Raw genomic sequence first — 72,089 nt, forward strand, 5'->3', positions numbered from 1 at the left:
CTGTCAGTGTCTATTCTATCTTACTCTTTTTATTATTGTCTATTTTTTAAACTGAACCAAACCATAAACAAGGTGGCCTTTTGGGATGTTAGACCCTAATGTGAAACTGTCTTCACAGCTCATTTTATGCCTGTCTTTTTTCTGTTGTGAAGCGCTTTGAGCTGCAGTTTCTGTATGACAGGTGCACTGCTAATATAACGTTGTATTATTATTATTATTATTATTATTTTATTTTTATTTTTTTTATTATTGCAAAACAAAATTGTTAAAAGTCAGTACTCAACACACAATGCATAATGAAACTAACAATTAAGGTGGCTAAAATGACATGCAAGTACAGAAACAGAAAACAAAAAAAAGTATATAATAATATTTTACCGTATACAGTGTATATCCAACGAAATTACCAATTGTACCAATGTCTTATACAGGATATACTCCTAATACCTATTATCTAAAACCCTACACACATATGCTCCAGCTCGAACCCCCCCCTCCCGGACCCCTCCTTGGATGGTACCTCCATTATCCCTCACTCCTAACCAGACACTACCATTATAAGCTAGCTTTTATTCTCTCCACCACTTCTAACCACATTGACATTTTGGATTCGTTGAGTCCCAGAATTCTTGCTGTAGATATTTCTTGATAAATCACATCGAGATATGTAAGAAACCAAACCTTCCGGCACATTTTTTCCGGTTGAAACCAGCGTGATGCGATCAGTTTTTTAGCTACTGTGATACCCGATAAAACCAATCTCTTTAGCTGTGGATTTACTGCAAACTCAAAAACATCATTCAATAGTAATACAGAGGGGTGTACTGGTATATTCCAAGATACGAGTTTTGATAATTGATGGGTCACATCTTTCCAGAATGCCTTAACTGGTGGGCAGTCCCAATTAGGGTGACCAGATGCAAAAAGTCCAAAAGTGGGACAACAGTAAGATTTTGGTGGGACAAAGTGGGACAACAGTACGATTTTGGTGGGACAAAGTGGGACAAAGTGGGACAGATAGATAATGTACATTTTTTTTATTAGAATAACTGCCATGGTCTTCACGGAATAGATTTAAATCAAAGGTTAAAGGTTAAATCAAAATAAATACAAATTAAATACCACCTAACATCTGTTTTAAATATTCAAACGTCATCACTTGACAGGAATGTCTTGTGTTTGATATTCCCTGTTAACACTAGGGAAAACAGTGTAGTATAATACAAAAATAATAATACAAATAAATTGTGTTTCTATATTAGAATAACTGCCATGGTCTTCACCGAATAGATTTAAATCAAAGGTTAAAGGTTACCACAGTCGGCTGACCTGTATGAATGGGAGTGTTGTACTGTGTGATAGACACTTGTTATCTCAGCTGCAGTGACCTTGTCCGTCTGGCTATCATTGTTTGGTTTAAAAAGAAACGTATCCATAGATCTGGATGTTTCTTTTTGGTGAGCCACTTTCAAGTGAGACTCACGTCCACTGTGGCGCTTCAAGTTGTATTCTCCTCCATGCGCAATTGAAAACGAACTATGACACAAAACACAGAAAGCCTGCTGCGGATTGCCTGCCATCTGCCTCACCCAGTCATGTGTCGTTTGCCAGTCTTGGTTGTAACTGCAGGTCCGTTTCTTTTTACTGCTTTCCATCTTGAACTAGTTCGCTTGTAATGTTGTTGTGTTTTTTTTGACCAATCAGATTTGCGATATGAGGTAGCGTCACGACTCAGTCTCAGTCACGTCACAAGCAGGCAAGCAGCACGCTAAAGTACTATAACCAATCAGAGCAATGTGTGTGGACAAGAGGCGGGTTGCTACGTTTACTGTCTGTAGGGAGGGGCTTTTAGACGCATGTTTTTTTTGGCTTCGAAAAGAGGGACATCCTCTCAATATGAGGGACGCGGGACATTTGGTCAAATGTTGGGACAGTACAACCAAAAGGGGGACACCTGGTCACCCTAGTCCCAATACATGTGCATAAATGTTCCTTCGTCTCCATTTGTACATTGGGAGCATTTTGAGTCTTGTTTGAGACCCATTCTGTTCAGTCTTATAGGAGTCAAGTATGTCCTGTGAATATAGTTAAGATTGATTTGTTGATGGTCCGGGTTCCTTGATGTAAGACGGACATTTGCCCATGCTCCTTGCCAATCAAAGTCACTTTCCAGGTCTGGTATATCCCTCCTCCAGACAGAGTCTAGTTGGAGGGTTTCATACGAGGACGTTAGTAATTGATAATAAAAACCTGATACAAAACCTCTCGATGTCTCTCTTTCATAGAAGAATTTGTGGTATCTGTGGTGTTCAACTGGTATGTCTAATGGAACACCGTGAGACTTCAAACATAGCTGTAACTGTATGTAAAAAAGCCATTTGGACTCGGTGAGATTACATTTTGTGCATATTTCTCCATAACTACAAAAACCCTGGTTGTTAAAAACATCCCCTAATGAGTGTATGCCTTGCTCTTCCCATATAGGGAATCTTATAGGACGTTTTTCAATTAAGAGTGCATTGTTATTGAATAAGGGAGTGTGATTGTGCCATTTTTGTGGGTTAGGATATCTTTTTTGTGTTTCACGCCATATCCGGATCGCATGGGTAATTATGGGGCCAAATTTCCGCTCACAGTGCTTGATTGGTAGTTTAGTGTGTGCTATGTCCTTCAGTCTATGTGGGGCTACTATGTTTTCTTCCAATTTTCTCCAGGATACTAATGCTTGGGGATCAAACCATATTGTCAATGGTCTTAATGTGTACGCCTTAAAATATTGGAAAAAATCTGGAACTACCATGCCACCGTCTGCTTTATTTCTCTGTGCGGTGGATCTTTTTATACGTGGTGGTTTGTTATTCCAAATAAATTTGTATGTGGAGGAGTGTAATCTTTTCCAGTAACCCTCTGGAGGGGGTAACGGTAGCATTGAACTGATGAAGTTGATTCTAGGTAGTACATCCATCTTAACTATTGATCCCCTTGCCTGTACTGAGTTTTTAAGTTTTGCCCACCTGTCCAGGTCGTCTTTGATTTTGTTCTGTATTTTTGTGTAATTGTGCTTCACCGTTTGTCTTATGGTGGGAAATATTTCCACACCCAAGCATCTAAAATGTTTTACCATAGGTATCTCACCTGGGAGGGTTGTATCTTTTTTTGCATGGGTGTTAAGTTATCGGCCAATTTATTTTAAATCCCGATAAATCACCAAAGTTCTCAATCAACTTGAGTAGATGAGGCAATGTGGTGTTGGGGCTTTGCATGAACAATATTACGTTGTCCGCATATAAACTAATTTTATGTTGTGTGCCCTTGATTACGATTGGTTCTATGGATTGGGATTGTCTTATATATTGTGCTAAAGGCTCTAATGATAGATCGAATAGTCCGGGACTAAGAGGGCAACCCTGTCTGGCTGAGCGTGATACCGGAAAGATTTCGGAGATGAATGTGCCTGTTGTAATCATGGCCGAAGGGTCCTTGTATAATAATTTAATCATATCAATGAATCCTTTTCCTTACCCCATCCTTTCTAATACTGCCCATAGATACGACCATTCCAGCCTGTCAAAGGCTTTCATAGCATCCAGGGACAGCATCGCCTTAGGTATGGTGTCGTCCTTGTCTGCATCTAGTACGTGCAGTATTCGTCTTATGTTATCAGTGATCAGGCGACCTCTTATGAAGCCAGTTTGGTCCGGATGAACTAAAGACGTCATATGCTTTGTTAATAATACGTTGTATTATTATTATTATTATTATTATTATTATTATTATTATTATTATTATTATTATTATTATTATTATTATTATTATTATTATTATTATTATTATTATTATTATTATTATTATTATTATTATTATTATTATTATTATTATTATTATTATTATTATTATTATTATTATAACACAGTGTATGCCTTGTTCTAATTTATTTCTTCAATGTTTTTGTATTTTAAAAGGTGAAGTGTAAGTTGTGTTCCAAGGACTTTGGATACAACAACAACACCTCATCTATGCTGAGGCATTATAGAGCCGTGCATGAGCGCAAGGACACCAACCAAGGTGGACCAAGCTCAGGTAAACCATTTTAGAATGCAATGATAAGACAGCATACACCCTGCTACAGTACGTTTGTATTAGACGACAGTTATTTATATTTTAAATGTGAGTCATTAATGACATCTGTAATTTAATACTGCTTTTGTTTTTGTCATCAGGAGAGAAGAAGGATGTGGATGAGGCCTTGGTCAATATGGTCATCATTGAGGATTCCCAGCCCTTTAGTGTTGTGGAGGACAAAGGATTCAGAAAGCTGGTTGGAGCTTTGAATCCTACCTATGTTCTCCCCACAAGACAGGTGCGTATGTATGTGAGCACATATACTGTAGCATTCTACCCCATTTCCCTTTGCCATTCCAAGACTGTTCTCTTCTTTCCTTTAGGCTTTGAAAGCTATGGTGGACGACCGTTACAAGGAGTCCAAGGAGAAAGTTAAAGCCATGGTGTCTGAGGCAACTGCGGTTACCTTAACATCAGATATGTGGACCTCCATCAACACGGATGCATATCTAGCACAGGGCCGGATTAACGACCGGGCCGTCCGGGCCGCGGCCCGTGGGCCTCTAGTGATGAGGGGCCTCAAAAAAAGAAAAAAGAAAAAGATTTAAATTTTTTATTTTTATTTTTTTTGGAGGCCCCTCGTCACTAGAGGCCCCAACCTTTTTTCTTAACTTTAATTTTAAATTTTTTTGAAGGCCCCTCGTCACTAGAGGCCTTTTGGAGGCCCCTCGTCACAAGAGGCCCCAAATTAGTATTATTATTATTTCTTTAACTTTTATTTTACATTTTTTTGGAGGCCCCTCGTCACTCGAGGCCTTTTGGAGGCCCCTCGTCACTCGAGGCCTTTTGGAGGCCCCCCGTCACTAGAGGCCTTTTGGAGGCCCCTCGTCACTAAAGGCCCCAAATTATTATTATTTTTTACTTTTATTAAAAAAAAATTGGAGGCCCCTCGTCACTAGAGGCCCAAATATTTGTTTATTTTTTTTTAACTTTTATTTAAAAATTACCTTAACATCAGATATGTGGACCTCCATCAACACGGATGCATATCTAGCGGTGACGGGGCGTTTCATAGATGCAAGCGCCACTTTGCATTCGGTTGTTTTGGGGGTTCTGCATTTCCCTGAGACACATACTGCTGCCAATATGGCTAGAGTGAAAGCAGAAATTATGTCGGAGTGGGGCATTACTGAGAGAGTGCATTGCATTGTGACTGATGGTGCAGCAAATATGGCTGCCTGTGTGACATTGCTTAATTTGCGTCACAGACATTGTGTGGCGCATTCTTTAAATGTAATAATTAAAAAGTCTCTTGACCAGAACCCTGTGCTGGCTGAGATCCGGGCCAAAGGAAGGAAAATAGTGGGCTATTTCAAGAGCAGCACCACTGCAACGGTGAGCTTCTTTATTTCATTGCAATATTCTAAATGATGCTGTTTTTTTTAAGTTGCTGCTGCAGTGACACTTGAATTAATCAATTATTGTTGGCTAATTTTATAGGAGAGACTGACGCAGGTGCAGAACCAAATGGGCCGGCCGACACTGAAGCTGATCCAAGAGGTGGAGACCCGCTGGAACAGCACCTACCACAGGCTCCAGGGGCTCTATGACCTCAGGGAACCTGGAGGAGCAGCTCTGGAACAGCACCTACCACAGGCTCCAGCGGCTCTATGACCTCAGGGAACCTGGAGGAGCAGCTCTGGAACAGCACCTACCACAGGCTCCAGCGGCTCTATGACCTCAGGGAACCTGGAGGAGCAGCTCTGGAACAGCACCTACCACAGGCTCCAGCGGCTCTATGACCTCAGGGAACCTGGAGGAGCAGCTCTGGAACAGCACCTACCACAGGCTCCAGCGGCTCTATGACCTCAGGGAACCTGGAGGAGCAGCTCTGGAACAGCACCTACCACAGGCTCCAGCGGCTCTATGACCTCAGGGAACCTGGAGGAGCAGCTCTGGAACAGCACCTACCACAGGCTCCAGCGGCTCTATGACCTCAGGGAACCTGGAGGAGCAGCTCTGGAACAGCACCTACCACAGGCTCCAGCGGCTCTATGACCTCAGGGAACCTGGAGGAGCAGCTCTGGAACAGCACCTACCACAGGCTCCAGCGGCTCTATGACCTCAGGGAACCTGGAGGAGCAGCTCTGGAACAGCACCTACCACAGGCTCCAGCGGCTCTATGACCTCAGGGAACCTGGAGGAGCAGCTCTGGAACAGCACCTACCACAGGCTCCAGCGGCTCTATGACCTCAGGGAACCTGGAGGAGCAGCTCTGGAACAGCACCTACCACAGGCTCCAGCGGCTCTATGACCTCAGGGAACCTGGAGGAGCAGCTCTGGAACAGCACCTACCACAGGCTCCAGCGGCTCTATGACCTCAGGGAACCTGGAGGAGCAGCTCTGGAACAGCACCTACCACAGGCTCCAGCGGCTCTATGACCTCAGGGAACCTGGAGGAGCAGCTCTGGAACAGCACCTACCACAGGCTCCAGCGGCTCTATGACCTCAGGGAACCTGGAGGAGCAGCTCTGGAACAGCACCTACCACAGGCTCCAGCGGCTCTATGACCTCAGGGAACCTGGAGGAGCAGCTCTGGAACAGCACCTACCACAGGCTCCAGCCAGCGGCTCTATGACCTCAGGGAACCTGGAGGAGCAGCTCTGGAACAGCACCTACCACAGGCTCCAGCGGCTCTATGACCTCAGGGAACCTGGAGGAGCAGCTCTGGCCGGCCTACGCACCGACATCGCCCCACTCTCACAGGAACAATATGACATCATGGCAGAATCCCTCCGAGTGCTGTCTCCATTTGACGATGCCACAGTTGAGCTGTCTGAGGAGAAGATAGTGTCCGGCTCAAAGGTCATTCCCCTGCTGTCGATGCTACACGGCTTACTGGAGGACGAAATGGAAACTGTCCTAACTCAAGAGAGCACGGCCATGGCTCAGAATGTGAGGAGACGACTGATGGGCATGCTTGAAGGCGTACAAACGCTGAGTATCATGTCCCTGGCGACACTGCTGGATCCCAGATACAAAAAGATTGGATTCTTTAGCCCTAATAAGGCAGCAGAGGCGGAGCAGAGGCTGATAGTGGAATGCAGTAAATGTATTCCAAGCAGCGCTTCTTCTTCCGCCTCCTCATCATCATCATCATCATCATCATCATCATCGGAAGCTCCGCAGCCTGTGACTCAAGGTATGTAATGGACAGACACATTGTACTTGTGTTATTGTATCCAATCACTTACAGCCTGTTTGTCTATCCTAGGTAAAAAACGGTGGCGTCGTTTGGACACCGCAGTCCAGGAGGCCAGGACCCAGGGCCCGAGTGTCGCTGCGGACGCAACAGTGGAGGTCCATAAGTTCCTGTCCGAACCCAACACTGACAGGATGGAGAACCCCCTGGAGTACTGGGAGAGACAACGGAACGTGTATCTTAACTTATATAAACTTGCTGTAAGGTACCTGTGTATGCCAGCATCATCTGTGCCCCCCTGTGAAAGGGTCTTTTCAAAAACTGGGGAAATCCTGTCAAAAAAAAGAAACCGCCTGAGCCCCAGCACTGTGGAAAAGTTGCTTTTTCTGAATAAAAATGAATGAAGTAACACAAGCACTTCTCCTCTGTCCCTGCTGTCAGAAAAACACAGTATATTAAAGAATATAATGTTGTAGTAACACAAGCACTTTCTCTTCTGCCCTGCTATCATGCGGTCAGAAAAACACACTATATTAAACAATAGAATGTTGTAGTAACACAAGCACTTTCTCCTCTGTCCCTGCCATCATTCTGTTAGAAAAACAGACACAATATTATTTGTTTATTGGCATCGTCATCACATCAAAGCTTCACACACCAAAGCCATGGTATCATTATAATCACGCTGCCTGTTCTACATTTATTGTCCACTTGATGGCACAGTAGAGCAAATACACCATGAAGCTTCAACACATGTGTGGCACTATTGGATGGAAAGCCTCAATGCTTCGTGAAGCTTCATCTCGCCATCACTACTGTACTGTACCCATTCTGCAATCTGTTAATAAACTTTTCAATCAATCAATCAATCAATATTGAGCCGTACTGTATTGTACTGTATTGTAAGAAAAAGGGGGTGGGGTTTGAGATGGGTCAAGGATTATTAAGGGAACACTATTCTGTCCATCATGTGGTATTTTAACTACTTGCAGCCATACTGTCTACATTGGAGACGGGCAAACATGGAAGCCTGCTAAGAGAAAATTACATTTGTATTTTCATCAAATGTTTCCACTTTTCCATTTTTTATTTGTTTGTCAGGAGCTTTACATGGTTACTGTAGGCCCAGATATGTTCCGTTTTCTCATATGCCTTGGCATACTGTGTCCTCTGCCACAGCTATCTACTGTGTGTGTGTGTGTGTGTGTGTGTGTGTGTGCGTGTGTGTGTGTGTGTGTGTGTGTGTGTGTGTGTGTGTGTGCGTGCGTGCGTGCGTGCGTGCGTGCGTGCGTGTGTGTGTGTGTCTGCCTTTTAAAAGTATGCCTTTTAAAAATATTGAAATCCATCAATCAGTTTGATGAAGGGGTGATTTGTCAACCACATAACGTTTCAGTCATGTTTTTTCTTTTATATCTCATACTGTAAACCTGAATCATACCATAGTTTTACCTTCAGAAAACAAACCTAATACATCTCCTAATCTGAGTGGGTGGAGCCTGGAGGGGATATTCTCATGTATGTCAAAAAAGATTGTGAATGAACTGCGAAAAGCATGTTTTTGACTAAATCTTTAAAATATGTTATACTATTTTTCAGATGTGTATTGTACATTGTGTTTTTATGGAAATTAAATCCTATTTTTATTAGATCCACCGTGTGGATCTACACCCTGAAGACTCTGGCAGGAGCACTCATTCAAGGGTACTACGACTATGCGTGCACCTCATGGTACCAAAGCACCTCAAAGGCGCTTAAAACAAAATTACAAACATCACAAAACAAACTGGTCAGACTACTACTTGACCTTACCCCCAGAACCCACCTCACCCCTGCCCACTTTGACAACCTAGGATGGCTTAGAGTAGACGACAGAGTACAGCAACTTGCAATGGGCCTGGTCTACAAGATACATTATACGACTAAGGTACCCATGTACATGTCAAAATACTTCCCAAAGGTCAGTGAATACCACAACCACTACACCAGAGGAAGCTCAACAAAGCATGTTAAACCCAGATTCGGCTCAAACAAGGGACTAAATACGTTTCGCAATTATGCCACATCAATGTGGAACGCCGTAAAGGAATGTGAATCCCTACCCACATTCAAAACTGCTCTAAAAAAACACCTACGGGAGGCTGTAATTCGAAACTGGCCCCTACAAATGTCCTAACCCAGTTGTACAGTAAATGACCAAGTATGGCTTTGTCAATATTCCAATGTACAGTGTACAGTGTCCCCCCCCCCTCTACCCAACCCCCCCCCCCCCCACCTCCAATGTACAGCCCCCCACCGACCCACCCAACCCCACCCCACCTACCCAACCTCCTCCAATGTACAGTTTCTACGTCAAATGTATATACACTCTTTTTCTGGACACTTTTTGTATCACAAACAGTACTGTATTTGCAAATCTGGTATGTCATAAATGTATAGATGTAGCAGTACTGTCTATATGTTGTATATGTCATATATGTTATGATGAATTGAAAATGGGGGACCCTGATGTAAACAAGACGAAAGTCTTTCTCTGGTCTGCATCCCCTTAACAATTGTATGTATTGAGCTGTACTGTACTGTACCCATTCTGCAATCTGTTCATAAAGTTTTCAATCAATCAATCAAAACCAGCCCTGATTCCAAACTCTGTGCTGTACTGTACCCATTCTGCAAACTTTTCAATCAATCAATCAATCAATCAATCAATCAATCAATCAGTCAGTGGCCAATCAGAGAGCGTCTCCGCAAAATGCGGCTAGGTTTAAAAATAACGCTGCTTGGGATTGGTCAGTTATAATGACTCTGGGTTTGGTGTGTCTGAACGCACGCATGCACTGTGACGTCATTACGTACTCTTGGGTTTGGTGTGTCTCAGAGCGTGTCTGAACCCATATATATATATAGAACACTACACTAGATAGCTTAAGGCGGAGTCACCAGCGTCGCTGAACCGCCGCCATCTTGCCCCAGTCAGCCTTTCTGTTACGTTCTATGGTAGCTGTTGGAGGGTGAGTGATCTGCACAGACAAAAATACTCATAACTCGCTGAAATATTGACGGATTTACAAACGGTTTGGTTTATTACAAGCATTATTAACGTGGCTATGATTCAAGCGGTTTGTAAAAAAAACATCTTTAGATACATTTATGATGCATATAAGTATGCAGTATCATAACTACATTTTTGATGTTTATAGCAAACCAACCCGTTTGAAAATCGGTACAGAATTGAGCAATCTATGGTTATTTAAATAGTACATGATGCACCATAGACATGTAGCTGAGCTGCCTGGGGGCAAGATGGCCGCCCTACGACGACGTCGCTCTCCATAGGCCGGCAGCGCGGGTAAGCTATCTAGTGTTCTATATATATCTATGTCTGAACCTGTCTGAACCAGTCTGAACGCACCCGCCGTGACGTCCGCATGAATACATACGGTGAGCTGAAACTCCGCCTGATAAACGCTTATAAAAGTTGTAATTCGTGTTTTAAACGTTATCTACTTGTTGCTACATGTTCCGTAAAATATTCCCCTCATCCTGTGTACATTGTGTTCGGATCCAAGACCAATAACCCACTTTGTATTAGTTTAGTCTGGGAGAAAGCAGGCTAATGCTAGCTCCTGTACAGCTAGCTACTAGCTCCTGTTAGCTCTCTCTCCTCTCAGCTCCAGAGCTCCAACTGACTGCAGTCAAGTTCTGTTCTGTTGATCAGCTGGAACCAAGCTGCTTCACACCAAACCCAGTGATGTGCATCTGATGTGTGGAACACAGGTATGGAGATGTTTGTGTCTGTTTCTTTTCAACACGTTGTTCTATGCGTAATGAAAGGCTGTAGGCCTAGTAGCCTTCTAGCTAATCCACACCAGTTCAGCTATATGAATGAATGATGAATGAATGAATGAAAACTGTATTAACAGATTGCAGAATGGGTACAGTACAGTACAGCTCAATACATACAATTGTTAAGGGGATGCAGACCAGAGAAAGACTTTCGTCTTGTTTACATCAGGGTCCCCCATTTTCAATTCATCGTAACATATATGACGTCATACATGACATACAGATAGACAGTACTGCTCCATCTATACATTTATGACATACCAGATTTGCAATTACAGTACTGTTTGTGATACAAAAAGAGTCCAGAAAGAAAAGAGTATATACATTAGGCGTGGAAACTGTACATTGGATTGGGTAGGTGGGGGTGGGGGGGGACTGTACATTGGAGGTGGTTGGGTGGGTGGGTGGGGGGGGTTGGTTAGGAGTGGGGGGGGGGGGGGGGGGGGGGGTTGGGTAGGAGTGTGGGGGGGGGGGGGGGGGGGGTTGGGTAGGAGGGGTGGGTGGGGGACACTGTACAACTGTACAAACAACACTGTACATTGGATTATTGACAAGACCATACTTGGTAATTTACTGTACATTGGAGGGGGTTGTGTTCGGACATTTACAGGGGCCAGTTTCGAGTTGCAGTCTCCCTTAGGTGTTTTTTGAGAGTGTTTTTGAAAGTGGGTAGTGATTCACATTCCTTTACAGCTTTGGGTAGGGCGTTCCACATTGATGTGGCATAATTGCGAAACGTGTTTAGTCCCTTGTTTGAGCCGAATCTGGGTTTAACATGATTTGTGGAGCTCCCTCTGGTGTTGTGATCGTGGTATTCACTGACCTTTGGGAAGTATTTTGTCATGTACATGGGTACCTTGGTCGTGTAGTGTATCTTGTAGACCAGGCCCATTGCAAGTTGCTGTACTCTGTCGTCTACTCTAAGCCATCCTAGGTTGTCAAAGTGGGCAGGGGTGAGGTGGGTTCTAGGAGTAAGGTCAAGCAGTAGTCTGACCAGTTTGTTTTGAGATGTTTGTAATTTTGTTTTTAGCGCCTTTGAGGTGCTTTGGTACCATGAGGTGCAAGCATAGTTGTAGTACCCTTGAATGAGTGCTCCTGCTAGAGTCTTCAGGGTATTCTTGTTTACCAGTGAGGAGATCCGGTACAAGAATCGAGTTCGTTGGTTGACTTTTTTTATTACATTGGATGCCATTTTGTCACAGGAAAGATTTGCCTCTAGGATGGAACCCAGGTAGGTAATATCTTCTTTCCTTGTGACAATATTGTCACCCACTGTAACTGAGAAGCCGTCGGTCTTGCTGAGTTTGTTATTTGAACCGAAGAGAATGGACTCTGTTTGATATAAGGTGAGTCTGGCTGGTGTGATTGTTATTATAATAACACAACACAGTTGCATGTTGTTCTAAGGTCACTAAAGCCCTATTTGAATGATACTGTGTGATTATAATGTATTTTATTTGTTATAGAAGTGAATATGGGTCATTTAATATTTTTGATTGTTTATGGAATTTAATTTAGTTTTTTTTGCCAAACAGAATATATACAGTATAATAGTGTAATTTGTAACACAGTATTTTCGGATGCCTATGAGGTGAAACCAAGCAACTGCACACCAAACCTAATGATTGTGCATCTGATGTGTGTCACACAGAGACCTCCAGTAAATGAGCCTGATACCCAGTACTGCCTCCTGCCTGATTCATGGTCTGGTTTTATTCTTAATCCCAGAGGGGAAACATTGTTTGCCACCAGAGCGAATACAAATACACAAACAAGAAACAATTACATACAGTACAAATTACACAACACAGTAAATAGAAGATAAGAAGAGAGCCTCTCAACACAGAGCTAGCGGTGTTCGTTAAAGAATTTAACCGCAGCAGGAACAAAGGACCTTCTCAATCGCTCAATAGAGCATAGAGGCATTAGAAACCTATCGCTAAATGAGCTTTGCAGAGCATCAAATATATTGTACAGAGGGTGACCTTAAAAAAATTGGTGTTCAATTTAGTCCTAGATCGCTTGGCAATAATGATCTCCAAGGAATCAGGAGGGAGGCCAATCACTGAGCCAGCATTTTTAATGATTTAATTTATACATTCTCTCTCCGTGATGCTGGCATGGTTTGCCACCAGAGCGAATACAAATACACAAACAAGAAACAATTACATACAGTACAAATTACACAACACAGTAAATAGAAGATAAGAAGAGAGCCTCTCAACACAGAGCTAGCGGTGTTCGTTAAAGAATTTAACCGCAGCAGGAACAAAGGACCTTCTCAATCGCTCAATAGAGCATAGAGGCATTAGAAACCTATCGCTAAATGAGCTTCGCAGAGCATCAAATATATTGTACAGAGGGTGGCCTTAAAAAAATTTGTGTTCAATTTAGTCCTAGATCGCTTGGCAATAATGATCTCCAAGGAATCAGGAGGGAGGCCAATCACTGAGCCAGCATTTTTAATGATTTAATTTATACATTCTCTGTCCGTGATGCTGCCCCCCCCCCAGCAGAGCACAGCATAAAACGGGACACTAGCAAGGATACCTTGGTAGAACACATGAAGAAGTGACCAAGATACCTATAGAACTGGACTATCTCCATTTCTGCCCCTTAATGATGACCGGAGAGACATTCACTGTCTTCCTACTGAAGTTGATGACTAACTCTTTGGTCTTTTTAATATTAAGTTAAAAAAATTGGCATCACACCAGTGGACAAATCAATCAAGTCAATCTCCTTTTTATAGGCTTGGTCATCGCCTTTGTTGATGAGACGGATCAGAGCTGTATCATCTGAGAATGTCTGTATATGGCACATGGCCTCGCTGTGTCTGCAGTATGGGTGGGAATCACCAGTTTCATCACGATACGATACGATATCGATTCTTTGGACAACGATACGATATTTGCCGATATCACAAAGTCTGCCACGATACGATTCGATTCAGGTGCCTGCGATCGATATGAGGCGATATTATGTGCCCATTTAACACAATCAGTCACATTTAGATCAACTAAAAAAAGGCTACGGAAATATCAATTGATGTTTTTATTTTTGAGCTCTTCCAGACATTTAAATGAAAAACAATCTATTGTTTTTAATACAAATAGACCTCCTGTTAACTTTTTATATATTGAGCTTTAAACTTTAAGTAAAATGTTTTGGAACTCACAACACGCAAGCTAAAACCCTTTCCTCTCCCAAACTTCCTACAATTGTTTTATGTTGCATGATGATCATGAATACATATATTATGTATTCATGTTTAAATATCAACATTATCTGTCCATCCTCAGTAACACACACACACACACACACACACACACAGAATGCCTCTCAACCCTGTCCCCCACAGAAAGGTAGACTGCCCAGTGCCCCCACCCTTGCTCTTTCCCAAGTCCCCTCTCCTCTCTCCTCTCCTGGTTAGCTACTTAGCATAGTTAGCTCACGCTAACGCAACGTTCATTTCAGTATTTAACGCGACATGTGCATAAAGGAATGGAGAGGATGGAAAGCATGTTAGATGCATTTAACCCCTTGCGGGGAAAAAAACAACAGGCACTTATTTCGGGCAAAATAGGCGGACTCTGAAGCAATACTATCTAACGTCTACACACGGAGCTGCGCTGAGCTATGTTGTTGGTCCGGCCGGGCGGATATGCTCACGAGGGGATTTTCAAAATAAGAGTATCGCAATATGAATCGATCTTTTTACGTTGCATCGATCCTATTTGATTATTGATAATAGATCGATATATCGATCTGGATCGATGTATCGTCCCACCCCTAGTCTGCAGTCCGCAGTAGGGCTGTCACGATTCATCAACCTGGTCGATGAGTAAATCTAGTCGATTTGCATATTCATGATCGACGCGTCGTATTGTTAATAGTATGTGCCTTTTGCTCAGAACTGCAGGATAAACAAGTCCATACTTCACTCCAGTGCAGGTTCGCAGCAAGCGTTTCACCTCTCCAAAGCTAGCTCGCTTCTTAGCTACTGCCGTTGTATAGTCCGTGAAGATAGAGATCCTTTTCCCATCGAGGAGCAGGGGAGACCTTTTTTCCCGCTTGCTGCATCATATCGTTGCGAACGTGGAAGAAATGTACTCTGATGACAAACGGTCGTGGGGGCTCTCCTTCTCGGGGTGCGGTGAGCGCTGTCCAGGCCGAGTAGCTTTTGGAGCAGCCCGGCTATGTATTCCGTTGGTCGTGGACCCTCTGCTCCCTCTGGTACACCTAGCAGTCGGATGTTGTTTCTCCGCATTCTGCTCTCCATATCCTCACATCTGTTGTCTAGGTATTCTGCCCTGGTCACCAGGGAGCCGACGGTGGTTTCCAGCTCACGGATGCGGGTGCTGTTATCTGTGGCGCCGCGTTCCAACCCCACTATAACCTCTCCTTGCGTTTCGAGTTTGTTTTGTACTTTCTCAATCGATTTCTTTAGCTCGTCTTTGACTGACAGCATCTCCGATCTGAGAGAGTTTGAGAGGGAGTCGATTTTGGCAAAGATATCAGTCTTAAGAGAGCCCATCATGGCTTGTAGTAGTCCAGCGGTTAGGATCCCGGTTTCGTCACCGGCCTCCGTGGCGTTTTGTGGTGGGCCTCCTTTTTCGTGTATTCGGCATTATAAGTTATATTTCAGCACTGATATCACCGATAGTTCATCAATTTCGGGTTGAATGACTGTTCAAACACCTACTCAACACATGTGTTCAATTTGATAGGAGTATAATATACAAGTTTAGTCACACACTCAGGAGCGGTGGGGAAGCGTGTCTTACATCCCCCCTCAGGCCACTCGCCTGAGGGGCAGCTCTTCAGCCCTGCGTTCTACAGCCTGTGATAACTCCTCTTTGGAGTCGCGCTGTTTCTATGTAAACTCCGCGAGCAACGGGTCCAATAATTGTGTCTTTAACATGCTTTATATCCTCGCCATTACTATATGCCAGTCGAGGTTAAATCAGTTTCATGGAGTTCTAATAGTGAGGAAAGGGGAGGTCTCTTTCTCTCTGTACGTTCGATGATGATGATCAATGAAGTAGCAAAAATTTACACTATAAAAACTAACTTCATAGTTGATGATAATAAATATTTCACTTCATTAGAAAAAATATTGTAACATCAGACATTAAGTCTCCTATAAGCTATTCTCCCTCTCGTGTGTGTGTGTGCATACATTTACTATATGCTACTGTTTTTCACATGGATTAGGCTAATTGCTTTAACAATCCTGATTCCTGAGCCTATTTGATTCAAAAGGAAGATATTGATTTAAATATGTATATAGTCTATATATAAAAAAAATATATAGTTAGATAGTATATATTTAGGTGTTTATTTGATTATTGTTCCACTGCCTTTTATTTATTACGTTTCCACAGTTTTTTCCTCATACTTTACTAACATTTTGTACATGGTACCGCAAGGTACATTAATACAAGTACATGTTAAAAGGATGACACAAAAAGCCAGACAGAGGGCTTGTTTCCTGTTTCAGTTTGTTTTATAATAAACAATCAAACTGAGAATTGTTGCCTGCCTATTTGTTTGGTGGAAACTTGATCATGAAGTTGATGTAGCTAGCTATTTTTGCGATGTTGCTTGTAGTGTAGCTTGCTACATTTCTCTTGGGATATCTATTGTTGTAGTTGAGCTATATTTAAATCGAGAGTAACTGGTAGTGTAGCTTACTACATTTTCCAAGTAGCTTGCCCATCACATAATCCGCGAGCCACAGTAAACAAACGCGAGCCACAGTTAGGGTGACCAGGTGTCCCGCTTTTGGTTGTACTGCACAGCCATTTGACCTAATGTCCTGCATATTGAGAGGATGTCCCTCTTTTCGAAGCAACAAAAAAACATGGGTCTAGCTAGCAACCCGCCTCTTGTCCACACACATTGCTCTGCTCGTTTTAACATTGCTCTCACAGAGATAAAACTGGGAACGAGGTTACTCTGCTTGTGACGCTACCTCATATCGCAGATCTGATTGGTTAGGTAGTAATTTAGGATATTTAAAATGTCTTTCAATGTTAAATAAAGGTGTATTGCACTTTGAAACGGTTTCATTGCATTATTATGCTATTATCATTATATTAGTAAAAAAAAAAATTATTGAAAACTTTTGGGAAAAACATTTATAAAAAAAAAATTCTCTCAAAACCGCAATAATATCACTTATCGCAATTTCTGGGACAATTAATCGCCCAGCAAAATGTGTTATCGTGACAGGCCTAGATATGCAGGGCTGTACACTGCGACGAGATGATCGCGAATTGCCCCTTTAATTGGCTGTTGCGATTGGTAAATATTATCTGGGGGCGGGCTTGCGAGTAGTGCTTTCAAGCCTTGCATTCGCATTTCACTCCTAAATTATCCAAGGCGTGTGATGACGTCACTCACGCGAGCTGAGCAGTGAGCACTCAGCAGGTATGATCAGCGGGAACAATCGACTGAGCACTCACTCTGATAGACTGGCTGTCTGTCTGATTTAGCTATGAAGAAAAGTAAAGTTAGTATTGCTTCATATTTTCGACGCGTTCGACCTCCTATAGTGAACTGAACTGAACTCAGACACACGGAGGGAGCTGCGGCGTCTGCTGCTCCTCCTCCCTCCCGCACCCGTGGCTGTTGTAAACACTAGTCTCTAGTGGGACACTGGGACCTCGGTGAGCCTGCCAGCCGGCTAGCTACTGATGGCTCCTGATATCAACAAATGCGCCTCCAGCAAGTCTAGTAGTGCATGATAGCTCGCGTTAGCTCACTGTTCAAAACTAAACGTCCCATTAAACTAAATAGCTACAGATAGCTCCTGATATCAATGTCTTATAACACTGAGTCGATGCGTATTCGAGCTGAGGGCACGCTGAATATAGTCAATAGGGTCCAGCTGCAGCGCCGGAGAATCCTGGCCGTAGCTGGAGGCTACAGTATAGGGTCCACCGTCCAGCTGCAGCTCCGGAGAATCCTGGCCTTCGCTGGAGGCTACTCGAGTACACACAGACAGTGGAGCTGGTTGCATATAGCGAGCATTTTGACTTGTTGCGTGGTGGCGCTGTCTCGCAGATAATACAACTACAAGTATGATTATATAATATATATATATTTTATTTAAAAAAAAATTATATAAAATACTTTCTTCTTTTTTTTTTTATCAAAAACAATCGCTATAAATAATGGTAAAATTGTTATTTAAAAATGTGCCCCTAAAAAATATTTTTTGCCCCTAAATTTCTCATTTAGGGGCAAGTGTGCCCCTAGTGAAAAAGCTTAGCGTACAGCCCTGATATGTAGATGGAAAAATAGCAATACCTTGTCTTATAGGGACTGGTACCTTATAGTTTCATTGAGCTGTAATTAACACAAGTATTCAATGTCCCCGATGACATCACTGGTGACCATATTCAAACTTATTTACTCCCAATAACTGTCAAACTAAAGAAATGCAAAACTATTTAGATATTTTGGATGTGTATGATTACGTCCAAAATAAATCGGCATTCTTTTCTGGTGACGTGCCCCTTTCAGCCACATATTGGAGTGTTTTGCGATTTATTACTGTTATTCAACTGCAATTTACAGTCTTGAAGTTAAATATAATTTACAGCAGTCTCTACTCCCATCTAGTGGCCTGAATCATTGCACCATAGCAGTAGAACAGGCTGTACACACCATACATCAAATAGTTTATTTTCACTTTTGGAAGCCCAATGTGCAATCAACAATGATGTCTGTATTTGATTATGGAGACCGTCTGTACATGCATTCCTCTCCCTTCACCGTAAGACCCCTTTGAATCAGAGCACACTGTGTTTTATCACTGTAGTGGAGATACATTTCTCACTCACCATTGTATTAATCCGTTTTACTTAATAACCCCTACCTGTTATTGAATAAATCCCACAGGAGCCAGGGGAAGCCAGCTCTTAACCCCTGGAAACCTCCACATCAGTCATCACTCCACCAGCTCACCTGCTCCATCACACACAGCCCCACAACAGGCTCACCAGTGGAGAGAGACGGACACAGGGAGGATTAAGCAAGTCACCTGCAGGTGAATTTTACCTACTGGGTTTACATTTAATTACTGTTTTCCTGCAGTTTAAATGTATTTTCCTGCCTGTCGTCGTGTGTTTGTCGGGGTATTTCTGTGTAGAATAAGCGACAGCGCAGCTAAATGCTAAGGTTAGCTGGTGGTTAGCTGCTAGCTAGCCTGCTACTCTGGTCAGTGTCCACAGCACGTTTATTATCAGTCTACCTAACCATATGACGGGTGTTTTTATACAGATAATTTAGGAAAAAATTATATTTGTGATCCTTGATGTAGAATAATTTCTTGTCAGATGTTGGTTCCAGTGCATGTCGACGTCGTGCAGCCAGACCATCCGGAGATCTGTCATCATTATGGACCTTTGTTGTAGAGTTATTTCACCACAATGTGGTTAATGTGCTTCTTTCAAATGATCCTGCTTAATTTCTGATATTATCAGATAACTACAGTTGTTGGTTACAAGCTATTTACTCAGCCATTTACATATTTCTCTAGATGGGGTGGCAAATTGAATGGAATTTAAATTATTTACCGACTATAAAATATGTTACATACATAGATAATGGATATATGCAGCCTCACCAGGAGGTATCATATTGTTGGACACAGTAAAGCCCAAGAGCTTCTTTTCATCGTGGTCCTTTACCTGTTGGTGTGTGTTTGACTGTGTGAGTGAGTACATGAGGACATAAGATAAGATATAATTTTATTGATCCTGCACAATTTTACTGTCTATTTTATCTTACTCTTTTTATTATTGTCTATCAAAAACTGAATCAAACCATAAACACGATGGCCTGTTGGGATGTTAGATCCTAATGTGAAACATGTTGATTTTATGTCTGCATGTGCTCATTTTATGCCTGTCTCTTTTCTGTTGTGAAGCACTTTGAGCTGCAGTCGCTGGAGACTGCAATTCGAAACTGGCCCCTGTAAATGTCCTAACACAACCCCCTCCAATGTACAGTAAATTACCAAGTATGGTCTTGTCAATATTCCAATGTACAGTTTTGCTTGTACAGTTGTACAGTTGTACTTAGTGTATGTCCTCCTTAAACCATCATATCAAATTATAATACTTGCTCTAAAAAATGTAATTCTGACTCGGGTAGATATGCGCGTCATGGGTCCAGGGATCCTCCTTGAACCTCCTTCCTCCCTTATCCTTCTATTTCCTTTAAGCCTCCTTTTTCTCTTTCCCCCCCCCCCCCCTCCCCCCCCCCCCCTAAACTCAATTTTTATTTACATAGACTCCCAAACATACAAATAGCATCCTCCTTGAATTAAAATCTCACATCCGTTGGTCTTCCATGTATATAATACAAAGACGGAATGTACAACACTGTTAAACAGACATAAATAATAAAGTAAAAAAACATAAAACAATTGTCATACCCAAAAAAATAGAAAATACTAACTAAAGCAAAAGTGTGCGACATGGGCTCAGAGACCCTCCTTGAACCTCTTTCCTCCTTTACCCTTCGCCCTCTTGTGTTGCATTTGGTTCTTCCTCTGTGATGTCGTTCTCGTTCCCCTTATAATCCTCCCACTTTCCCCATCTTTCCTCAAATTTCTCCTCCTGTAGCCTCAGCATGTGTGTTATCCTCTCCATATCCTGTATCTCCTCTACTATTCCTACCTATTATTATTATTATCCCCATGGGGAAATCCGGGGGGTACATCATGCATAGGTATAACGTTTATGAATTCCTACTGTAATTAAATGCTCACACCATTATTATGCATGGAGATTACATTGAGAACAATCGGAGGTACAAAGAATAAAAAATAAGAGAAACAAACCGTCTGTCACGACTTCGTCCTTCAACCTAGGTGCACGGACTGCAAACAACTAGTGAGGGGAAACAATTCAGCAACTCTTTGGAGGCCGATGTTCTATGTTTCTCCCTTATATAGAACCTGGGAGGACTAACCCCTTGGATCAAATCTGAGGTCACAAGTCTCAGGGTTATCATAGATTCAGAACTGAACTTCAATTCTCATATTAACACTTTGATCGCCGGGGTTAAATTCATAATTTACCATCCCTCGCCAGCCCTATTTAACATGGAGAAGTTCCCCTTCTTTGCAGGGCTATAACCTTTTAAATTGTATTGCTAAATTGACATTACCATGGCCCATTCAAAGTCCTATATCTATTGTTCAGGGTGTAGCAACGTTATACTTTTTCATTCACATATTCATACTAAAATACGGTCTAAAGTATAAGTGTGTTTTTATCGTTTTCTGCAGCTTTCTCCAGAACGTGATTTATAGCCCTAAATGCATTATATTGATGATTGTATACAGTTTGATAGCAATCGGCGCAAGATAAAAAATTTCAACTGCACGTACTTCTAGAAGTTACTACGTATGATCTGATGTTGACCGGATGGGCGGGGGGTCGTTTATAATTCCGTGGGCAACGTTATATCATTCATCTAGTGTGGGTGATATGATCATTAGAGCAGTTAGTATAGAAGACATTACAAAATAACGCTGAAACTCACCGTAGCTTCCTCTCGCCGTTGGGAGATGAGCGTGGAACAGAATTTTTTGTATTATGGGATGTAGAAATACCCGATCCATTTCCAGGTTGTATAATAGTATATACGTCCAAATCATGTTGTTTATCGAGTTATTGGCAATGGATCGATATCCATTGTGTCGAGTCCCGGGACCTATAGCGAGTGATCGGACCAAATTGAAATGAGCACCAGCTTCCACTTCCCTGTTTCTTCCCCGGGCGATCCGCCGATCGGCCACCAGATGGCGCTCTTGAACCGTTAGAGAGTTGACAGGGGCTCACCAGTACATATGTCTCCGGGGGAGAAATATGATTTCGATCACAGATTTTTAAAATATTGATATCAAAGACGCTGTCCAGCGTCATCGGCAGAATAAGCATGGCGGGGAATGACGTGTTCCAGCGTCAACGGCGATTAAAGGGTTAACAAAGTGACCAAAACATCGTTCTTCCATCTCAGAAATATAGCAAAAGTACGACCATTTATTAATCAAAACGATGCTGAGAAGCTAATTCATGCATTCATATCTAGCCGGTTAGACTACTGTAATGCACTTTTTACAGGTCTCTCTAAGAAAACCACAGAGAGGCTTCAGCTAATCCAAAATTATGCAGCCCGACTGCTTACTAGAACCAAAAGGAGAGAGCACATTAGTCCAGTCTTAGCTGCTCTACACTGGCTTCCTGTAACATTTAGAATTTACTTCAAGGTCCTTCTCCTTACATACAAAGCTCTAAATGGACAGGGACCTAGCTACATCGCCAACACTCTAAATAGATTACAGGCCAGCAAGAACACTGCGATCATCAGCTGCTGGACTACTAGAGGCTCCCAGAAACAGTCAAAAGAGGATCGGTAATGCAGCCTTTATCAACTATGCCCCAAAACTATGGAACAAACTACCCCAAAACATCAGGGAAGCCAACTCACTAGACCAGGGGTGGGCAACTTTGTATATGGTGAGAGCCACTAAATTTCCACACTCAATCTGGGGGCCGCATTGTTTATCGGCAGTCCCGCCAGTAGTACCCCATCACTCAAATAGCCCATAATAGTCACAGATGTGATAAATAAGGCATATAAACAATTATAATTTGTTGTAACTTTGTTTTTATTCCATTTCAAACGCATTTAGTAATGCTTAATTTCAACTTTATGAATTTATAAATACATCTGAATTTGAAACTATTGCTATAACCCAAATATATACAAAAATGACAAATTATAATTAAGGCTTCTATTAAAATAAATGTATGAACTTAAAGCCCACTGCTCAACAAACACAAAGCAGCATTCCTGCTGCATTTCACTACAACAGTAAATCAAAAGTGCAATAATAAATGATTTTGTTAAATGTATAAACTTTTATCCTGCTACTAAACAAAACATTCCTGAGTGCTTCATATCCATAACATGCATTTCAGTGTTATTAGTGTTATCTGAACACTACAAAAGTAAACGAGTAGCCAAGTGCAATACTCATCAGAATAATGAATTCCTTTTTGAATTCCCTTTATCAAACTGGCATGACATTCACCCTCCCCCACAGTGGGTCAATAATGGTTCTGTCTTTAATGAGACACTTGTGGTCTCTCCTGTTGGCGCACAATAGAAGGAATGTCAACTTCAATGTTTGTGCATGCGATCTGCATCAGATGAAATAACGTTTTATTTCATGTGTGTGGGGAAACACACACAAGGTCGGGACGCATCTTAGGGCTGGGCGATATGGCCAAAAACGTTATCACGATAAAATAATTTTCATATCACTCGATATCGATAATTATCGATATACATGAAATAATAATTTCTTCCAAGTTTAATTAACTTCTTATGCCCGGCGGGCTATTAATAGACAACTTTTTTGCTGCGGTAGAACGAAGTAGAACTCAACGTCACTACGAGTTGGAGAGCCGTCGTAAAAGATTGTAAAAGCAGACACTAGCGTTTGTTGCTGCGGTACTTGATTGCAGTTGCAGCACGTTCTTCTTGGCTGTCGGCTAACGCCACCACTCCTTTCCGACTGAATTCGCTTGCGGGTGATACTGTTTCAGGTGATGGAACATGTTTGTCGTGTTACCCGTTTTGGTTAGCACCGGTCTTCGACACATTTTGCAACGAACGCTGCTCTGATTCTTGTCCGACTTTAGAAACCCAAAATGTGTCCATACTGCCGACGTTGAAACACCTTTCTTATTTACAACTTCTTCTACATTTGAGCTTGCGGTGGCCGTAGGGTTGTCGTCTCCTTCGCTGTCGCTCGAATTTCCGTTAATTTTCCTAACTAAGCTAATCTCCTCAGAATGATAACAAAACAAAACGGTAGCACATGTACTGCTGTGGTGCGTGAGCGCGTCATCACGTAACGTAGCTCTATTCCTGATAGGTTGTTAGTGCGTGTGCATGATATCCAAGCATGGAAAATAGATATATAGAAGATTTGCGACCACGTTTCATGTTTATTTCAAGGAAATAATTTATCGCGACCATGGAAAGTTTCGTGTATTTAACAGCTGAAAACAATAATAATTGATCAATATTCTGATATTGGCCTGGGGCTGCATGGAGAGTCGGTGAGGGCCGCATGCCCCTCCCTGCACTAGACATCTTCAAAAGACAGCTTAAAACCGATCTCTTTGCTCAGGCATTTAAATGAAACATCAGGCATATCCTGACACAAATTGTACCTTACCTGCACTATTCTTACCCTACCTACACTTCCTATCAAATTCATGCGTCGGTTCTATGCACTGTAATTTTAAGAGCACTGCTCTGTTGTAATTCAAAATTGAACTATTTTATCACACTTTTTACTTCTTACTGATGCACTGATCTGTTGTATGTTAAATACCCTGTTGTATGTCCGTTCTATTTTATAATTTTTTGCCTATTTTTAAACTGAATCCAACCGCACTTTGTTTTTACTCTGTCTATTCTACTTTTATTATTTGCATTACTGAATGAAACTGTAAACAGAAAGGCCTATTGGGATGCTAGATCCTAATGTGAAACACTGTGATTTACCTTACCTTGCTACCTCTATCTTTTTTTTTATACTCTCTTATGCCTGTATTTTTTACTGTAGTGAAGCACTTTGAACTGCAACTTCTGTATGAAAAGTGCTATACAAATAAAGTTTATTATTATTATTATATATAAAATCATAAGAAAAGCATTTTCCATTCATTGACGAGATCATCCGTGTGGCTCCGATAGGTACTTCATCCACGGCGTGTGTCTGGAGGGGAACAGGTGCGTGTTCTCTCATGACCTGGCCAACAGCAAGCCGTCCACCATCTGCAAGTACTACCAGAGAGGAGTGTGCGCCTACGGAGACCGCTGCCGGTAGGTGGACAGTAGACCGCCTTGTGGTTGGATTTCCTTTGATCCTCATGTAGTATTGCTTTACATTTACATTTAGTCATTTAACTGACTCTTTTATCCAAAGCGACTTACAAGTTCTGTACGACAAGTCATCAGGAAGGGTACAACTCAGCTGAGTAACAATGTTCATCAAAGTGTTGAGTGCTACAGTGTAGGTTAGTTTATTAGGACAAGTGCATGACAGTAAAGTTAGTTAGGATTAGATATTTTTTTGTATTTTGTATTTTTTCAGATAATGGTTGAAGAAGTGCATCTTTAGTCGACGGCGAAAGATTGGACGGGTTTCGGCTGTCCTAACTGGGGTGGGTAGTTCATTCCACCATTGTGGGACAAGGACTGAGAATGGGCGACTTCTCTTTGATGACCCTCCCGGAGCTCGGATAGGAGTAGGTCTGAGGCGGCCAGAAGATGCAGAGCGTAGGGGTCTTGAGGGTGTGTAGTTAGAGACCATTGACCGGAGGTAGGCGGGAGCGGTTCCATTTGCCCCACGGTATGCCAGGTCGAGGGCCTTGAAGCGGATTCGTGCAGCAATGGGGAGCCAGTGCAGGTCCCTAAGAAGATTTTTCACTCACCATTGTATTAATCCGTTTGACTTAATAACCCCTACCTGTTATTGAATAAATCCCACAGGAGCCAGGGGAAGCCAGCTCTTAACCCCTGGAAACCTCCACATCAGTCATCACTCCACCAGCTCACCTGCTCCATCACACACAGCCCCACAACGCTCACCAGTGGAGAGAGACGGACACAGGGAGGATTAAGCAAGTCACCTGCAGGTGAATTTTACCTACTGGGTTTACATTTAATTCCTGTCGTATTTTCCTGCCTGTCGTCGTGTTTTTTTATTTATTTAACTGTTTATTGGTATTTCTTTTTTTTATCAGTTTTACAGCATCAGTTCAACAATTCAACATCAATACAAAAATAAATGCTGCCAACTGCCCCCCCCCCCCTTCACCCCGAGTTACAGAAAAATAGATACAAATTAACCCCCCCCCTGAAAGAAATTAAAATTTATATAAACAAAAAAAAAACCTCAAGGCCAGACCCCCCCCTCCCCCAGACTAGGACCTCAACAAATTCAAAACGTTTTTTCTTTTTCTTTTTTTTTTATACACAACTTGAGAATTTAGTACGCCCAGTTACACCTGTCTGAACAGGTGCCCATACTTCTATACCAAACAAATAAATATCTAACGGTACATCTTTTCTCTTCAAAGAGCAAATAATAACATTTACAGTATCATTCATTGCAATATATACCCATTAGAAAGACAAAAGCTAGCATCATTAATAGCCTACATCGTCAACCTACTATGTAATCTGTTCTACGTATTGCCTAAACCCAGCCTAGCATATATCAAAGCGATGTGGTTTTTTCTTAAGATTGAACATTAATTTCTCTGATGCCATGTACGAAGAGATTTCACTAAGCCACATAGACATGGGGGGGGGGGGGATTCAGCACTTTTCCACAGCATGGCAATACACTTGTACCCAGCAATCATGGCCAATTTAATGATCCGCACCTTGCTTCTCTTATCAGGAGAGATGTCAGACATGTCTCCTAATAATGCTAATTTAGGTGTACATGGGATCTCAAACCCTGTGATCTCTTTGAGAATCTCCCAAATTGAGCCCCAGTAAGGTCTCAGTTTGTTACATTCCCAGAACATGTGGAGCAGGCTACCTGTTTCAGTTGAGCACCTAGGGCAAAGGTCAGAGATAGCGTCATTCATCCTGTGAAGTCTTTCCGGCGTAAAATAGGTTCTATGGAGAATGTTAAATTGCATACGTTTATGTCGAGTGTTATATGAAAAAGATAGTGCGGACTCACATACAGGGTTCGTACGGGTGCTGGAAATCCTTGAAAATGCTTGTATTTCAATGTGGTGTTTTCAAGGTTTGAAAAGTGCTTGAATTGTGTATAAAGTGCTGGAAAGTTATTGAAATTGTAATTGCACTGTATATACCTTCATAATAAATCACTATCTGACTGAATAGTTAGGTTTTTAGATAAAGAAATACAATTTCGGAGTCCTCTCTCGAGCCTCGCCACTCGCATTCCCGCCCCGCCAACGGCACCCCCGCCCCTCCTGAAAAGCTTGCTTTAATCCCAGTAACGTTAGCGAGCTAACGCGAGCAAGATTCTTATTAAATGTTTTGAGACGTTAGCAAGCTAGTGAGCTAGCGTTGCCACAGACGGCTATGTTTATTGTTCATGTTGACAACGACAAGCGACACCGTATATTAAGGTGAGTTAATAAATTCACTGCTCCGCTCTGATAAACTAACTCTTCGGTCAGAGCGCCCAGTCTGCACAACTTGAGTGTGCTCGCTCTGACACACTGAAAGCCAATTTACCTTCAAACAAGTTTCGTTTAGCTAACGCCATTATGCATCAGAGCTGTGGTTTCGCTGTGATCAAGCAAATCAGTTATTTCTATTTTAAGGAATGTTTCAAGTTCAAGTTTCTTTAATAGTTGTCATACAGAAGTACAGAATACTTTTATACAAAATGCTTCTTACTGTTACGCTCCAGAGACTGTGCTAGACAAGATAAGTATGAAATAAAATAGTATAGCATGTAAAAAATGAGGTCACAGTGTTCAGTATAGACATATGTACAATGTTCGATGCAGAATAGAAGTAACTGAGTTACCATATAATATACAATATACTATGCAGTGTACTAATATACAATACTATATAGTGCAAAGCAGAAATGGGATGAGGTACAATTTAGGTACAATTTACAGTAAGGTGTACGAGTTGTAGTGCAAATCCTTTATCAATAAATATAAAGTGTGTTTAGGTGATCTAAAGTGTGGAGAGTGGGTGCTGCAGTGTGTTTGTTTAAAGTGAGTGTGTGCGTGTGCTGTGTGCATTTGATGGTTGTTGTATAGTGTTTATTGTTCGTAGAGCAGCCTGATGGCCTGGGGATAGAAGCTTCTTCTGAGTCTTTCTGTGCTCGCCTTGAGACTCCGGTATCGCTGTAGGATATGTCGGCAACATAAGAAGCCAGGCAGCTACTAGGGGTAGCTGTTTGTGTGAAATAACGAGAGGAGACTAGAACGTGCGTCAACTAACTGTGCGTCTGTATTGCAACCAATAACATGGGCATCATATAGCTTACATCCTGGTCCCTGCTGGGACGTACCAACTGAACACACCACTGTGGGGGGGGGGGGTTATATTAAAATCCTAGGTTGATTTGATTTTGTATACATTTTAAGGCTCAATGAGCTGATTGACTGCCTACCTCAAAGATTGTTCTCTTATTTTGCACATTTTCAGTAAATATTTGATTGAAATTGAAGTTTTATCTGGTGATTATCTGAGTGATTGTTTCATATTGGCCCAGCCAGGTTATATAGGATGCCAACATAATTTTGGTTGTTTATAGCACAATGACATCTGATTTAATGTGATGGAAGAAGTAAAATTATCATTTTGAGTAAATATTTTATTTACCACAGCCGCATAAGATGCTGGAAAAGCTTGAAAATGCACCTTGAAAAAGCTTGAAAAGTGCTTGAATTTTGCTTTGGAAAAGGTGTAAGAACCCTGTTTTTAGTAGATCGCCATGTGTTATTATTACTCATGCTATTTTCAATTAATATCATAAACAACAAGGAATATTAGCATAATTTTGAGTGGACTGAAGGAATGAGTCAGCGTTAATAGTTTTAAATGCAAATAATTCATTGAAACATAGAAGTGGGGTCGGGGCACACACACACACACACTGTTTCAACTCACCACCCCCGCATCGTATTGTAGTCTAGTCTGTCTTCAAACTTCCACTCCTCTTGAAACTTTTTTATATTTGAATATCAACATTATCTGTCCATCCTCAGTAATCCTCAGTTTACTATAATATACTCCTGTCCTGAGTCCTGACTAGTGACTTCATCGTCTTTCCAAACGCAAACGCACACACAGGGAAAGGGAGATTGCCCCCCCCCCCCCCCATTTCCCTTTCCCCAGTCCACACTGTCTGCTGTTCTCTATGGCTCTGCGCCTCTGCCTCTGATCAGGATTAACTTGTTAGCTTATGCTAACGTAACGTTCATTTCGGGGCGATGTGGGCATAAAGGAATGGCGACGATGCAACGCATGTTGGATGCATTTGACCCGTTGTGAGAAAAAAAAAAACACCACAGACTTATTTTGGCTCGCAAAATAGGCGCACTGCTGTGTAGCGCTGCTTGGCTTTAATGCGAGAAGAAGCACGGACAGGGCGGATATGACTCGCGGAGTTGCCACAGGTTTTTTCAAAATAAGAGTATCATATGAACCGAACGTTGCTAGCTGACTGAGCCATAGATATTATGACTGGAGCTGCGCTTGGGGCGGAAATGAGACCCGCACAGGATTTTCAAAATAAGAGTATCGATATGAACTACACGCCAGGTGGCAGGCAGACCTCTCATTGTTAGTCGCCAAACCTTAAATTGGTGCGGCTACGTGGCGTAGTGGGCAAGGCGCTCACCACGAATGCTGAGACGCTGGGCTCGCCTGTTCGAGCCCAGCGCTCCACATTGCTTTCAGTTTAGCTGGTCGTTCATACTAATACACATTGGCCGTATTAGGGGGTGGGAAACAGATGGGTGGGGATCGGGCGTTGTGGACAGCGACTCCTACAGGTCGGTTGGTGCGCCTGCACAGTAGAATCAGGAAGTGTCGGGGGCAGCGTGAGCCTCCCACGCGTTACTCCTCGCCACTGAGAGATCGAGCTGCGCAGGTGAAAAGATGCGACTGCTGTTACCTCAAGTACCGGAGGGGACTTGTGCTATGTATGACTTAGTCCACATTGCAGCCGGCTTGTGGGAGGCAAGAAACAGCGTTCGTGACAGGGGAGGGTTGAATTGGATAATATGAAATTGGGATGGGAGAAAATATAAAAAAGTGGATCAAAAAAAAAAATCTGCCCGCCATTGGCTGTTGGCGGGTACTTATTTCGTTCCCTGCTTGGGAGTGCTTAAAGTGTCCAACAATCTTCCGACCGATGGCAACACAGTCAATCACAGCTCTTTGGCTCAGCACAGCCTCGTTCACAGCCAGCTGTAAGGTGTGGGCCATGCAGCCCAGGCTTATCAACATTGTAATCCTCCATAGCCTTTGCCATGTTACGTGCATTGTCTCTTAGGACAACATGGACCATCTCTTTCGTTATGTTCCATTTCTGAAGCATAGCTCCAAAAGCCAAATGGATCATATCGACAAGTGTGTTAACCTGGTAGTTCCTGAGAATGCAACACCGCTCTGTTTGAAATCTTTGTCCAGCCACTGCGCCGTCAGACCTAGCATGCTGACAGGGTTAACATCACAGGTCCATATGTCCATGGTGAAACTTACGTGCATCGTTGTCTATCAGAGCATATAGCATATAGTTTCATGTCTAAATAGTTTGGGGGTAGGAAGGGAGGGGCACTGGGGTGCAGAGTCATTAGAAATATATATTTTGAAATATATTGTGAATTACATTAACCAATATCAAATAAATCATGTCAACATTTGATGTTTTGCCAATCTTGAAATCACATCTCTAAAACAATATCCTGACCTGACAAATGTTTTTGTAATCTGGTGGCATAATCCAAGAATCACAGTTTCAGTCACCAGCTGATGGTCAATAATACAATGTTGATTCTTGTTTCCCATGTTAAACTTGAGCACTAGTCTCTTTGATTTCATTTTTATTCTGAGACTCAATGTTTAACAAATACCATGGAATAAATTAAATCAATACATTCATAAAGACACATAATTAAAAGTCCCACTGAGGATTATGTCTGATTTGGAACCTGAAATATGGCAACTTCATTCTATTTTCAATATTTAAAAAAAACGAATTGGGTTAAGTGATAACCCAGTATGTTTTAAGAGAGAGAGGATTTAAATAATTAAAGTAACTTCCGGTTTGACGACAGTATGTGACGGTCGCATCTGTCACAAGCTCCGCTACATTTTTTGTTAATTTCGCTTAAGGCGAGACACTACAGGTGAATAGGGTAAAAGATTTAACAGATATCACAATGAAACTTCCCCAGTTGATTACTTATATTAAGACGAGACTTTTTTGTATTACAAGTTTTCTGAAATTGTATGTTTAAATATGCAAATGAGGCATGATCTACTTAAATATGCAATAATTTGCATATAATTCCAGGACAGAAATCTGAACATTGGATAAAGCCATTTTCAAAATTATAGTTTAATTTTGTTGACATATTAGAGCCAAAGGTTATTACAGAGGGGATTTTGGATATCTCTTTTTAGCACTCCATAAATCAGAAAATACTCCATTCAGTCAATTTTTATGGTAAAATTCCATATTTCGCCATGTTTTTAGGAATAAAATGTGATATAAATCAGGGTATGAATGCGATATCAACAAACCCTTATGTAAATACCTTCAGAACATAGATATGAATAGAACTGGAAGGTTTGGTGTATGTGTGTTACTGAAGTGGAGATTTCTGGCTCGGAGTATGAGGAAAAACTCTTAAAACTCATTTTTGGGAAAACGCCTTCAAAGTTCTGTAAAATGCCATACTTTTTTTTTTGAAACCGATATTTACAAACATAATACCTAATCAAACCATTAGTAATAGACAACCTAAACACATGCCTGATAACTGAATAATAATTATAATGATGTTATTGAACTACACACAGGCTACAAACAGTGTAGTACAGTGTAGTACCACCTAATAGGCAAAAAATATTTGAATAGATATCACTATGAAACTTTCCCAGTTTGTTATGTACATATAAACTAAGAAAAAATATATTGCAAGTTTTCAGAATTCTATGTTTATATATGCAAATGAGGCACTTCCCCATTAACACTTTGACTGCCGGAAAACGCTTAAAAGCGTCATTCCCGGCCATGCTCAAGTTGCCGAGGACGCTTTACAGCGTCTTTAATATCAATATTTCAAAAATCTGGGATCGGATTCATATTTCCCCTCCGCTGGCCTGAGATCCACCAGGAGGACCCACTGAGCTCTCTGGCGGTTCAGGAGCGCCATCTGGTGGCCGATCGGCGCAATCGCTTAACAGGAAGTGCAGTAGAGGTTGTGCTGGTCGGCCGTATTACTTCCGGGCACTCGCTATCGGTCCCGGGACTCGATCTCGACACACTACATAGCGATCGATTGCCAATAACTCGATAAACAACATGATTTGGACGTATATACCATTATACAAGCTGGAGATGGACCGGGTAAATCGACATCCCATAATGGTACAATTTCTACTCTACGATGATCGCCCAACGGCGCGCGGAGACTGGGGTGAGTTTTAGCGTGTAAAATTACCGTCTTCGATACTACCGGTAACTGCTATTATCAACATTTGACCCACATTAGATGAATGAATGAATGAATGAAAACTTTATTTAACAGATTGCAGAATGGGTACAATACAGTACGGCTCAATACATACAATTGTTAAGGGGATGCAGACCTGAGAAAGACGTTTGTCTTGTTTCCATCAGGGTCCCCCATTTTCAATTCATATAGACATATATGACATACATGACATACAGATAGTCAGTACTGCTACATCTATACATTTATGACATACCAGATTTGCAAATACAGTACTGTTTGTGATACAGAAGGAGTCAAGAAAAGGGAGTATATACATTTGACGTAGAAACTGTACATTGGAGGTTGGGTGGGGGGGGTTGGGTACATTGGGATATTGACAACCATACTGGGTAATTTACATTGGAGGTGGTTGGGGGGGGGGGGGGGGGCGGGGGGCACACTGTATAAACAAGTAACACTGTACATTGAGGGGGGGGGGGAGGAGACACTGTACAAACAAACACAATTGTGCATTGAACTATTGACAAAACCATACTAGGTAAATGACTGTACATTGGAGGGGGTTGGAATGATTGGGTTAGGATATTTACAGGGGCCAGTGTTGAATTGCAGTCTCCCGTAGGTGTCCCTTGAGAGAGGTTTTGAAAGTGGGTAGTGATCCACATTCCTTTACAGCTTTGGGTAGGGCGTTCCACATTGATGTGGCATAATTGCGAAACGTGTTTAGTCCCTTATTTGAGCCGAATCTGGGTTTGACATGATTTGTGGAGCTCCCTCTGGTGTTGTGATCGTGGTATTCACTGACCTTTGGGAAGTATTTTGACATGTACATGGGTACCTTGGTCGTGTAGTGTATCTTGTAGACCAGGCCCATTGCAAGTTGTTGTACTCTGTCGTCTACTCTAAGCCATCCTAGGTTGTCGAAGTGGGCAGGGGTGAGGTGGGTTCTAGGAGTAAGGTCAAGCAGTAGTCTGACCAGTTTGTTTTGAGATGTTTGTAATTTTGTTTTTAGCGCCTTTGAGGTGCTTTGGTACCATGAGGTGCAAGCATAGTCGTAGTACCCCTGAATGAGTGCTCCTGCCAGAGTCTTCAGGGTGTTCTTGTTTACCAGAGAGGAGATCCGGTACAAGAATCGAGTTCGTTGGTTGACTTTTTTTTATTACATTGGATGCCATTTTGTCACAGGAGAGATTAGCCTCTAGGATGGACCCCAGGTAGGTAATTTCATCTTTCCTTGTGACAATATTGTCACCCACTGTAACTGAGAAGCCGTCGGTCTTGCTGAGTTTGTTATTTGAACCGAAGAGAATGGACTCTGTTTTGCCCATGTGTAATGATAGTTTGTTATCAGCGAGCCATATGCAGATTCTGCCTAGTTCCGAGCTGAGGGTTTTTTCAACCTGTAACTTGTTCTTGTCAGAGACCAGCAGGGCTGAGTCGTCCGCAAACAGGAACAAGTTGCAGTCACAAGCTGACGACATGTCATTTGCATAAATTAGGTGATTGGTATAACGCTGCCCACGGAATTATAAACGCCCCCTAGCCCATCCGGTCAACATCAGATGACGTGTAGTAACTTCTAGAAGTACGTCTAGTTGGAATTTTTTATATCGCGCTGATTGCCATAAAACTGTATTGCATCATCAATATAATGCATTTGGGGCTATAGATCACGTTCTGGAGAAAGCTGCAGAAAGAGATGAAAACATACTTATACATTAGACCAGGGGTAGGCAACCTTAGGCACGCGTGCCTGCATAGGCACGCGGGGGCATTTGCATAGACACAGGGGGCAGCAGTAAAAAAAAAAAAAAAAAAATCTTTTTTTTTAAATATTATAGTGAAATATTTTGCACTGTTGTCGCATTTATCTTGTTGAAATCGTCCCACAGGTTCTTTTTACTACCACATATTTAATTGAGACCCTTTATTTGTTTATTATTTCAATTTAGCTGGAAATACATTGCTACATCATTCAGTAACATTTGCAGAGCCTTATAACAAAAACATTATTACGGTCACCATTGTGACCAGTGGGATTAATCAACTAATTTTATTATTTATTTTTCTATTTCATTGAACATTGCACATGTTAAAAGCCATATTTTTTACTCAAAATGTGAGTATTACCAAGTCAACTTGTGTTCTTAAAACAATGACAATAAACATAGTTTTATTAGGTTGAAATAATGTGGTTGTGTACTTATTTTTCTGGATTATTATGGATTGAAAACTGAAAACCTTAATGCACAGTAACTGAACTCAATATTTTTAAGTTCTGGTAACTTATTATTATATATTTTTTACAGTGTAGTCTTGCGATCAATCAAAACTTATTTACACGATATACCTCACATTCACCCTCCATTCACATCCTGGTGTTCTCCATTAGGCCTGTAGGTGGAGCTATGACAGCCCACGTACAGTACACACACCGATGGTGTGTGATGTGTCCAAAAATGAATGGGCAAATGTGAGTGAAATGGTCGCACTGTATGCAGCTGTTTGTCTGCATTGCATTCCCCCCCCCAACTCAGATTTAGGGTTGATACAACATCATAATAATATTGTTAATAATAACAATAATGATAATGATGTAATAATGTAAAAATTATCATTAAAAATACCTGATTATGAGAAAAAATATTTACGATGCATGGAATATTGTTGAGGCACACTAGTTACAACTATATTTCAAACAGGCACTCCATGTCAAAAAGGTTGCTGACCCCTGCATTAGACCATACTTTACTATGAATATGTGAATGAAAAAGTTTAACGTTGCTACACAATGAACAATACATATAGGACTTTGAATGGGCCCTAATAATGGCAATGTAGCAATAGAATTTAAAAAGTTGTAGCCCTGCAAAGAAGGGGACTTTCTCCATAGACAAATAGAGCCGGCAACCTACGGTTGATAATGAATTTAACCCATGGCACCCAAAGTGTTAAATATGTGCACATTTATGGATGCAATAAGGCATGCAATAAGGCAAAATGAAGTAAAATAAACAACTAAATGTGTGTTATTGATGTTGTATTGTCACTAGTTTCATAGAAGACATGTTTAGGAAGCAAAATATAACAATCTCAAAATCAACAAGTATATTTGCCTATTCACCTGCAGTGTCTCCCCTTAAAAACCTACTTTATACAACACTAATGTGTTTAAACCTCGACATATATATTAACTAAGACCTTCAACTAACTATATCAACAGTGAAACGCAGCATGCCAGCAAAGAAAGATAACTCAAAAAGCCGTGAAGCAGATTCTCCAACGGCAGACGGCGCGGTGACACGTTCCACAGGGAAGGGAAAAGCTATTGAGAATAAAAAGCCCGACAATAGCATGGATTCTAACATCCAAACGACCTCAGCCGAGACAGTCATGGAGAGTATTTCACCCGACTTCAAAACGCTGATGACAGCTATGATGAAGATCTTAACCGACAAGGTTAATGATATTGCTAAAGCTGTGGAAAGAGCCGAGACTAATGCTACCGCATTTAAGATAGCCATAGAGGCTAAATTTGAATATATCAAGACACAGGTTGTAGCACAATCCGATCGCATAACGGCGGTTGCAAATACTGGGATCGAATACTCACGGAAGCAAGAGGAGAAGAATAAGGAACTATCTGAAGCTATCGCCGAAGTATCGAAGGAAATGCAACTGGAAAACAAACGGCTCCGGCAGATAATACATGACAACAAGGAGAAACTTGATCCATCTGCTAGAAATAGAACGGCACGCCCGCAGATTCAATTTCCGTATAGTGGGTTTGGATGAATCAGTCAACTGCACAGATGACAAGTTTGCTGCAGTGCTATTAGAATTTCAGAACCTAGGATTTCGAACTACAGAACCGATAGTGGACAAACGCTACAGAATTGGATCTGAAAACTACAATAACAACAACAAGGAAAGAGTGATAATTGCTAGTCTACGGGAAACTGCAACAAGAGACACGATTATCAGGGAATCACGCAAGAAATGGGGAAAACTGATGTACAAAGGGAAAAGAGTGGTTCTATGAAGACATGTGCAAGGAAGCCATAACTCTGCGGGCCCACTACAAGGGTGTAGTAAACCGGCTATATGAGAAAGGTCTCCACCCCATCTTACGGTATCCAGCTAATCTTTCCATAGTTGAGGGAGAAGGAAAGAGATTCGTGCTACGTTCGCTTGAGGCGGCAGAAGATTACATGAAGAATATAAAAAGTGGATGACAAGATTCATCTTTCATGGATAACTCTACAATTGCATGGACATCAAAAACGGCAACATACAAGCTTTTGACAACATTGAGAAATAAGTAATTTGATATAAAACGCTAAACACCATATATATATATATAGATTCACAGTAATATGCAGGTCTTGATTTGATACCGACCATTTTGGAACATTCTAGAATTTTCTACTCTATTTTTCTTACTTGAAGGCTATGAGTCATAACGGAATATTCTGGAATACACTGAATTGTTATTGTTCTATGGCACGAGGAATGTACTGGAACATTAAAACATCAATCTGCAAGTCACGAGCGGTGGACAGCACTCTGGAATACAATACCTTTTTCAATGATGGCCCCGTGAAATAACAACAATATGAGACTTGGTCATGAAATGGATGTGAAGAACAACAACCACCATAACAGATTAATGATCACGCATGACGGGGGACGATCTGCATACAAGTATTTAAAAATCTCCTTGTCGTTTAGATGTGTAAACATGCAAAGGTATTTAAAAAAAATTATAATAATTTAAGTAGATATTCCCGGATTATATGGGTTTTCGATATCTAATTCTAAACATCACTTTCTTATTCTTTATTTCTTTATTCTGAAATGTTCTAACTAATAAATGTTAATAGAAGGTTTAAAAAGAAAATTGGTTTAAATGAGTATACCAATTGAGGTATAATTTTCATTCTGTTATAATTACATTAACGGGAGAGAGGCTTGGTCACAGGTGACATTCTATTAATTAAAAGCATAGATTCTATGGTATACATAGGAAAGCTTAGGATAAATTGCTCATTCTGGGCAGACCGGAGGTGCAGGAAAGGAAGAAGTTGTACGCGAAGGAGGTATCGAATAGGTACCTTGTACGACTCTGTAAGGGAGGGGGGATCAGTTTTTTTTTTTGTATATACTGTATGTATGTTTTTATGCTCGGCTCTCAACGGGACCTCAACAGTGGGATGTAAATCCATTGTGAATTCGCACTCCAGAAATATTACCAACAAATACAAATCAATATGTATAGATTATGGCTAGTTTGAATATAATGATCTGGAACACTAGGGGAATAAATAATCAACATAAACGCAAAAGCGTGCTCACATTGATGAAAAACAAACGGGTTGATGTGGCTCTCTTAAGCGAAACGCACATTTTAGTGGGAGACAAAGCTACGTTAGCGGACAACACATAACATTAGTCACTCTTCCTTTGGAACGAGAACCCGTGGAGTTGCTATAGTCGTGAAACTGAAATTGAATATTGAATTGAAGGGAGTATGGTCTGATGCAGATGGTCGGATAACCATAGCGAAGATTATACACAAGAATAGGAAAATAGCGTTGGTAGCGGTATATGCCCCAAATCTATACGAAACTAATTTCTACACTGCACTCACTAGGGAAATGTTAAACCTTCCAGAATACTCATTTATAATTGGTGCAGATTTTAATGCCATTTGGGACCCTGGGTTGGATAAGTCTTATCCCAACTTTTCCAACAAACAAAAAAAGTCATCTAAAGCGTTAAAGGATTGGACAAAGAATACAGGTGTAAATGATCTATGGCGATCACTCAACCCCACGACCCGGAAGTACTCTTGTCGATCAGCAAGACATAAAACACTCTCCAGAATAGATTATGTTTTCGCAACCCCGAGACTATTTGATAACTATGAAGTGGAGATGGTACCCAATGCATTATCAGATCACTGTTATTTACTCCTAAAAGGATCATTTGGTGTACTATCATCCCGAGCCCCAAGATGGCGCTTTAACACGACACTGCTGAATAACAAGGAATTCATTACACAACTCAAATAAGCTCTTTCAGTATTTCTACTAAAGAATGTGAACTCGGTGCCGGACCCTAGAATATTATGGATGTCGGTAAAGGGAATGATCAAGGATTTCACTGATAGCTTTTCATCCAAAATACGCAAGAATCGATGCTCAAAACTGGCGGAACTAGAAACGCTTTACTCTACGTTATTTACTTCTGGAATCTCAAGTTTTTTTTTACTAAAAATAGAGATTAACGCCATTTATAAACTACAATCTGAAGTACAAATACGTAGTACAAGACAACAGCATTACTCTCAAGGTTCCAAACCAAGTCACCTACTAGCTACGCGATTAAGAATTAACGCAACATTTGCAGATATAACTTCCATTAGAGCACAACAAGGACTTGTAACAGACACCAAAGAAATAAACGCGACATTCAAAGAATTCTACTCCAATTTGTATAAATCAGAAACGACCTTCGATCAAAACAAAATGGACACATATCTGTGGAGAGTCACAGCCACGTGACCCTGCAATCGCCATCTCGTCCCCCAGTACAGACGCTATTAAGACAGTGGAAAATGACCGACCAGGATGACAGAGGCGGTGTTGAAGTGCCACAGACACAGACGAGTGACACTTTTTATAATGACATCCTGTTCTCTCGGTCACTTGTATGATATAAAGGTTTAAGCATGTTTATTGTATATATCTGTTTTAAATCTAGGCATATGTTATTGTATGTGTCTATATGTGATATGTATTCATATATATATGTATATATACGCTTTGCACGAGTATCTAGGTCTGGGCTGGTCTGCACAGCTAGAATGGAAAGAGAAGGGGCCTCTGTGCTGTAAAGACAGGAATGTGACCTTGGACGATGGGTGAATCTCTGCCTGCAGAATTAACCCTTGCAGTTAAGAGGCAGAGGGCTATACTTTAAACTGATGTGCAGAATATATTCACCAATGTATATGAGTACTGTATTGTATACGTATGTATATCTGTATATGTATATATAGGCGTGTTAGGCTATTCATGCTAAGAAGGACCATGTACTGTATATTACAGCAGCCTCCCTCGTCTTTTTCTCTTACTGTTAAGTGGAGCAGGAATGTGTAGGGAGGCGGTCACAGAGCGTTTGACCTTGACAGTGGGTAAGGAGACAGAGAAAGCCGGGACCCGTAGCAGATGGAGTTCTGGGGGCTTTCCCAGCACAGAGAGACAAAAGGAGGAGTTCATCCTTGCGGAATGTGTTGTACGTTGGTTGGCTAGTGGAGTGACATCGCTGTGACATCACTGTTTTTGGACCAATAGCAAAGAGGTCTTGATATGATATATAAATGACTGCTCCAGCTTCGGGAGCTCAGATTTTCAAGCAGATTTTCCATTTTTTACTTCAAGACACCATTCTTATAGCTACAGAAACCGTTGAGCGTTGTATCGGAACGGGTTCTGTATATTTTTCAGAGTGGCGTCCCCAGGACAAAACTCTGTTTTTTTTAGCTCATTTGCTCTAAATGACAGAGTTTTTGCTATGCTAGAGAAGAGCTGTTTTGTTTTATAATTCTTTTAACTGAGTTGGACATTTCCAATGAAGACTCTTTTGTAACTTGCTTTTTCTAAATAAAAATTACTTTTTTATAATATCTATTGAGTTCGTGGACTGATTTCTGCCGCAATGGGCCACGATGCTGGCCGCGCCCTGCATTCCTCTGAGGTGACTATGTTCGGGTAGCCTGAATTTCAGATTGAATCAATTGCTGGTTAATGCTTTTCAGCTAAAGTTATATATTATATATATATACTATTGGTTTCACTGTTTGTTGTTTGCGAGCGCCGGTAGCCACTGTGTTGGACGGGTCCCATTGGGTTTGTGGGGAGCTAAGAGTCTCGTCACTGCAGGGCCGGACGATTGGTGGCCACAGACTGATGGACCTGTCAAACTGATAAGGGGTTATGGGGCTTGCAAATGATTGTTAGTACGCTAATATTACACTATTAATAGTAGTAATACTTATTAAAAGAGTAGTAATACAATCAAGCTTTCAAATGAGCAGTATTACAGACCATTCCTCACAAATGAGGTTAGTGGCGGTGGTGACGGTGACGTAAGATCATTAAGCTTTCAAATTAGCAGTATTACAGACCATTCCTCACAAATGAGGATAGTGGCGGTGATGACTGTGACGTAATATCATCAGGCTTTCAGAGAAGCAGCATTACAGGCATTTCGTAAAATGATGATAATAATGATGATAATAATATTATTGTTATTATAGGCAATAAGAGTTCTCCCAGACATACATTCGGTTTATTACAAACAAAGAAGAGGTTAACAACTCTTCTATGCTTACATTTCATATCAACTGGATATAACTAAACTAGTGACCAATGAAGTAAGCTTGATAGAAATAGTAATTGACCCGAGAACTTAGCGAGTTTAGCACCTCGCTGGGGAATATCGGGCGGCCAAAGGGTTATATCTCAAGTAAGTGATCTGAGATAGATAAGAGACATCCCATCGGCATTCAACAATATCTTAATCAAATTAACCTCTCCAAACTTACAGAGGATGATGCTAAACAGTTAGAAACACCAATCACACTAGAGGAACTCAGGAAGGCCATATCCGAAATGCAAAGTGGTAGGGCTCCTGGAAGAGACTGTATCCCACCAGAAATGTACCTCTCATGCTGGGACATAATTGGACCCCTATTACTTAATATGATTTTATACTCAATCAAGGAGGGGAACTTTCATAAGAACGACAATATTTCACTCATAACAGTTCTCCTTTAAAAAAGACAAAGACCCCACCGAGTGCGGTAGTTATAGACCCTTAAGCCTCCTCGGAACCGATATCAAACTGTTCTCTAAGGTATTAGCCATCAGACTTCAAAAGCATATGACGGCTTTAGTTCATCCGGATCAAACTGGCTTCATAAGAAACCGCTTGATCACTGACAACATAAGACGATTACTATACGTACTAGATGCCAGCAAGGATGACACCACACCTAAGGTGATGCTGTCCCTGGATGCAATGAAAGCCTTTGATAGGTTGGAATGGTCGTATCTATGGGCAGTATTAGAAAGGATGGGATTAGGAAAAGGATTCATTGATATGATTAAAGTATTATACAAAGACCCATCGGCCATGATTACAACAGGTATAATCACCTCCGGAATATTTCCGGTATCACGCTCTTCTAGACAGGGTTGCCCTCTTAGTCCCGGACTATTCGATTTATCACTAGAACCATTAGCACAATATATAAGACAATCCCAACTCATAGAACCAATCGTAATCAAGGGCACACAACACAAAATTAGTCTATATGCGGACGACGTAATACTGTTCATGCAAAACCCTAACACCGCAATGCCTCATCTTCTCAAGTTGATTGATGACTTTGGCGACCTATCGGGATTTAAGAAACTGGCCAAAGTCGGCCTTCCTTCCACTGAACGCCCCTCCAAAAAATACAAGTCTTCCAGAAGAAATACTAATGGTTAAACACTTTAGATGTTTGGGAGTTGAAGTATTCCCTACCATAAGCCAAACGGTGAAACACAATTACATAGAAATCCAAAATAAAATAAAATACGACTTTGACAGGTGGTCAAAACTTAAAAACTCAGTACAGGCACGGGTTTCAATAGTTAAGATGGATGTCTTACGGGTGGCTACGTGGCGTAGTGGCCAAGGCGCTCGCCACAAATACGGAGACGCTGGGCTCGCCTGTTCGAGCCCAGCACTCCACATTGCTTTCAGTTTAGCTGGTCGTTCATACTAATACACATTGGCCGTATTAGGGGGTGGGAAACTGATGGGTGGGGATCGGGCGTTGTGGACAGCGACTCCTACAGGTCGGTTGGTGCGCCTGCGCAGTAGAATCAGGAAGTGTCGGGGACAGCGTGAGCCTCCCACGCGTTACTCCTCGCCACTGAGAGATCGAGCTGCGCAGGTGAAAAGATGCGACTGCTGTTACCTCAAGTACCGGAGGGGACTTGTGCTATGTATGACTTAGTCCACATTGCAGCCGGCTTGTGGGAGGCAAGAAACAGCGTTCGTGACAGGGGAGGGTTGAATTGGATGATACGAAATTGGGATGGGAGAAAATATAGAAAATGGGAGAAAAAGTGGATCAAAAAAAAGGATGGATGTCTTACCTAGAATCAACTTCATCAGCTCAATGCTTCCGTTACCCCCTCCAGATGGTTATTGAAAAAATTTACACTCTTCCGCATATACATTTATTTGGAATAACAAACCACCACGTATAAAAAGATCCACCGCACAGAGAAAGGCGTACACTTTAAGACCACTGACGACCTGGTTTGAACCCCAAGCATCAGTATCCTGGAGAAATTTAGAAGTAAATATAGTAGCACCACAGAGACTGCAGGACATAGTATACACCAAAGTATCAATTAAGCAATGCGAACTGAAATTTGGCCCCATAATTACTCATGCAATCCGGATATGGCGTGAAACACAAAAAAAAGATTCTAACCCACATAAATGGCATAATCATACTCCCTTATTCAATAACAATGCACTCCTGATTGGAAAACGACCTAAGATTCCCTAGATGGGAAAAGCAAGGCATACATACATTAGGAGATGTTTTCAACAAACAGGGTATTTGTAGTTATGAAGAAATAGAAAAAAAATTTATCTCACCGGTTCCACATATTATTTTTACGCACAATTATTGTTATGTTTGAAGACTCAGTGTTCCATTAAGGATACCAATTGCACACCACAGATACCACAAATTTTTCTATGAAAGAGACATCGAGAGGTTTTGTATCAGATTTTTATCATCAATTACTAACGGCCTCGTATGAAACCCTCCACCTAGACTCTGTTTGGAGGAGGGATATACCAGACCTGGAAAAAGATTTTGATTGGCAAGAAGCCTGGGCAAATGTTCGACTTGCATCAAGGAACCCGGACCATCAACAAATCAATCTTAACTATATTCATAGGACATACTTGACTCCTATAAGACTGAACAGAATGGGTCTTAAACAAGACTCCAAATGCTCCTTATGTACAAATGGGGACGAGGGGACATTTATGCACATGTATTGGGACTGCCCACCAGTTAAGATATTCTGGAAAGAAGTGACCCAACAATTATCAAATCTCTTAATTCTGAATATACCTGTACACCCCTCTGTATTATTGCTGAATGATGTTTTTGAGTATGCAGTACATATACAGCTAAAGAGATTGGTTTTATCTGGTATTACAGTGGCTAAAAAAACTGATGGCATCACGATGGTTTCAACCGGAAAAAATGTGCCGAAAGGTCTTGATTCTTACATATCTCGATGTGATTTATCTAGAAATATCTACAGCAAGAATTTTGGGTCTCAATGAATCCAAATTGACAATGTGGTTAGAAGTGGTGGAGAGAATAAAAGCTAGCATATAATGGTAGTGTCTGGTTAGGAGCGAATGATAATGGATGGATTATCCATTGGGGGGTCCAGGGTGGGGGGTGCGAGCAAGAGCATATGTGTGTAGGGGAATAGATAGCAGGTATTAGGGGTATATCTTGTATAAGACATTTATCTAAACGGTGATTTAATTGATGTGCACTGTTAACAATGCTTGTATATCTAATCGTGTGTTGTCATGTTTGTTTAAAAAAATAATAAAAAAATAAAATACAAAAAAAATTATTAAAGTACAATAGGTACAAATCAAATAAGAAATATGCAAGTGCAGATACTGCACAGATGCATAGTGATTGTACAAAGTGATGTCTTCCAAGATGATCAGAGAGGAAATATCAGTTTGATGGAGGAGGTGTCTATTGTTGTTCTGATTGGCCAATCAGTTCCAAGCAGCTAAATGCTCAACTCTTGTCTCTCTTGTATAAGAACAGGGCTGTTTTCCAGACTGAAGTACTCATTCAACCATAAAGACGGGATAGTCTGCTGGTTGACTTGAACGCCTCTCTGTGGCAGAACACATTGTCTACTGGATGTGGCCACTGTATCTCACTTGCTATACAAATGCTTATTACTATGACTGGGCCTTTGGCTCTGGTATTTCCATTGTCACTGTATAGTTTCATGTCTAAATTGTTTGGGGTAGGAAGGGAGGGGCACTGGGGTGCAGAGTCATTAGAAATATATTTTGAAATATATTGTGAATTACATTAACCAATATAAAATACACCATGTCAACATTTGATGTTTTGCAAATCTTGAAATCGCATCTGTAAAACAATATCCTGACCTGACAAATGTGTTTGTAATCTGGTGGCATAATCCAAGAATCACAGTTTCAGTCACCAGCTGATGGTCAATAATACAATGTTGATTCTTGTTTCCCCTGTTAAACTTGAGCACTAGTCTCTTTGATTTCATTTATATTCTGAGACTCGATAGTTTATTCGTACAATGAAAGATACCACCACAATGACATTGCAGGCAACTGCCCAGTATTTTAACTAAAGTTTACCAGTTTTCAATACCAATCTTGCAGCAGATTCACTTTTAACAGTATAATCTGTAACCTCTAAGCAAAATAGCCCTGCTTTGTAATGCACTTTTCTCAGATGTGTGGGTTAGAATTGAATGAGAGTTGAAGGGGTTGTTATTGTCTGGCCACACCTCAGGCTCTGTCAAGAGAGGTCTGGAGAAACACCAGCGTAGAGTCCTTTCTTTCACACATAGAGTCCCAGTTGCAGTCACCAGCTAACTGATGGTCAATGTTGATTCTTGTTTCCCACGTTAAACTTGAGCACTAGTCTCTTTGATTTCATTTTATTCTGAGACTCAATGTTTAACAAATACCATGGACTAAATAAAATCAATACATTCATAAAGACACATAATTAAAAGTCCCACTTAGGATTATGTCTGATTTGGAACCTGAAATATGGCAACTTCATTCTATTTTCAATATTAAAAAAATAAACAAATTGGGTTAAGTTATAACCCAGTGTTTTAAGAGAGAGGGGATTTAAATAATTAAAGTACAATGGGTACAAATCAAATAAAAAATATGCAAGTGCAGATACTGTACACAGATACATAGTGATTGTACAAAGTTATGTCTTCCAAGATGATCAGAGAGGAAATATCAGTTTGATGGAGGAGGTGTCTATTGTTGTTCTGATTGGCCAATCAGTTCCAAGCAGCTAAATGCTCAACTCTTGTCTCTCTTGTATAAGAACAGGGCTGTTTTCCTGTCTATGGAGTCATTTAAACCTGGGAATGAGGTGGCCTGTAGTCTATCGATCCAGCGGCTTTCTTTCTGGTTTAATGTTCTCTATCTCCTCCCCTAGAAGTGAGCGAAACACTGTCAATACCGATAGCTGTAAACAAAACAGAGGCACTTTAGTGAGCATCTTGAAGATGTTTAGCCATCGCATAATCCATATTGTTTGTTTTACTAGCATATTTATGATCAGCCAGTCGATCAAGTAGGCGGTGTTTCGTACGACCAACATAAAAATAGTCACATTTAGAACAGGACAGTATATAAATAACATGTGTAGTTTGACAATTAATGAAGCTGTTAGATGTATATGTCTGTTTGGTAACTGGGTGGGTTAACCCTTTAGATCTTTCCACCACATCACATTGTTTGCAGTGACCACATCTATAAGTTCCTATAGGAGGCTTGGGTAACCATGTAGATTTGACATCAGCCAGTAGATGGCTTCGTACTAATTTATCTCCGAGATTGGCGGCTCTCCTAAATGTACAGAGGGGGGTGGTCAGGGAATATGTTAGACAGGGCCTCATCACATTCTATATTCATATTCCAAATTGCATGCACAATCAGTACTATATCTACAAAAAACCCTGTAAATCATCTTCCTTTTATTCATTTACTTTTTTATTTATTTTTTGATCTCAAGAAGGTGCTGAATGCACACCTGCATTTTTCACGTCTGGTCAATGTTAGCATGGTGTTATTCACCTTCAAAGTGAATTAAACATTTTTATAAAATAATGTATATTCTCCTTTGGTTCATTACAATTTACTCGAGCATAGTAACAGACACAATATTTCTGCCACTGGGAATACATTCCCTGAGGTCCATCTAAGTCCCTAGATACCAGGAATATGCAAATGTCCTTGTAGAAGTGGTTAATTCATACGGATTGTATTAATTGGAAATTAATTAATAATGTATATTGAATATCAGATTAATAATCAGAAATTAATGTTGTACTCTGGCTTAAAGATTCAAAAACAGACAGTTTGCTGTACAATGCAAATCCTACTTTGCTAGTCCGCCCTTCACACAATACTTTTTTTTTTTTAAATTTAAATACAAGTGAATGCCAAAAATAAGGTAAACATATATATTTTGTATATAAAAAAAAAAAAGGTTTAAGATATATACAAGGCACAAGTGAGTAACATTGACGTTATTGCACGTTCCGATTCACAGTGTAGGATCCAGTAGTGTTTACAAATATAAATATGGAGGGGACAATGGGTCACACAGCAGTTAAAAGTGTCTTTAGTGATTGACAGTTCGGGGGAAGGGTGACAGTGAGGTCACAGCAGCAGTCAGGTCAGAGTGTCTCCCTGGCACAAAATAAAAAGTGTGGGGGGGGGGGGGGGGGGGTCACAGTTTAGTCCGGGATTTCAGATGGCAGGAGGTTGAAGAGTCTGTGCTGGGGGTGTGTACTGTCCTTAATTATGGTATGTGCTCTCCTGGTGGCCCTGGTAGAGTAAATGTCCTGTAGTGAGGGGAAGGCTGCTTCAGAGATGTACTGAGCAGTTTTAATCACTCGCTGGAGTGCCTTCCTGTCCTTAGCAGTGCAGTTTCCATACCAGACCGCGATTGAGCTGGTAAGGACACTCTCAACCGTACTTCTGTAGAAGTTGTGAGAATTTTGGGTGGCATTTTCTCAGCCTTCGATGCTGGGATTCTTTGTGTCTCTCTCTCTCACTCTCACTCTCACTCTCACACTCACACTCACTCACTCACTCTCACACTCACACTCACTCACTCACTCACTCACTCACTCACTCACTCACTCACTCACTCACTCACTCACTCACTCACTCACTCACTCTCACACACACACACGGTCTTCTGAAAGACCAGATGACATCAGAGGAGTTTGATAGTATTTACTGAGGATTGACAGATAATGTTGATATTTAAACGTTAAAAAAGTTGTTGTAGGGAGGGGTTTTAGATTGTGTGAAGTTTAGACTTCAGAGAGAGAGAGTAAAGTACAGAAAAAAGGTACTGGTATCAATTCCCAGGTAAAAAGAAACATTTTGGGCTGCTTTAAAAAAAAAAAAAATTGCGCACATTTTATCGCAATTTCAATCGCAATTAGATTATTTCCCAAAACCGTGCAGCCCTAATCCTCAGTGGACCGGTTCTGACGGTACGCAAACTGCAGAGGGTCCAGTGTGTCTGGGATGGTCTCCTTGATGTGCGACATGACTATCCTCTCGAAACACTTCATCACTATTGGGGTGAGTGCAACGGGACGATAGTCATTGAGACAGGTTACAGTGTTTTTCTTTGGCAGGGGCACGAGGGTGGTGGTCTTGAAGCAGGTGGGCACAATAGCTTGTGCTAGTGACAAGTTGTAAATGTCAGCAAGTACGTCAGCCAGCTCTGAGGAACAGACCCTGAGGGCACGGCCGGGGGTGTTGTCTGGGCCGGCTGCCTTCCGTGGGTTTGTTCTGCTCAGAACCGTACGTACCTCTGCCGTTGTCACAGTGAGTGGTGAGTCCTGCGTGCGCTCCGTGGTCAGAACCCCTCTCTGTTGGTTGGTGTTGGACTACACTGTGTTCTTAAACTATAAAACCCAGCTACATACCATTATAAACCTCTTACATGGAAATTAAGCTGAATAAAATCACCAAATCTCCTTCCTCTGACACTCTTCTCCATCACTATCTCCATCCAGATAGCTGTCCTGTCAGGCCTGGGACGAAACCAAGAGGCTTGGATGGAAGACAAGGTCTCTGCTGTGACCAGTGTGGAAAAAAACGTCAGTTCAAAGATGAATCTCAATAAACACCAGCACATTCACACAGGAAAGAAACTCTATTCCTGTGACCAGTGTGGGAAGAGCTTTAGTCAACTGAGTAATCTGAAGTCACACCAGATGATTCACACAGGAGAGAAGCCCTACTCCTGTGACCAGTGTGGGGAGAGCTTTAGTCAACTGAGGAATTTGAAATCACACCAGATGATTCACACAGGAGAGAAGCCCTACTCCTGTGACCAGTGTGGGAAGAACTTTAGACATCTGTCTAGTCTGAAAAAACACCAGAGAATTCACACAGGAGAGAAGTCCTACTCCTGTGACCAGTGTGAGAAGAGCTTTAGTCAGCTGTCTCATCTGAAAAGACACCAGAGAATTCACACAGGAGAGAAGCCCTACTCCTGTGACCAGTGTGGGGAGAGCTTTAGTCATCTGCCGAGTCTGAAAACACACCAGAGAATTCACACAGGAGAGAATCCCTACTTCTGTGACCAGTGTGAGAAGAGCTTTAGTCAATTGATTAATCTGAAATCACACCAGACGATTCACACAGGAGAGAAGCCCTACTCCTGTGACCAGTGTGGGAAGAGCTTTTGTCATCGGAGTAGTTTGAAAACACACCAGATAATTCACACAGGAGAGAAGCCCTACTCCTGTGACCAGTGTGAGAAGAGCTTTAGTCAACTGTCTAGTCTGAAATCACACCAGATGATTCACACAGGAGAGAAGCCCTACTCCTGTGCCCAGTGTGAGAAGAGCTTTAGTCGACTGGCTAATCTGAAATCACACCACATGATTCACACAGAGAAGCCCTACTTCTGTGACCAGTGTGGGAAGAGCTTTTATCATCTGAGTAGTCTGAATACACACCAGATGATTCACGAAGACACCAGATGATTCACACGGGAAAGAAGCCCTACTCCTGTGACCAGTGTGAGAAGAGCTTTAGTCGACTGTCTCATCTCTGTCCTGTGTGAATTCTCCGATGTGTTTGCAGATTACTCAGTTGACTAAAGCTCTTCTTCTGTCACCAGTGTGGGAAGAGCTTTAGTCATCTGAGTAGTCTGAAATCACACCAGATAATTCACACAGGAGAGAAGCCACATCATTGTGGTTTGTGTGATAAGAGATTCTGAACATTAGCATATTTGAGTAAACATGAGAAAATTCACTTGGGAGAGAAGATTCGGGGAAATGTCAAACATGTCAATTCACCTGCACATTCCTAGGAGATAAACCCTACTGCTGTGACCAATATTAGAAGAGTTACACTCATAATGATGCTCCTGAAATGATATCAACGTCATTCACACAGGAGAGAAACTATACCACTGTGGGGAAAACTTCACATGAAAAATAGGTACCATTTTAACTAATGTAGCAGGAATTTAAAACCACCCAAACTGATAATACACACAGGGAACAAGGTCTACTATTGTGACCACTGGAAAACGCTTCAGTACGCCATTACAGCTATCAGTCCATCAACAATCATAACAATAATAGTGGTAGTAATATTTGGCCGTTCTTTTGAAACCAGAAACTACTACCAAGAGCTTTTGACCTGCACAGAAGCCTCTGTGAGAGAAGCAGTACTAGCATAGACACGGTTTTCATTGACGACAACAGTTGTGTTTCTGTTGAGCTACAGAAAACAAGATTGAATGGGATTGGGGGAGATTGGAGGGCAGGGTAGAAAGGTAGAAAGAGGAGGGACGGTGAGGCTTTGCAGGAGGTTGCTGGGGAGAGAAGGTCAAGTTAATAAATATAAAATATAACACCACATTGTTCTGTTGTTTTAAATACTGGGATCATAGGAACCTTCTGACTAGAGCTGCCGCGGTATTGATGTTTTCCTTACCGCACGGATTAGCAAAATATTTCCTACCGCCGCGGTTATTACCGCACGCACAAAAAAAAAAAAAGTTTGAATGCATTTTTTTTTTAGTAGTAGTCTACTTTTTATAGCATATAGCCTGCCTCTAGTCTAAATGTCGATCTTTAGAGGATGACTTTGCAGCATGAATATTGTTTGGGATTCGGCAAGCACGCATTAGTTATTGAAAGTGAAACACTGATTCGAAGTTTCCCCTCTGGTCGTGCGCCGTTCACTCGGTGTCGCGGGCAGGGGTGGTTACCCCTAACCCCCCCGACCCTTTCTTATTATTATTACTATAAAGTTACTACTTTATAATAAAGGCATTCGTTTTGTGGCATTACCATTATATAGTTATACGTTCAATAACATCAGCGTATTTACCGGACCATCTCAGTTCCTTTCTTTGCTCAGAGCGTGCTGAGTTGTCCCATTCTGCGGTCTGTTAATAAAGTTTTCAATCAGACAAGTGTATAGAACGAAGGGCTTTTATTATAACATTCGTTGCAGACAGTAAAATCATTATGTCTCGTTTAGTACTCCTGATGAGCGATGGTAGTCCACTCCGGCGGGGAGCTAAAGCTAACGTTATTAGCCGTATTGTGATGAGCTCTGATCAATGGCTGACATTCAGGATGTAAAAAACTGCAGGACGCTCCCAACGTGTGACGCGTCTCTCTTCTGACCAATCAGTGGTCTGCAATGTTTCACGTGACTTTTCTGGTACCCAATAGGGTCGCTTGGAACCTCGATAGAGGAGTAGGGTATATCTGCAGAGCCGAAAGCCCAACGAGAGGAGGGTACTTCATTATTATTATTATAAAAAACAGCGGTGATGCGGTATTCAGCCTACTCTGCGGTGGCCGTGATGTAACAGCGATACCGCGGTAATGCGGTAATCGCGGCAGCTCTACTTCTGACCTCAGTATGGGGTGACCAGCCAAAAGCCAAGATGGTTAACAAACACTTTGTACACACTGGAGGGGGAAACTGCTTCTCGTATGGATTTTTATATTTTCATGTGGATACTAGTGATTTTTTTTAATCTAATGTCACACATATTGTCAACATTCCTAGTACTACACAAGAAGAAGTGTTTATTTTAGAGTAATGTTCCATGTATTGTCTTCATTGGTATTCTTTTAAAGGAATGTATGTTCCTTATATGAATTTATCTTTAGTGGTTTTTCTATCAAAACGGTATAGGGTTGGAATCAGTTCACTTTAAATTCAATAAATTAAAAATCAAAACAAGTTGTTTACTTTATGATAGAACATCCATTCACATTTACTTGTCATTAGGTTGGATAGCAAAACCTTTTCATGATGGAACTTATTTGAAATAAAATCTACATCTTGAATAAAAAAGTGAATTGATCCAAACTGAAACATTCTCATTAGAATGTATGATATGCTAATAATATTGGCTCGGGAGGTAGAGCAGTCGTCTGGTAATCCGGAGGTTCCAGGTTCGATTCCCGCTCCTCCCGGGCAGCGTGTCGAAATGTCCTTGAGCAAGACACTTAACCCCTAATTGCTCCCGATGAGTAGGTTGGCACCTTGCATGGTTGCCTCCGCCGTCGGTGTGTGAATGTGAGGAACAAATTGTAAAGCGATTTGGATAAAAGCGCTATATAAATGCAACCATTTACCATTGACCATTTAATAATATGGATGAATTGTAAGCGTCAAGATAAGTGGGATGGTGTGAATTGATCTCTTAGAAGTAACTGTAACTCGGACGTATGAAAATTAAATATTACATTTTAACCTACTTTGTATGAAAGGCTTCATCTAAGTGCAACAATGATAATTTAAAAAAAATCTGTTCCAGCGTATCTTGGAACTGTTCAACTGTACAAGCACACCCTTCCCATTACGTCTTTTTTTTTCTTTTTTTAAACGCACATGTGAATGCATTTTCTTAATTTCTTTTATGTTCTGGCACCATATTTTGGCTAAATAGGCCTCGTTTTATAAATGTGTATACAAACAATTCTGTTGTTTTTGTTGATATTCATTAATTTCATTGATAACATAGTGCTGTAATTCATTTTCTAATAAATTCAGTTCAAAATAAGTTCAACAACGTGTGCTTTTATTTTGATATTCCACGTTGAAATTACGCGATACATTAAGAAGAGAGAAATGCGAAAAGATACATTTCATGCGTGTAACACGTTATATTATGTATACAATTGAAGTAAACAAAGGCTCGTGAATATGTACAAGAAGATGTATATTTTATTTATTATTATTTAATGTGTAAGAAGTATATTATTTTCAAATGATTTATTGCCATTCATGCTGTTTTTTATCACTTGGGTCTGAGAAGTGATCAATGATAGGGTCTTGATTATACTTGCCTTGCTAGGAACTACCTATAGGGGGCGTGCTGCCTGCTTCTCATTCATTACACAGACGTGAACGAGCGCAACAGCGGGTCAGATTCAGATTTGTTTATTGTCACGTATTTTCAGTACCTTACAGCAAAGAGAGATTCTATTTGATGTGGTCCCTTGACCATAGCAGCGTCCAATAAAATGTGCATAGAATAATAATAATAATAATAAAATAAAGATGAGAGCGTCAATGGGCTCTGTTGACGAGTCTGATGGCTTGGGGGAAGAAGCTGTTCTTCAGCCGGTTGGTTCTGGCTGTGTGGCTGCGGTAGCGCTTTCCAGACCGTATCAGCTGGAACAGTCCATGGTTGGGGTGATTAAGGTCCTTGATAATTTTCCGGGCTTTTTTAATGGACCGGCTCTCATATTGTCCTGGACGGGGGGAAGCTCACATCCACAGATCTTTAGTGCTGTCCTCACGACTCTGCTGTCCTCACGACTCTGCTCAGCGCTCTGAGGTTGAGGTCGGTGCAGTTCCCCCTCCAGGCGGTGATGCACCCCGTCAGGACGCTCTCTGTCGTCCCTCTGTAGAACGCCTTCAAGATCTTGGGTGTCATGCCGGACTTCTTCAGCCTCCTGAGGTGGTAGAGGCGTTGTTGGGCCTTCTTTACCACATGATTATGTGGACGTCCCAGGTGTTAAAAAGAAATGTTTTTAGGCCCCTTTTAAAAACCTCAACGGACTGTGGTGCTCTCAGATGGTCGGGGAGGGCATTCCACAGCCGAGGAGCAGCTGAGCAGAAGGCCCGGTCACCCATGGCGCAGAGGTGTGTCCTGTGTTTGGGTTGGAGTGTGTTTGAGTGTCCAGAGCGGAGGGAGCGGGTGGAGGTCGGGGGAGCGATGAGCTCCTTTAGATAGGAGGGCATGCATTAAAGCATTCCGTCTCCAGACGGATTTCCGTCAATTTGATTGGGGAGATCCGTCCATTTGATTCGCGGTCTGACGGAATTGGCTACCTGGTATAATATGATTTGTAGATGCATACACATTTAAACAAAATTGAGCCAATCAGAGGCGCCAAATATGAAGAAAAAAAATTGCGCCGCGCCAAGCAGAGTCATCACTCAGCAACTCGAGAGACAGGACGCTGCTCGCTCCGGAGGCTCGCTCCGCGGTTGCAGCTGCAGTCTATTGGGCGAGTTACACATTTGCGAGGTCTGAGAAGTCTGTCCACCACATGGCAGGGTAACAAGATAGTCATGTAAAATAATTAAAAACTGCGTGTTTTGGTTTAACAAGTCGCCTTTTTTGCAGCCTCGCGCGTCAAGTCAACTCTGCTTGTTGACCTAGTTTGTTTGTTTGTTTATTTGTTTGTTTATACCACGCTGCTTGCACTCGCTGCTATACCGATTAGCTAACGTTAGCTTAATAGCGTCGGTTAAATGGAAGGAGTAAGCCGGCCACTAAAAAGAGAACCCACCGCGGGGTTCTCAGATGAAAAGGATGAGCGGCACCACCTAACAAAAGAAAGTTTAGAGAGGAGAGGACGTTTGAAGAGACTGGCTAGGCAGCGCTACTGGGGGCTGTAGTGGTGAGTTGTTAACTTGTTCCGTGTGCCGCAACTATGTCAAAAACAGAAACAACACTTTTGTCATTGTCGTGTTACTTCACAGTACAATACGTGAGTCCCCTGCTGTGGTTGTGAGTATTATTAGCTTAACTCCGTAGCAACATCACACAGGTGTATCTGTAGACAGTCTCCTCCCCACCATATATTCTCTCCCCACCGTATATCTTTTTTCTACCATCCCCTCCTAATGTACAGTCTCCTCCCCATCATATCATGTATATAATCTCTGTTAGGATCTATGGGTAACAGTACTGTATATTTTCTCCCACCCACCCACCCCCTCCTAATGTACAGTCTCCTCCCCATCATATGTATAATCTCTTGTCAGGATATATGGGTAACATTACTGTATATTTGCATATCGTATATGTCACAAATGTAACAGTACTATATACCTGTAGACTGTAGTATGTCCCTATGCCATAAATATCACTATGAATTGAAAATGGGGGACCCTGATGATGTAAACAAGACAAACGTCTTTCTCTGGTCTGCATCCCCTTAACAATTGTGTGTATTGAGCCATACTGTATTGTACCCATTCTGCAATCTGTTAAATATTGATTGATTGATTGAACATTTTATTAACAGAATTGCAGAATGGGTACAATAGAGTACGGCTCAATACACACAATTGTTAAGGGGATGCAGACCAGAGAAATACTTTTGTCTTGTTTACATCAGGGTCCCCCATTTTCAATTCATCATAACATATATGACACACATGACATACAGATAGACAATACTGCTACATCTATACATTTATGACATACCAGATTTATAAATACAGTATTGTTTGTGATACAAAAATAGTCTAAAAAAGAGAGTATATACATTGGAGGAGGTTGGGTAGGCGGGGTGGGGTAACTGTACATTGGATTATCGACAAAACCTTACTTGGTCCCAAGAAGAGGGTCTTGTGTATTAAATAAAGTTTTCATTCATTCACTCTGGATCTGGTAAATCCAGTAGCAATACACACAATTGTTAAGGGGATGCAGACCAGAGAAAGATGTTTGTCTTGTTTACATAATCAGGGTCCCCCATTTTCAATTCATAGTGACATTTATGACATACACAACATACATGACATCATGACATTTATGACATGGGGACATACTTGACTTACAGGTATAGTACTGTTACATTTGTCACATATATGATAAGCAAATATACAGTACTGTTACCCAGAGATCCTAACAGTAAATATATACATATGATGAGGAGGAGACTGTACATTAGGAGGGGGTGGGTGGGTGGTAAAAAATATATACAAACGGTGGGGAGGAGACTGTCCATTGTTGTTGTGGCATAATTGCTAAACGTGTTTAGTCCCTTGTTTGTATGATAACAAGCCGTTTAGTTCATGGTTCAAAGTAATGGGAAAGGGGTGCTAGCTCGCCATCAATCAGAAGCTAGCCGCAAGACTTGCATTCACGCTCTCCAGCACACAGCCTCCCTGCCTGGCACAACAACCACAACAGTAGGGTATATAGTCACAGTCAGGACAGTAGGCTCTACAAGTAAGCTCCCTTAAAACGCTAACGCTATTAAAAAAAATAGTGGAGATTAAAATAAGAATATGACTTGGCCTGAAAAAAAGTTCAGTCAGGAGATATTTTTTTGCTTTAATCCCTGTAGGAGGGGGCGTTGCTGTGGATGCACTGATGGGTGAGACCTTGTATTCAAGCCTGGAGGAGACAGGGAGCCAGTGTAGGGAATGGAGTATGGGTGTGATGTGATCATATTTCCACATTCTTTAACATGTATTAATGTCAAGTCATTTATTTATATAGTGCATTTAAAAGCTCAAAGAGCCGACCAAAGTGCTGTACAGTAACTACAGAATTAAAAACGATAGACACAGTCACACAGTGTAACAGATGACAATACAACATGACAAAAGACAGGATGGACAGTCAATACAGTATGACACAGGACAGTAGGAGTATACAACAGATGATACAGTATGACACAAGACACTAGGAGTATACAACAGATGATACAGTATGACACAAGACAGTAGGAGTATACAACAGATGATACAGTATGACACAGGACAGTAGGAGTATACAACAGATGATACAGTATGACACAAGACAGTAGGAGTATACAACAGATGATACAGTATGACACAGGACAGTAGGAGTATACAACAGATGATACAGTATGACACAAGACAGTAGGAGTATACAACAGATGATACAGTATGACACAGGACAGTAGGAGTATACAACAGATGATACAGTATGACACAGGACAGTAGACAATATGTTATGACAAAGACTATACAGCCGACAATATAGTGAGACATAGTGTAGGAGACTAGCCGGTATGTTATGGCAGTAGGACTACACAACAGACCGTACAGTAAGACATAAGAGATGATATGTTATGGCAGTAGGACTACACAACAGACCGTACAGTAAGACATAAGAGATGATATGTTATGGCAGTAGGACTACACAACAGACCGTACAGTAAGACATAAGAGATGATATGTTATGGCAGTAGGACTACACAACAGACCGTACAGTAAGACATAAGAGATGATATGTTATGGCAGTAGGACTACACAACAGACGGTTTTGAATCATCTAATAAACAGAGTTGAGTTGTTGGGACGGAGCTGCTAATGCGTCTCTCTCTGCCAGGTTTGTGTCCATTTCGTCGGACAGAGATGGTTGTGGGAGGAAGGAACGCTCTGGACCCGGTGGAGACATCGCCGTCTGTTTTGTTGGCAAAGGTTCTAGAACAAACCAACGGAGGGCAAAGCGTTCCGCCTGTGTTCTCTCCACTCTGTGTTCTCTCCACTCTGTGACGGACCGGTGGGGCCCGCTCCCTTAGATCCTTCATTTGCAGTTGGGATGGAATACATGTCCCACCGTGAACAGAGATGTAACGAGAATGCAGAAAAGCAAGTTGCTTTGATTTTTTATTTCCACAGTTTGACATCATGGATTTTGGTATTGGATTTTAGTATCGGGGGGGGGGAATTCTCTGATACCGATACCGTATGAGCCTGGTACCGGCCCGGTATCTAACACTAGTGTCACCGCGTCCCGGCTGTGGATATCTGGGTTGAACCTTCACTCACTGTGACTGGTGTTGATCGATGTGATGTTGTGAAGACAGAAACACATTTTCATGAAACACAAGAAAATAAAGATGGTTTTTTCCCCCACCTGGACTTTGACTATACAGTATTAAAATGATTTCTGGGAATTAAAGATGGGCTCTGTAAGAGGTTGGATCCTGGGGAGGAGACTGTGTCGAGTCGAACACGTACAGATGGTTACTAAAGGCGAGACGGTATACCCCCCAAATCACCTTTTTGCTTTTTTCCCGACGATATTGAGATTGTTATATTTTGCTTCTTGTGTCTTATTATTTCAAACGAGTGGCAATAAAATATCGAAAACAGACAATTAGTTGTTTATTTTACTTCATTTTGTCTGAATGTGTCCATAGATCACAATTACAATACAGAACCTTGTGGTCGTTTTCTGAAAAACTAATTTTTATGCATTTTACTTACACACAAAGACACGGAACTCCATTTCCCTAGTACCTACACACACCAAACTTTTCACATTTCTTCCCATCCATATTATGCTTCTTATTTCAGAGGGGTTTGTTGATATATCATTCATAGCCGGGTTTATAGTACATTTTATACCAAAACTAGGCAAACATTTATTTATTTGTATGACAGTAGACAGTATTTCCTGATGTATGGGCTGGTAAGAGGACTTAGCCACAATCCCCTCTGGAAAAAGTTTCGTTTTGAATGTATCAACAAAATGAAACCAAGTTTTTGAATCTGGCATTATCCATGTTGGTGATGCGAGTCTTGGCGATACATGCAAATGTGCGCATATTTAATGTAAGTGGCTCATTTGCCGAGGCTGATGAAAGATGTCACAGTATCTGTGTATTCATCCAGGTTGTTTCCAGCCTCAGGCCCCGCCCCCTCGACCTGGTCACAGCCTGCCCTCAGGCCCCGCCCCCTCGACCTGGTCACAGCCTACCCTCAGGCCCCGCCCCCTCGTCCTGGTCACAGCCTGCCCTCAGGCCCCGCCCCCTCGTCCTGGTCACAGCCTGCCCTCAGGCCCCACCCCCTCGACCTGGTCACAGCCTGCCCTCAGGCCCCGCCCCCTCATCCTGGTCACAGCCTTCCCTCTCCAACCAGGCCCCGCCCCCTCGTCCTCCTCACATGTAACGAAGAACATGACCTTTCACCCAAACACACACACACACACACAAACTCAAACACACTCACACACCTATGCAGGCATATTTCTCACTCTCTCTCAGTCTCAAAATGGAATCTCCCTGTGTGGGAGTTCAAAGGTCATTTCACTCCTTGGGTCATGACGCCCTCGGCTGTATATGAGACGCCCCCCTGGTGGCAGAACTCAGTACTGAGAGAGAGAGGGGGGGGGGCAGGGAGAGGGAGAGAGAGAGAGAAATAACAACAATATAAAATAAATCCTTGTAGCTATAAGGCAGTTTAAGTAACTGTCCTCACAGGGATAATAAAGTTCTTCTTATCTTAGACAAGGAGCAAAGGTGAGAGAGAGAGCAAAGGTGTGAGAGAGGGAGAGAGAGAGAGAGAGACAGGGAGAGAGAGGGTGCTGGGGGAGGAAGAGAGAGGCAAAGCCAGTTAGAGAAAGAGAGAGAGGGTGTGAGAGAGAGAGAGAGAGAGAGAGAGAGAGAGAGAGAGAGAGAGAGAGAGAGAGAGAGAGAGAGAGAGAGAGAGAGAGAATGAACATACTGGACTCAGCTTTGGGGCTCAAAGTGAGATGCTCTAAAAGAAAGTGTGAATGATCTACCACACTACAGAAGGTTAACCCTTTCACTACCACACTACAGAAGGTTAACCCTTTCACTACCACAATACAGAAGGTTGACCCTTTCACTACCACACTACAGAAGGTTAACCCTTTCACTACCCCACTACATAAGGTTAACCCTTCCACTACCACACTACAGAAGGTTAACCTTTCACTACCACACTACCAAACGGTTAACCCTTTCACTGTAACAATACTGAAGGTTAATCCTGTCACTGCCACACGACAAAGGGTTAACCCTTTGTGAGTGAAGGGGTTAACCTTCTGTAGTGTGGTAGTGAAAGGGTTAAAGTACTTCACACTAAGGTTTGATAAATAAACAATTAGCTACGGATCATCGTTACAGATTCCGTACTACTTGATAAAGGGATTCTAATGCCGTATGAAGTTCTTCTACTTTTGATCTTTGACTGTCTGCCAGTCTACACTCCAGCAGGCCGGTGTGAGTGTATAGACCGTAGACCTTGTAGACTGTTCCTAATTTATGCAAATGACATGTCGTCAGCTTGTGACTGCAACTTGTTCCTGTTTGCGGACGACTCAGCCCTGCTGGTCTCTGACAAGAACAAGTTACAGGTTGAAAAAACCCTCAGCTCAGAACTAGGCAAAATCTGCATATGGCTCGCCGACAACAAACTATCATTACACATGGGCAAAACAGAGTCCATTCTCTTCGGTTCAAATAACAAACTCAGCAAAACAGACGGTTTCTCAGTTACAGTGGGTGACAATATTGTCACAAGGAAAGATGAAATTACCTACCTGGGTTCCATCCTAGAGGCTAATCTTTCCTGTGACAAAATGGCATCCAATGTAATAAAAAAAGTCAATCAACGAACTCGATTCTTGTACCGGATCTCCTCCCTGGTAAACAAGAATACCCTGAAGACTCTGGCAGGAGCACTCATTCAAGGGTACTACGACTATGCTTGCACCTCATGGTACCAAAGCACCTCAAAGGCACTAAAAACCAAATTACAAACATCTCAAAACAAACTAGTCAGACTACTGCTTGACCTGACTCCTAGAACCCACCTCACCCCTGCACACTTTGCCAACCTAGGATGGCTTAGAGTAGACGACAGAGTACAGCAACTTGCAATGGGCCTGGTCTACAAGATACACTACACGACCAAGGTACCCATGTACATGTCAAAATACTTTCCAAAGGTCAGTGAATACCACGATCACAACACCAGAGGGAGCTCCACAAATCATGTAAAACCCAGATTCGGCTCAAACAAGGGACTAAACACGTTTCGCAATTATGCCACAACAATGTGGAACGCCCTACCCAAAGCTGTAAAGGAATGTGAATCACTACCCACCTTCAAAAACACTCTCAAAGAACACCTACGGGAGACTGCAATTCAAAACTGGCCCCTACAAATGTCCTAACCCAGTTGTACAATAAAGACCAAGCATGGCTTTGTCAGTATTCATTGTACAGCCCCACCCAACCCCACCCCACCTACCCAACCTCCTCCAATGTACAGTTTCTATGTCAAATGTATGTCAGTATTCCAATGTACAGTGTGTGTCCCCCCTACCCAACCCCCCCCCCCCCCCCCCCCCCCACCCCCTCCAATGTACAGCCCCACCCCACCTACCCAACCTCCCCCAATGCACAGTTTCTATGTCAAATGTATATACACTCTTCTTCTGGATTTTCTTAGTATCACAAACAGTACTGTATTTGAAAATCTGGTATGTCATAAATGTATAGATGTAGCAGTACTGTCTATCTGTATGTCATGTGTGTCATATGATGAATTGAAAATGGGGGACCCTGATGGAAACAAGACGAAAGTCTTTCTCAGGTCTGCATCCTCTTAACAATTGTATGTATTGAGCTGTACTGTACTGTACCCATTCTGCAATCTGTTAATAAACTTTTCAATCAATCAATCAATCAATCAGTAGACCTTCACACTCCTGGCTCACAACTTCTGGCACAGGTTCTAACGCTGACGTCCCACTGTTGGACACTTCTCCCAAGATTCGGCTCAAACAAGGGACTAAACACGTTTCGCAATTATGCCACATCAATGTGGAACGCCCTACCCAAAGCTGTAAAGGAATGTGAATCCCTACCCACATTCAAAACCGCTCTTAAAGAGCACCTACGGGAGGCTGCAATTCGAAACTGGCCACCGTAAATGTTCAAACCCCCCACCCCCTCCTTATAGACAGTCTCCTCCCCACCGCATGTATATATTCTCTCCCCGCCGTATGTATATTTCTCTCCCACCCACCCAACCCCTCCAAATGTATAGTCTCCTCCCCACCGTATGTATATTTCTCTCCCACCCACCCACCCAACCCCTCCTAATGTACAGTCCCCTCCCCATCATATGTATATACTCTGTCAGGATCTATGAGTAACAGTACTGTATATTTGAATACCGTTTATGTCACAAATGTAGCAGTACTAAATGTCATGTATGTTGTGTATGTCATAAATGTCAATATGAATTGACAATGGGGGACCCTGATGTAAACAAGACAAAACGTCTTTCTCTGGTCTGCATCCCCTTAACAATTGTGTGTATTGAGCCGTACTGTATTGTACCCATTCTGCAATCTGTTAAATAACGTTTTCATTCATCATTCATTCACAACCATGCGACAATACACAGCACAACAGCGCTTCCCAGTGGACACAGTGGTAGTCACAGCTACTCACATAAACAACATGGTACACAGTAATACATGGAATCATACAATACATAATCTCTATGTCATATCTCAACAACCATATTTTGTGTTTTGATGTGAATATTCCTACTGTGGAGTTTATTGTTTACATAAAGTTGACTTTGTTTACAATTGGAACAAGTGGAATATGGACTGAAAGAAAACTGAAAATAATTTCTCAGACTTTATAACGGGAGGGTTTTGTGACATATATTGAACTGTCATATTGTGAGATATATTGAACTGTTATATTGTGAGATATATTGTGAATCCATTTTGAATTAGAGATCACTATTTTATGTTGGGTTTTGAACCTAATGAATACTGTGTGTAGCTAAGGGGCTACACGACCCTGACTGTATTTAAAGGATAGGTTAAACCACTACTAGAATATTAATTAGCCAGACATTAAATGTACACAAAATGGCGGACACTCTATTAACTGAGAGGGGACAGTGATACAAAGTTAAATAATCACTTTAATGTTAATAGCAAACATACATATTATATATAGCGCAGATCTCCTGTTACTAATAGAATGTCAATGCAATAATGTCAGAGGTAAGTATAGTCCTGGACTACTAGTACCCGACCGCCGGAGCTCTGAATGGAGTGAGAAGGAGTGAACAGCACGGGGAAAGCATGATGGCGGATGGAGACGATATTCTCGGAGTTCCTACTCCAGAGAGCTGCAGACCAACGTGGGATAATCCTGTCATCGCTGGTTAGGGGGGGTCTCGTACGGACCTGGTTCCTGTATTCCAAGCGCCCGATGGCAGGATTAATAGCTAATATTCCAAACGCCCGTTGGCATGGTCGCTAGCTAGTTAGCCCTTGTATGCTAAGGCTAACCCGCATGTAGTCCGTAATAGGTCGTTGAATCCAGAACGCAGCTGGGTTCAGCTAGAAGTCTCTCAACATTACTTCCTTATTTGCCCGTCTGCAAATCTACCTGTCACTCTACTTTGCGAATGGTGGATCGACAATATTATAGTGGTATCTAATTAGCTGTACAGCTTTCTATCAAGATACGTTGCTTGCCGTCTGGTTTACTGCTGCACCAAACGTTTCTTCTCTCTCACACACTCTGCCCGGGCATGTTCTAAAACCCTGCGCATGCGCTCACGCTGTCTACAGGTGCATGCGCGCGCGCCTACGGCGTTAAGAATGGAACATATACAAAGAAGCGAATGATAAATACTGTTAGGTAAATAGACAACGTGAAAATATATATCTTATATATATAAACAATATATAAGGTATACAAAATAATAAACGTGGACTTTGTGTTAATCTGGACCTTCAGAACACTGTGAATGTGATAAGTGAGTTTTAAAATGTTTGTAATTTTTTTAAAAAGGGATACTTTTCTGAAGAAAAGAGATTCATGAAAGAAAAGAGAAAATTCACAAAATGTTTTATTTATTTAGGAAAATAAATAGTTTAGTTTTCAACTCCTATTTTGAGTTGAGCAGACATTATACACTTCAGGTTGCCACTGTGTCAGAGTTCAATCCTGAAGCCTACCTCTCCACATCTATTGCTGTTCATTCTGACCATTGAATTGAGCAAGATAGGCACAAACATACTTACATAATGATGCTACTATTCTTATCTAACCTATGGAACCTGTTATATATCATCTGGCTTCGTGTCTCGCTCTGCCTACTGAGATATATCATTATCTCCAGCACCTAGTGTGCCCGGGGAAACAAAACAAATGCACCCACTTGCACGTGACCACGCCACTTCCATGCGTGCCTCTATATTAGACAGGAAGTGGTCACGCCTCACCCTTCCTCATTCTTTTCCAAACGCGGAAGCAGCTCACATGCACTTTCAAACAGGAACTTTATTATGAAACGTAGGGAGAAATTACGCAATGTTGGGCTTTCGCCAGAAGTACGCCAGCCCCCGGATCCTTCTCGGCACGTCCAGACAGCACGGCGGACACATTTGGTTTTATTTCTTTAAGAAAGCTGTCCATTGTAGATTTGATAGTGGAGAGGAACAGGTGACTGTCAGTTTCTACATCAGTCCCTGATAGTATGTCACTCCAGTCAATTCCATGTATTGCTGCTTCAAAGTGACCTTGGTCAGCCTTAGGGATTCTGAGGTAGGTCTGCTTTTTGGTGGTAGTCAGATTAAATAGATTCTTAGACAGTTTTCTAGATACAAGCATTAAGGTCAGATAGGCCAGTGATTTAGTAATCCTCTCTGGCTTGTTACTAAACACTAGGTCGATTTGGGTCTTATCCTAGTTGGCCCTTTAATCATCTGAACAAAATAAAATTTTGTTATAAATTGTTTGAGGGCTTTTCTACTATGTTCATCTTCCCATTTATGTTGAAATCTCTCATCAAAAGGACTTCTTTATCAAAGTTGTAAGTATGGTGTTCAGAAACCATCACCCACCACCCAATCCTGGATCACCACACCCTGTTAAAACATGGCTGCTCACTTCAGTCATTCTCTCTATCTGGCATGAGGCTAGGCCTAGTGGTATTTTGAGACATTGACTTTGTATAATATTGCATTTGTTTATTGGCCTTTGTATTAGTGGCATTGCCTTTGTGTGTGTGGCCACAGAGAGAGCATTGTTAGCTATAGATTGTTGTGTTATATGTTTGTTATATGGCCCTCATAGCGGGGCGCTCTTTCCGCCACCTCCTGCACTCAATGGTAAACAGCCACACACACACAGACAGCGCCGATCGTGGTAGAAAGAAATATAAGATCAACGCAAGATTTTATATATAGAGTCCTTACCTGGTCTCTGATGTAATGCAAAATAAATAATCCAATTATCCGATCGCCATTCCAAATACTGCTCGTGGAGGTCCGTCCCACATTACCGAGCGTTACACATGAACGGGTGGGCGGGGTTAGTGTACCATGCCATCGTTGTAAAGGCCTGCCTCGTCTGAGTATTTAAACCCCGCCCGCACGGCTAAGATCGGCCCTGAAAATAAGCGACATCATTTCTAATAGAGTGCAATACCGCCTGGAAGGCGTAGGTGGCGGTATTTGCCCTCTTGCGAACTCGGACCCATTCCCAATGATAACATCAGGCTGGATGGATGAAAATTAATGGATATAGCTAATAAAAGAAATAACGATTAAAACCAGACTTTTCTCGTGATTGGCGCTGAACGGTTGGCGAGTTAACCCAACTAGTGATGCACGATATATCGGCCGCCGATATGGCCGTTTTTTTACACATCGGTATCGGTCCGATATAAAGATAGGGCCGATATATATATAAAAAAAATAAAAGATTTTTTCTTTTATTTAATTTTTCTTTATGTTTTGGCCTTAAATAGTTTCAAAATATCATTCATTTCTGAAAAAAACTTACAAAAGAAAAAAAAATAATGCATTTTGGAAAATGGCTCTTTATTTGATTATCATACAAAAGTGTTTTCTGATGAGATATCGACATCGGTAAATATCGGTATCGGCCAGAACAGCAATATTAATATCGTTATCGGCCACAATTTTCACATCGGTGCATCACTAAACCCAACTCTTTCCGTGATTGCCGCAGAATGAGTTAATGTCCCATATCTCTAGTTTCAGAGTACATGTTCATGAAGTCAGTTTATAAATATATATACAGCTCATGTATCTCCATTACATGAAGGTGGAGGTGGATGTGACCTAAATAACTATGGACCAAAATGTCATGTCTAGCAAGAATCCTGGAATCATTAGTAAATAATCAACCTAAAGCATTTCTCTGAGGGTGGGTGGGTTTATCTTTCTGTTTGTCTGTTATATTTTTTATTTAATTGTTTAACCGTTTATAAAAAAAAATTGGGAAAAAGGAAAATGTTTGATATTTCCAATAAAATATCATGGCATTTCAGTTGTGAAAACATGGCATAATCCACCGTTTCATTATTATTTTTTAAACTGTGGCTGTTATTAAATGTTGATTCAATGTCAATGTAACTCAGACCCTTGTAGTCCGGGAGCCAAAGCCTGATTTATAGGTGAACCTTGTTTTGTCGGTTGCAATTTGTTTTGGTGCAGTTTCTTGGAGCTTGGGGGTACCTCTTCAAAATACAAGAGGGTGCTCGGTGATATCCCTTGGGAATTTTCAGATATTAACCCCTTCATGCCAGAAAATGCCAAAATCACACAGAAATTGAGATTTATGATATTGCATGCTGAATATAAATTAAATGCATCAAATTACATTTTTTTTATGTTTTTTCATACAAGGGGTGACGTGAAATTAATATTAACATTAATATTAACATGTAAAATCTTCAGATATTAACCCCTTCATGCCCTAACCCTTGCAAGCCATTCTGAAGAAGGTGTGTTCACACCGAAACGTCATATGATATGATTTATTTCAGGCTGCCAATACATTTGAAAAACCTGGAGTGTGTGCCTGGACATTGTTTCCCTACCATGCAGTAAGTTACAAGCCACTTTCATATACGAGGAACTGTGACAATTATTAGTATCACCTTATTTGCATATTGTCTCGTTATTAGATAGATATAGATGTGGGGACAATAATGGACAATAGAATTCACATTCATATTCTGTCACCTCCATGTTCAATGTTATGCACAGGGTGTGGTTAGAGGGCATTGACGTTATGTAGTCACACTTTTAAAAACACCAAGCAAGCCCTGGCTAGGGTGGCCATGGGGACTGACCTTTAGATTAATCTGTGTAGTTTAGTTATGGTACAGGGTACTACATGGTACCACTGGGTAGTTTACTACAGGGTAGTTTAGTTAGGGTACAGGGTACTACATGGTACTACATGGTACTACATGGCACTACAGGGTTCTACATGGCTCTATGTGGCACTACAGGGTACCACAGGGCACTACAGGGTACTACATGACACTACAGGGTACTACAGGGTACTACAGGGTACTACATGGCACTACATGGCACTACGGGGTACTACATGGCACTACAGGGTACTACATGTCTGCTCCTTTGCAGCACCACAAACATGGGAACTCTCTAACTCTAACCCCCCCCCCCCCCCTTCTCTCTGAGTGCCCGTCTCCTGGCGCTGACTAAGGTGATGGATGCCTCGGGGTCTTGGCCAAGATTGTAGTGACTGCTCTACATGCACCTCCGAGGCCTTGGATCAGTTATTCACCGCCGTCTGTCCGTGGTCCTGTCAACTGATTAACAGTATTAACAGACTGTTAACAGATTAACAGTCAATGCGGTTTCATTGCTGGGTTAAGTACTTCCATTTCTATTCACATAATACGCCTACTTCATATATCTACTCCATTCACATATATGCCTACCACTTGTATCTATTGCTATGTCCGCCTACTACAATCTCATGAGCTGTCTAACGCCTGTCCCGTCTCCCTGTCTCCCTATGACTTGCTGTCCTGGAGTGTTGACCGGAGTGTTGGACGTCCCGTGACGAAGGCCGTGAGGTTGCGACCCCCTCTGCGTGCCCCCCTGTCTCCGGAGGTCTCGTAGTGGTGACCGGAGTGCCGGATGTCCCGCGATGATGTCGGGGAGTTCGTGACCCTCTCTGCGCCGCCCCCTATCTCCCTGTCTCTGGCTGTCCCTGAGCAACGACCGGAGTGTTAAATGTCCCTTGACTAAGACGGGGAGGACATGACCCTCTTTGCGCCGCCCCTGTGCCTCAAATAGATTGCTATCAGCTCTATCTTTAATCTTTCAAAATGTTCAGTTGCTATCGCTATTAGCTCTATCTTTAATTTTTCAAAATGTACAGTTGCTATTGCATGCACCCATCTGTGTTCCACTACACACATGAGTGCATTCTTACCAACTGTCCGTCTGCAACACTACTATCACCAACATCTAAGAAGGGAGATCCCCCCTTGAATGGCCCTTCAGCTTTTTTCCCTATTGTTAGGTTTTAGTGAGTTTTTCCTTACCTTCGCGTGGGGTATGTCTGGGAGTGCTTGCATTCTTTCATTTATTTGCATCCATCTAAAAATGTTTGCACCTTATGGTGTTCTTGTTCTGTTCTTGACTTATTGTTATGTTTTCTTCTTGACTTGTTTAAAGAAGATCTGTACGGCCCATGGGGACATTAACGTGTGTTGTCGGGCCCTATAAATAAATTTGATTTAATTTGATTTGATTTATGTAGTCACACGGGTTGACGTGATGACGTATTAGTTTGTATTAAGGAAGTGGGAAGTAAACATGAGGCTTTACGTGTATTGCATCTAAACAACCGTCTGGCAGTCTGTTTGTTCCGCACTGCTACATAGATACTTTATTGGTCCCCAGAGGGAAATTTAAGTAGCCAGTATTTAAGTATTGAAAAACGTCCTCAGCATGGCTGTGCTCTAGTTCCTGTTGCCCGATCAGGTTGTTTGTTGGCTTTCCATTTATAAATAAATTAATAATAAATGGAAAGCCAACGAACAAGCTGATTATAAATTATGATTCGAACGTAGACCATTTCACATTATTTGTTAGAAGTGTCCGTGTCCCCGTCAATCATCACTGCCAGGTCCGACTTAATTTCATCGGCTATGGTCTCTACCATCCAGTGATGGGCAAGCTACTTGGAAAATGTAGTAAGCTACACTACCAGTTACTCTCGATTAAATATAGCTCAACTACAACGAAGCTATCCCCAGATAAATGTAGCAAGCTACAGTACAAGCAACATGGCAAAAATAGCTAGCTACTACTTTTTTAAAATCTTTTGAATTTTTTTTATCAACTTCATGATCAAGTTTCCACCAAACAAATAGGCAGGCAAAAAATTCTCAGTTTAATTGTTTATTATAAAACAAACTGAAACTGGAAGCAAGCCCTCTGTCTGGCTTTTTGTGTCATCCTTTTAACATGCACTTAGCTTGCCCAAGTAGCTTGCCCATCATATCTCACTCTGAACTAGAACTGTCCGTGCATGCTTTTATTTCCTCTGGGCTTGACTACTGCAACTCACTTTTCACCTGTCACCAAATCATCCACAGACAAACTACAAATGGTCCAAAATGCTGCAGCCAGGCTACTCACAAGGTCAAAAAAATCATGTCACATCACTCCCATTCTGGTATCCCTGCACTGGCTCCCGGTACACTATAGAATTCACTTCAAAGTCCTCACTTTCACTTTCAGAGCACTCCACGGTCAGGCCCCTATCTACATCACTGAACTCATCCATCCCTACACCAACACCCGCTCACTCAGATCTGCCGATCAGCACCTCCTGGTGGTCCCCAGGTCCAGGCTGAAAACAAGGGGTGATCGAGCCTTCGAGGTGACAGCACCAAGGCTCTGGAACGCTCTCCCCCTGGACCTGCGAACTGCCCCCTCTGAAAACTCTTTTAAAAAACAACTAAAAACACATTTGTTCAGACAGGCCTTTGGTCATACATAGGCACTTTTTCTTTTTCTTGTCCTCACTGTTCATATAGTTATGTTTTAATTAGTGACTCATGATTTTATTCTACTTTTTCTATCTGGTTTCACTGTTTTTTTTTAACTACCGTCTGTTGTCATTTATTTCTGTTTTTTATATTAAGCTGTAGTGTAAAGCACCCTGTGCATTCGTGCTATGAAGAGTGCTATATAAATAAAAGTAATTCATTCATTCATTCACTTGTATTAATGTACCTTGCGGTACCATGTGGAAACGTAATAAATAAAAGGCAGTGAAACAATAATCAAATAAACACCAAATAATATACTATCTCTGTTGGAATGGAGACTTTTTCTTTTTTTTACTTACATTTTTATTAGCAGTTTGATTTATAAACATCATAGACAGTACATTTCGACAAACACAATTATAAAGACATAATATTAAAAAAATACCAAATAAAAGATTGACAAAAATGAGAAAAGAAAAAAGAGTGACATGGGTTCTTCGGTCCATTCTATTTTTACATTGTTTATTCACATTTACATTTCAATTTATTTTCTTGTTTCCTTTTCATTCTTCTGTGATGTTGTTTCTTTTCTTCCTATATTCCTCCCACTTTTCCCATTTTGACTAAAATTTCTCCTTGTAGCCTCAGCATATGTGTGATTCTCTCCATTTCCTGTATCCCCTCTATTATCTCTGTCCATTGTTCCTTCGTCGGTGGTTCTACCCTGTACCACAGTTTAGTCAATACTTTCTTGGCTGCTACTAATAGTATCTTAATCAAATATTTGTCTTCTCCCTGAATTTCTTTCTGTGACAAGTTCCCTAGATATAGTACTTGACCTGTCTGGGGTATTTCATATCCTATTATTTCATTTATTATCTCTCCTATCTCTTCCCAATAGTTTCTTATTTTCGGACATTCCCAGAATATGTGTGTGTGGTTCGCTACTTCTTGCCCACATTTTCTCCAACATGGCTTCTGTGTTGGCATGTAATTGCCCTGTATTTCTGGTGTTATAAAGAATCTAATTATGTTTTTCCACCCAAACTCCCTCCATATCCTTGATCCTGTGGTTGAGTGTTGTATCTTACATGTGTTATACCATTCTCCCTCCGTTATCTCTGTTTCTAATTCCTTCTCCCACTTTTCTTTTATATACATGGTTGTGATTTCCTTGCTGTCCATTATTGCCTGATATATAGGGGTGGGACAATACATCGATCCAGATCGATATATCGATCTATTATCAATAATCAAATAGGATCGACGCAACGTAAAAAGATCGATTCATATTGCGATACTCTTATTTTGAAAATCCCCGCGAGTCATATCCGCCGGCGCCCAGTATTGTGAAACTCCGTGTAGACATCACAGCAGTGTTTGCGTCTGCTGTAAAGCACTCAGAGCGTCTATTTTGCGAGCCGATATAAGTCTGTGCAGTTTTTTCCCCGCAACGGGTCAAATGCATATAACAGGCGTTGCATCGTCGCCATTCCTTTATGCCAACGTCGCGTTAAACATCTAAATGAACGTCGCGTTGGCTGCTTAAAAGCTAAGCAGCTAACCAACCAGCCTGTAACTGTTCCGCAACAGTAAGTGACTTCCGGGGTAGGCCTGATTGGCCCCGACAGGCACGTGACGCGGCAAACTCAGGACGCGCAACGAGGCTGCTGAGAGCTGTCGCGCGGAAATAGGCTGTCTATTGCCATTCTCTAACACAAACTCTAACCTTAACCAGCTCCTTAACAGCGCCTAAACTTAACCGTTCTAACCTTAACCAACTCCGAAACAATGCCTAACCTTAACCTTAACCTTAACCATGCCTAACCTTAACCATAGAAAGAATATTGCCATTCTCTAACACAAACTCTAACCTTAACCAGCTCCTTAACAGCGCCTAAACTTAACCGTTCTAACCTTAACCAACTCCGAAACAATGCCTAACCTTAACCATAACCATGCCTAACCTTAACCATAGAAAGAATATTGCCATTCTCTAACACAAACTCTAACCTTAACCAGCTCCTTAACAGCGCCTAAACTTAACCGTTCTAACCTTAACCAACTCCGAAACAATGCCTAACCTTAACCTTAACCATGTCTAACCTTAACCGGCGAAAGAATACACGTTAAAAAAAAAATCACGTTAAAAAGAAAAATTTGATCGGATTCGAACTCGTCAACAACGGACCGCAGGATCGCAGGACCGCTGCTCTGCCAGGTGAGCTGAAGCGCCGAATGAAAGTCGTAGCGGATTTGGACGGTTACATCATTCCGCAAGCTCTGCCGCTCCGCGGAGCGTGCCGCGCGGCAGAGAAAGTTGCGCGTCACGTGCCTGTCGGGGCCAATCAGGCCTACCCCGGAAGTCACTTACTGTTGCGGATAAGCTATAAGCAACCGTGAGAGAGAACAGGAGAGGAGAGAGGGGACTTGGAAGGAGGAGGGGTGGGGGCTGTGGGGGGACTGTGTGTGTGTGTGTGTGTCTGTGTGTGTGTTAAAGCTCAATATATAAAAACAAAAGTGAACAGGAGGTCTATTTGTATTAAAAACAATAGATTGTTTTTCATTTAAATGTCTGGAAGAGCTCAAAAATAAATACATCAATTGATATTTCCGTAGCCTTTTTTTAGTTGATCTAAATGTGACTGATTGTGTTAAATGGGCACATAATATCGCCTCATATCGATCGCAGGCACCTGAATTGAATCGTATCGTATCGTATCATGGCAGACTTTTGTGATATCGGCAAATATCGTATCGTTGTCCAAAGAATCGATATCGTATCGTATCGTGATGAAACTGGTGATTCCCACCCCTACTGATATAGTGCTGATATAACCCTCGCCTTCCTTCCTTCATAT

General features: G+C 41.6%; 1 long non-coding RNA gene across 1 annotated transcript; it reads left to right on the forward strand.

Moving 5' to 3' along the window:
• Nucleotides 1-19,070: 19,070 nt before the first annotated feature.
• LOC311230264 lies at nt 19,071-50,081 on the forward strand. Its single transcript, XR_014619788.1, has 4 exons — nt 19,071-19,166; nt 24,908-25,036; nt 25,706-25,851; nt 48,384-50,081. It is a non-coding gene; the product is annotated as an uncharacterized lncRNA (long non-coding RNA).
• The last annotated feature ends 22,008 nt before the right edge of the window (nt 50,082-72,089 follow it).

Source organism: Notolepis coatsorum (assembly GCF_963971535.1).
Source record: "Notolepis coatsorum genome assembly, chromosome: 6".
Classification (NCBI taxonomy): domain Eukaryota; kingdom Metazoa; phylum Chordata; class Actinopteri; order Aulopiformes; family Paralepididae; genus Notolepis; species Notolepis coatsorum.